This window comes from Mirounga angustirostris, unplaced genomic scaffold (genome assembly GCF_029215605.1).
Source record: "Mirounga angustirostris isolate CCGP_5_RB_7025 unplaced genomic scaffold, mMirAng1.0.hap1 SCAF_4, whole genome shotgun sequence".
Lineage (NCBI taxonomy): Eukaryota > Metazoa > Chordata > Mammalia > Carnivora > Phocidae > Mirounga > Mirounga angustirostris.
This window is the reverse complement of record NW_026991712.1, coordinates 84,166,505-84,238,593: the sequence shown is the minus strand read 5'-3', so window position 1 is coordinate 84,238,593 and position 72,089 is coordinate 84,166,505. Positions and strand designations below refer to the sequence as shown.

Genomic DNA, 72,089 nt, shown 5'->3' with positions numbered 1-72,089 from the left:
AAATATATTAGGAACTCTTTTTACAGATTCCCATCGGAGGTGGCTATTGTGATACTTTGTAGGGGACAAGGAAGTGAATTTCCGCAGCAGGTCAGGGAGCAGTCCTGTGCACTGCTCCTAAGACTTAATTTGGGGGGTGCCTGGGTGGCTCAGACGGTTAAGCATCTGCCTCCGGTTCGGGTCATGATCCTGGGGTCCTGGGATCGAACCCCACATAAGGCTCCCTGCTCAGCGGGGAGCCTGCTTCTCCTTCTCCCTCTGCTGCTCTCCCTGCTTGTACTCTCTCTCTGTCTAATAAAAAAAAAAAAAAAAAAAAAAAGACTTAACCTTGGGCATCCTGGAATATCCCTGCCAGAACACTAGGGTCTTGCCCTGAGAAACCTGATCTCCTTGCAGTGTGGGTGGTCACTGTGTTGGTAATATGGGTAGTGTAATTTCCTTAGTGTGACCTGCTGTCTTGGAACTTATTTTCAGAAAGGCAAGATGATCTTGGGGAAGGAAATGGACAACACCCAACGTGCCCTAGGTAACTCTGAAGACTGTGGACTATGAATTTTCCTGGTGACCTCTGGAGACTTCACATCCAGGGATAAAGAGAAAGTGCTGCCTAGAACTATTCCATCCATTCAGTCAATAGCAGAATATGCCCTTTAACCATGTCATCTATTTTCATGTGGTAGTTGTGTAGGTCTCACTTTCTTACTCCCTCTCATGTTGAATAACCTACAGAGTGGACACACATGCATTAACCCAACCCAGGGATTCCTGTAATCAGCTGTTGTCTCCTGTGTGGTTCAACCCAAAGTGAGATGCATATCAGCTTTGTGCCTGTTTGACATCATCATGTTGGAGGATTTTTTTTTTTTGGGGGGATTTTTGATAGCAAGAGAGGAAATTGAAGAATAAATGCATGTCCTATCAAAATATTGAGAAAATGTTCCTTGGAGTCAGAAAGTCTGAGAGTCAGTAAGGCCTCAGGAAATTTAGTCACTTGGACACTGCATGTAAAAGTCAATGCAACGTAGGCAGCAGGGTTGAAGCCACTTGTTTTGATTCCCTCTGTGTGATGGGAGTCATCATTTTGACGTGAGTATGACAGGGAGGGTTTAGTCTCCTCCTCCATCACCTGGTTATGAGCTCAGTGCACAGAGTATCTGCTGCTCTGTCTCCCACTGCTCCTCATATAGGAGGCCACACTCTGCTCCTTATTTAGGGGGATAGTTTTTTTCCCTCCAAGGGGACAGCCACATGGCTTTCTGTGACCACTCGCTAGAACTCCCATCAAATCCAGCTAGGAAGCCACGGTGTCTGATCCTCCTGGTTTGATCTTCTATCATTCTTGTCTCACCCGGCATAGCACGGAGCCCCAGGAAGTTGAAAAGAAGGAATTCCTACAGGACACAGTGGATGAATGTCTTTTGACTCCTTCAACTCTGCAAGAAGGATGTGACAGCGACCAGTCTTGCCATGATGGCAAATTCCTATTTGATGAACAGGAATTCGGGTCTGTTCTGGATATGGCCTATGAATGCTCCGATTCCAAAGGGGCTAGAACTCCACGTGGTCCCCCAGGTAGTGTCCATATTCCTTGTTCCTCACACCCTGCCAGACTGATACACCTCTCCAGCCCAGGCACAGGAGGTCACTGCCAGACCTCCTAATTTTGAATTCAGCTCTTGTCCTCTCTTGAAAGGCTCTAATTTCCATTCTGAAACCATGCCCCTGAATTTCGATGCCTGCCAAGGCTGTTGGCAGCCTTTTCTATATCTTTGGAGATGGCACTGCCCTGGTTCACTCTCTTCCCTTAGTCTATCTCTTCACTTGTCTTATCCCAAGTCAGCTGAGAACCAGAACTGGACCACTGCTATGGGACAGTGGATGTTTCTCTGGAGCAAGGCATGATCCTGAAACTTCTCTACCCCATGAATGGCCCCTGTTTCTTTGTAGCTTTGAAGATTATTCTGATTTGATGGTGTGTAGAATCCGTTCATTGGTTTAATCTGAATGGCTTATTCCTCTAAACCATTCACTAACAGCATTTCAGATGGAAAAAGCCTGAATATTGCAGCAATCCTCTAGGAAGCAGCCAGGTAGTTCCCCAGGATCTCTGGGAAACAGATACAGTTCGTCTGCATAGATTCAAGATTTAGGATGCTGTGATGATGGCCTCTTTTATCAGGGACATTTGTTTAATGACTCAAGAGAACAATCCCAGTGATTGCTTACACTGGATGTACCTAAGCCCTACCTAAGCCCTCCTGGATGATTACTCTCACAGTTGCCTGTTAGTACTGTGCTTCTCTTTCTGTCCTGTGCTATGCAGGATATAGAGGGGGCATTTGTGAAGGCGAATCTGCTTATTGTAACTCTTTCTCTTCATTATTTGCAGAAAACCGAATTGATCAGGAGGGGCTGAAAGGACAAGAGTCAGCTGCCCCCAGGTAATTCTGAATACTTGGGGGCTGTGAATTCAAAAGTGGCACCCAGGGAAAAGCAGAAAGTGCTGAAGAGAACTATATTATCTGTTGGGTCAATGACAAATTATCCATTTTCACAATGTTCTCTGTGTTCATTGTTGTACTTGGATTGCTTCCCATTTCTTAATTACTTCTCGAGTTGAGTAACCCACAGTCAGCTGACCCAGGTGAACTAATATGTCACAGGGATCGCTGTGCTTGCTCATTCTCTCCTGTGTGCTTTAGAGAGACATGCACATCTGCTTTCTGCCTTTAGATTTCGCATGTTGACGTGTTCATAACATGAAAATATCACAGCAAGTAGACAAACATATTCTATCATGCCACAATGTTCAGAGAAAGAGGCCTTCCTGGCATGAGATTTCTGTGCCAGTGGACTGCCCCCAAAGCTGCCCACGCTTGGCCACTACATGCAGAACTCAATGCCATTTGAATGGAAGGGGGAAAGCCACCATTCTGGGACTCTGTCTGTTGTGAGTCATGACTGGACGGCACAGAGATAATTCAGTCTCTTTCTTCACAAGCTTGCTATTTGGCCTGTGCACTGAGCACTTGTCCTTCGATCTGCTGCCCCTGTGACAAACACAACTTGTCCCACAAAAACAAGAGTTGTTTCTCTCTTTAATGGGTCCTCCCTCTCTTTGCTTTCTTGACCACTCCTTTCTGCCTTCCATCCAAGCCAGACAGGACATATGATTTCAGATCCCTTTAGGTTAATCTTCAGTTGTCCCCACCCTGCAGGCTCAGCAGACAGCTGGTAGAGGTGGTAGAGCAGGACATCTCAAGGGACTCTCAGCATGAACACTACTTGACATATTCCGTTCTTCCCGACCTGTCTGAGTCCTACTGGCCTTACAGGAGCACCGCCATCTTCCTACCTGAGGAACTGGAAGTCTGTTCCTCTCTGGAAGCGACCAGTGAGTACTCCATTGTCCAGGTGATCAAGCTCCACCTGGACACCCAAAAAGATCTCCTCTTCTTTGTACCCCAGACCTGTGCTGTGCCGAGAGAGGTCATCCCTGTGGGCAGGGATGTTGTAGGCTCTCTTCCTACTCCCAGGGCATGCCCATGTCACCTTGGCTTCTCTGTCAGGTCGTTGTTGGGCCAAGGCAGGCACCACAAACTCAACTCACCTCAGCCACATGACCATAGAAGGTGTCTGTCAGTCCTAGTGTGGATGACATGTCTCTTTTCACCTGTAATAAGCTCTAGGCTTCATCTCTGAGCCGGGTCCCTTAAGAATCTATGCTGGCCGCAGTCACTTGGCATTCTTGTCCAGGGTTAACTGGTTTTGCTGTTCTTAGTCCCATTCTCTGTCTCCTTTAGGTTGGCTTGTCTTCCGAAACGGTTGTCTGAAAACCCACCCTAAGTGTCTCCACTGATAGCTTGTTTATGTTTCCAGAAGCACAGCTGTGCCTTGGCATTCTCCCACCACATGAATTGGGCCAATGTTCTGAGTAGCACCAAAGACTCACTTGAATTGGAGGGTTTGTCGTTGCATTCCATCTGTTCAGTCTCAGTGTACCAATTCCACTAAGCCTTCAACAACCAGCTATCTGATGAGAGAAGGCTGAACGCTGCAGTCATCCTTTTCGAATGCAGGGAGGCTGGCTCCCCAGAATTGGTGTGAAAAAGAGAAGTTAAAGTGCTTGCACAGACTTACGACAGGGGAAACTGTGATGCTAATCTCCTAGACGATGTAAATTTTTCCAAATGCCTCGGGCTGGGAAATCAAGCCAGTTATCCCAAGACAATATCGGAGGCACCCTGAAATACTCTTCTGACTAAACCTGTTCTCACACTGAACATATCTGAGTGCGTGGGTAGCATGAGACACTGGATTATTAACGTACCAAGAAGGATCTCCTTAATGAGCGGCCCTGTCTGTATATATTTCCAGAAAATCAATTCCATCAGGAGGAGGAAGAAGACCAGGACCAGATATGCCCCAGGTAACTCTGAAGACTCATGGGTTGTTATTTCAGTGCTTCAACTGAAGGACTGCATTTCGAGGGAAAAATAGGAATTGCCGAACATACTTATTTCATCCGTTCTCCAATCACAAAAAGTCTCTTTTAACCATGATGGGTGTCTTCACTGTGTAACATGGTTAAGTTCCTTTTATTGACCCCTCCATTTCAGTAACCTGCAGTCAGTTGAACTTGGTGAATTAATCAGTCACTGGGATTCTCTGCATTCCCCTCTTCTCTCTTTTTGTAAAACCAGAGTGAGAGGCATATCTGCCTCTCCCTCTTTGGTCTTACCACACTGAAGATATATTATAGCCAAAGAATATCTAGGATAAAATTCACATCATGTCACAATAGTTAGAGAGAGAGGCATTGAAGACACAAGATCTCTCCATTTTGAAGATGCTTTTTAACTCCCGGGTTCACTTGGTCAATACAATTTATGTCAAAGTGTTGAAGCCAACTTTGGGATTCTCCATACATGTTGTGAGTCAAAACTTCCATTCCACAATAGTTCAGTTTGTTGTTCAGAAGCTTAGTTCTGTGGCCACTGCCCTGGGCACCTTCTCTTCTCTATGTCTACTGCCCCCACAGCAGCCACACTGGAGGATAGTTTTTGCCATCAATAATGGGTGTGTCCCTTTGTTATGAGTGTAATTCGCCGCAGCCGCCCATCAAAACCATTAGGATGCTGGGGTGTCTACTTTTCTTGTCTTAATGTTCAGATCTCCCCACCCTACCAGGTTCAGCAGGGAGCTGCCGGTGGTGGAAGAGCAGGATGCCCCATGGGACTCACTGGATGAATGCTATTTGACTTCCTCAGCACTTCCTGACCTGTCTGACCCCCACGGGACTTCTAGGAGGGCTGACATCAACTCATTCCAAGATCTGGACATCTGTTGTTCTCTGGAAGTAGCTAGTGAGTCCTCCATTGTCAAGGTGATAAAGCTCCAACAGGACTCCCAAGTGGACCCACTATTTTTGGTATCCCAGCCTCTGGTTCCGCTGAGATGTGTCATTGCTGTGTAGAAGCCCGGTAGACATAGGGATCTGAGTCAGGCTCTAGGATAGACTTTTCAGCATAGACATCAGGTGAGTCAGGGACCTGCCCTTTGTTCCTCATCTCAGGCCATGCTTCTGGCTCCTGACAGAAGTTAGGACATTGGAGTCAAGGCAGATGTGACAAACTCACACTCAGTTTTGCTGCACATGCAGAGGGGTGTGTCTTTGTTCCTAATTTCCTTTAAATGTGTCTCCTCATCTGCGATGCTCTCGTTTTCATACCTGAACAACGTCCCTTGAATATTTGTGCCTGTCCAAAGATGCTGTCAGCCTTACCTGTATCTTTGGATTTGTCGTTTGCCTGCTTTGACTGCACTGATCCCCAGTGTCTGTGTCCTCCGTGTTGGCTGTCTCGACTGAGTCATCCCTGGAGTATCAGGACATCAACACCTCTACCATCAGCTTGCTTGTATGTTTCCCCAAAGCAAAGCTGAGCCTGGGCATTGCCCCTGCCCATGCATGGCTCATATGTCTGTGTGGCACAAAGGATTGTACACAATAGATTCCTGTTGATGTGAAGGTTTGCAGATTCCATCCACCAGTCTGGTCTGTGGGTCTAAATTCCCTTAAACCCTCACACCTAGAGCATCTCATGGGATAAGGTAATGAGAGAAGGTTGCGGTACGTTTTTCGAATGCAGGTAAGCTGTTCCCCCAGAATCTGTGGCAAAACAGATGTTTCCCTCTGTACACGGACTCTTGAGCTGTGGCTCTATCACAGCAGGGAGCTCATGCCCGGTGCTTTAGGAAAGCAAACCAAGGCACAATCCCAAGACACTACCTGAGGCCTCCTGGACGATTTTCTCTCACAATATCCTGCTGCCCCACTAAGGATAATTATGCCCATGTACTAGTTGTATCGGATACTTAAATTTAATGTACTAATGTTCTGTTTAATATGACTGGACCTGTCTGTATCTGTTTGTAGAAAATCATACTGATCTTTCGGTGGAAGACCAAGACCGGATATACCCCAGGTAACTCTGAAGAATCATGGGCTTTAATTCAATGGTGATCTCAGATCTAGGCAAATTTAGAAAGTGCTAAATGTACCTATTTTACCCATTCAGCTACCCACAACGTGGTCCGTTAGCAATGTTCTCTGTTTCACTGTGGTACTTCTATAGGCCCCTTTCTTAATCCCTCCCAAATGTAGGAACCTCTAGTCCATTGATGCAAGTATCCTAAGCAATCACAGGAACTGTTCGTATTGGATCAATCCAAAATGCCCGTCTGTCGCTGCTGGTTTCGCATTATGATGTTGGCAGGAATTCATGGCAAGGAAAGTGTTTAGTAAAAAAAAAATTCACGTCTCAGTATTTAGACAAGTAGGCGTTGAACACACGAGCTTTCCAGGACTCTACAATGCTGCCAGTCTGGGGTTGTCTTGGTGATTTCTGTAAATTTCAACAAAATGTATGCAACGGTGTGATGGTGGTTTTATTGTTTTCTGAGTGTTCTGTGTGTTGTGACTCTTGTGCACAGGGTGGTTCAGACTGCTTCCCTTAAACTCCCATTCTGGCCATGCTCTGAGCACCTCCTGCTCTCACTCTCTCCCTGCCTCCCTGATCTATCCCCAGTGCAGCTACACTCTGGCCCCAGAGAGAGGCAGAATGGTTCATCTCCCTTGAAGGGACTTCCCATTGGTTTCCTGTGACCAGTCCCTCCTCCCTGCCAACAACACCAGCTGGGACTCCGTGTTGACTCAACCTTCTCGTTGCATCTCCTGTCCTCCCTGTAACACCAGGTTCCCCAGGGAGCTGCCAGTGGCAGAAGAGAATGAAGTCCCACAGGACTCACTGGACGAATGTTATTTGACTTCTTCAGTTGGCCATGACCTGCCAGACACCTGGAGGCCGTATACAAGTGCCTCATCCATAATTGATAAGCCGGAAACCTTCCTGGGTCTGGACGGAGATGGTAAGTACTCCCATGTGAGGGACACAACGTTCCTGGGGCTCCCAGGAAGCCTGTCTTCTCTGTATCCAACAACCTAAATAGGCTGAGACATGCACCCGTGGCAATAGGCCCTGTAGACTCAAGCTGGTTTGAACTCTGCCCTTGGATTTAATTTTGAAAACATTGGGACTCCCAGGTGGTTCATTTGGTTATGCATCCAGCTCTTGATATCCACTCAGATCTTCAACTCAGTGTTGTGAGCTCAAGCCCCAGGTTAAGCTCCACACTGGTTGTGGAGACTACTTAAAAAAAAAAAAAAGGTATCTTGTGGATCCAATTTCCTTTCCTTCTGTCGCAGACTACCTTCTGTCACCTGGCCCCCTCACAAGTGCAGGCTGTTGGTACCAAGTCAGGTTAGAGAGGAGAAATGGAGGGAAAAGGGCAAAAACTCAGGCACCACTATCTCCCCTGGAGACGTCTGGGTAACAGGCCTCTTTTTATTTCTTTCCAGAAGAATCTTGTGCTGCCCATGAAATTTTATTGCCAATTGTACTTCCTGTGTGCTTCCTGCAAACTCTCTGGCTCTCCACACAGGTTTCCAGTCAGCTCCCTATCTGTAGCATCTGTGATATTGTTGCTGATTTCAAAGTTTTTGCTCCTGGGGTGACTACGTTCCTCTGGAGCATTTAGATGGAAGATCCTGAGCATTGAGTCCTGCCTGTACAGTATGGTTTCAGTGAAGCCAAAGCTCTAGCCCTGGTTTTCCATCCTCCACGGATGGCGTGCTTGTCACCCTTTCTGCAGCATCAGTGGTTTTCTCCCCCGTGTGGATATGTTTTCAGTCACGTGTCTGCTCAGTGGCGTAAGTCCTGTAAATGATCAATGGCCTGTGCACCTGACATGGGTATGGCCTCATTCAGGAGCAAAGCAGAGTTGTTCCCCTCTCCAGATTCTTCAGAACATGCTGCCTGCTGAGCAAGACCCCCTTGGGGCCCCACTCGCATAGGAGTGCAGGCTAAAACCCAATTTCCCATTTCTTCCCACTCAGGTTATTTTTCGGCCTTCCCTTCTTGGAGAAGCATTTGCATTGTTAGGAGACTTTCTTTGCTCATCAAATCACCTTGTAGGAGCAGCAAGGAGTATATGATGTTCCTTACCATGTCAATGTTGTCTAGTGAAATTGGCCATGGAAGGTTTTGTCCCTCAACCCTATTTGGTCAGTAACAGCCTTTCCACACTAGGACCACCTTCTCCCCTGTTTCCCATCCCTCCCCGAGGGGCAAAGAAGCAAAGGATTCCTCGAGATTATAGCAACTCAGGAAGCAGAAATGAAACACACAGTTATTTTGCTTTTGTTGTCTACCATGCCCTTTCCCGTGCCCGCTCAGCAGCAGCTCTGTTAGGCTGGAAGCATTGGGTCCCCACAGGGACACTCTCCAGTCCACGCCGAATCTCCTGTGACAGCTGAGGGTGCTGAGCCTCACCAAAGTCACGTCACTTGCCCAAGACCCCTGGCCAGTGGGGAGTGGGACGTCAGACTCACCAGATCAGACTGTCATTGCTCACAAGTCAGTCCTGTCAGGGAGTAAGTGGGGATGGGGCTCACCCTTTCATCTCTGCTTTTGTCCCAAATTATTTGAAACAGTTGTAAATGTAAACAAAAATGTTGCAAGAATGCCCGAAAGACCCCTGTGACCCAGCCACATATCCGCCAACTCCTACCTTGTGAGTCAGTCTGTGGTGTGAGCAGAGCCAGTGGCTCATCCAGCCCCTCCGGGAGATGAACGTCTCCAAGAGGCTCTCCATCCAAAAGCAATCAGGGCTGAGGGGTCCCGGGCCTTTTCTGCTGCCACCAGGGGGCGCATGGAGGCTCCTCCCTTGGCTGCCTGGCACCCTTGTAAGGTTGCGCAGTTCTCTCTGAGATGCTGACGGCCAGGTGTGGGTTCCCATCGGGGCAGGGATGAGAAAGGTTCAGACACATGTCTCAGAAGGCAGGTGTGTGTGATATGGCCTTCCATTCACCCTGGACCAGGGGGGCATAATTCACCCACGTGGATGGGCTGAGATGAGTGAACGCAGCGTCTACATTAGACACTGTCTGTCCAGGTGCGGGTTCCGACGGCAGCGTGTGAACAGTGGGCATGGGCTGTGATTCCAGCAGCAGGGTCGCAGGAGGGCTACCCGGCCCCATCCTCCCTGCACAGGGAGAAACCCTGTAGAAACAGTCCAGTCTCACCCGAAATGCCAACCTCATCTTTGCTCTAGGGCTTTTCCCCACCAGCCAAACTAAAAATAGTGGGCAGTCCTTCAGAGTTTGATAAAATATTTTCCCTTTTCTTCTGCATTTGCAAAGCATATTGTATGAGTAGATTAAATGAAGCCTGGCAGTTGAGAAAAGAGCCGTAAAAGAACATGAGGACATTAGGAGTGATAACTTTAAACACACTTAGACCTTCATTCAAGATAACGTTTGAGAATGGGCAACCTGGTTTTGACAACTCCTTCCCCAACCAGATGTGCTAATTGCAGAGGATTTAGCCTTTCCCCCAGTAGGAAGTATCATCAAATCTTATGACATGTCCTCAATTATGAATGGCTAGTACACTGTGCCTCGAGGACTGATGGAGAGCCCACCGATCCGAGAGACATGTTTGTGGCAGAAGACCTGGGAGCTGGGGAGACACCTGGTGTGGGGCTGGGAGAAGTGATGCTGGAGGACAGAGAGGGACCATAAGATCGAGGGACACCAGAGGCAGGGTGAGGAGTGGACTGTGTGCAGCAGAGAGGGCAGTGAGTGTTCACCAGCACGGTGGGCTTGTGGGAAGACAGGACTTGGGGGCATCGACAGGGCAGCCGAAAAGAGCAGATAGAAGGAGGTGGGGGAATCCATGGTGAGAGGAGATACAGGGTGCTGCCAGGGAGACTAATCAGTCACAGATTCTTGGAAACCATTTGTAGTGACAGGTGAACAGACTGGTGAGAAGGAGATGCACACAGGGGACCAGGGCCCACGGCAGGGAGGTGCCACGGCCTTCCTGAGGCTGACCTGCTCTGGCGAGAGGCTGTGGCAAGTCTCTGGTTAGCCCCCTTTCTGAGAACACGGACTCCCTTCACAGTAGCAATCTGAGCACCTTTGATTAGGGACTGCAGCCCAGACCTCACTGAGGAGTGTGTGATGCAAGGACTGGGCGCTGTATGCCCTCCCTGAAGACCCACAAGTCTGATCCTGTAGCACCTCTGGCCTGGAAGTTTCCAAAGGGACTCAGACCCCTGCTACATTACTTAGAGCTGTTGGCGCCTCCCCCAATGGCAATGGAATATATCGAATATAGATGTGTGGATGGGGGAAGGGAATCAAATAGTGCAGAGGAGAAACTTCAAAAGCCTCCGGAGCTGTGAAAAGTTCCCATAACTTTGTCCGTGGTCCCTTCTCTAGTGGTACCTGAAGCATCTAGAGGTCCCCTTTGCAACTCCCTTCTTTAGTGGTACCCGAAGCCTCGAGGCCGAACTTCCTTCCCTGTTCTTTTTGTTTCCGGTACACACCGGCAACTCCTCCCCATGTCCTGAGGCCTCTCTAGGACCTTCTCTCTAGGCTGTAGGACCAAGGTTACTACTAACAGAATGATAGGCATGAGCTCGTGTGCCCATCCAAAGGCCCTGTGGGGTCAAGGGGAGGATTTTCACCTCAGGGACTTTGCAGGCTGGGCACCTGCCATCCCAGCAGCCCCAGGCTGGGACACAACGGTGACATCTCCTTCATACACATGACGTCTGCTTTTGTGCCTGCTCGCAGGGTGGTCTCACTGACAGGCGGGGACATCAGACATGGGTGGTCTGGGAGTGCTCAGCTATGGAGCCCGGGGATTCAGCCCATTGAAATCTCTTCTTGCTTCAGCTCCGATGCAGGCTCCCTGTCACCAAGGGCCATCAAGTGGAAACTGGACTTTCCAAAGAGCAGAGGTGCAAACTTCCGGAGCACAGACACAGCCAAGCACCCAGGTGGCCAATATTCTGACACCGCAGCTGGACCAGCAGTTGGATTCTGGTGACAACAGAGCCAGGCTCGGCCTCTCCTGCACCCTCGGGAGCCTGGATGCCAAGATGGGTTCTGGGAACCAATGGCCCCTCTTCCAAGGTGAGTGGGGAGAGGAGTAGGAAGTTCTGGTCCCCACGTTGGTCATCACCGACTCCTGGCTGGAGGCCCCACTGGGGTGAGGTCGAACCTCACGATGCTCCAATACAGTGAGGTGAGCAAATCCTGTGTTTAGTAGCAGCTCTGCCCCAGGTCCTGGGCTTGCGCCTTCCTGGCTGTTTAACTGGCCAACGTAGTCATCTTCTTCCATATTGTCCCCTCAGTCCCCTCTTCGGAACCGCTGAAAATGGTATCTCCGTTCCATCAATGCTGGGAGCATGAAACCACATCTTTTCTAGGGGGCTTGATTCAACAACAATTGCTTGATAACATCTATGAATTTGTCGTGTCTAATTCTTGGGCCTCGGTGGTGCTTTAACACTTGGAAAATGGTGTCAGGGCTTGTTTCATGCAGGGTGGTCGGTTCCTACCGGCCCCACTTCCCCAAACCCCATCTCCCGTGGCTTTCTCAGGAAGGCTCGTGTGCCCCGTTTCCTCTCCTTCAGCATCTCCAAGCCCATCTTCCCTGTTCGGCGCTCACAGTCACAATGGAAATACTGGTCTCCCGGTTAGTTTTGTTTTTTTCCCTTTTCTAAAGAAATAAGGGGCCACTTTCTTACATAAAGTGCACGCGTCACTCTCTCTGCTGATCCTCCGTCTAGTTCGTCTTCTCCCTTCATCTCTGGGGCCTCGTTCCCAGCTTCCTGCTCATCAGGATCCACCTCTGCTCAGATTTCCTGACGTCTGAGATTTTCCACCCTCCCCTGGGTCGTGTCTTCACTACCCTCCCCTGGGTCATGTCTTCCTTACCCTCCCGCACTCAGTGTCCCTTCCTGGAACCTGGGGTGGCCCGGGGCTACTCTGTCAGGCACCAAACAACCTGAGAAATGAAGAATCGCCATTCCCACGTGGCGGTGACATATGCAGCAGCACGGTGGCACCAGGGAGGGGCCCCAGAGAAAGAGCTCAGTGAGTGTTCGGGGATGCACAGCCCCAACAAGGGCCGTTGAACGTCACCTACTTACTGTCTTCCCCCTCGAGCCTCTCTGTCACTTCTCCTCAGTGCCCACGGTCTCGGCCCCGACTCACCCCACTGGCTCAGTCCCTCTCTCTGTGACTCACCTTCCACAGAGGCCTGAACAGAAAACCAGGCTCCGTGCCAGGGTCTTTGTCCATTCTGGCGAGTATAACAGAAACGCCACAGACAGGCTGACTTGTCCACAACAGAAATCGATAACTCACGGTTCTGCCGGCGCCGTAGATCCACAATCCAACAGGTGCATCTTCGGGCCTGGTGACACTGCCTTCGTGGTTCAGAGGTGGCCGCCTTCTTGCTCTGTCCTCACAGGGCGGAGGGACGAGGGAGCTCTTTGGGGTCTCTCTTTTGGGCATGAGTCCCTTTGATGGGGGGATCTGCCTCCCAAAGTTTCACCCCACAATACCATCACATTGGGGATTAGGTTTCAACCTATGAACTGGGGGTGAATACAAACTATCCCACTGTGGCAGGTGGTTTCATTCTGCTCCCCCTGAAATCCTTCCGAGGTGTTGAACAGGTCACCTGTTTCTCGCCACTGCTTTTCTCTTTCCTCTTGAATTTGTGTATTTTTTCCAATTTCAACTGACCAGAAAGGGGGTGAGAAGGTTATGCTCCATGTCCCCCAAATCCCTATTTAATCATTTTCTCAATTAGATACATACGTACATACAGACACACGCCTCTATATCTTATGTCACATACATGACGTATATTATACCTAGTGTTCATATAGGAAATGTACCATATGTTGAGGAGTGTTGTGTAAATTCCCCAGCTTTCTCTTCCCTGGTTGCTCCTCAAAGTCTTCCCTTCAACTTTGACGTTGGCTGATCTCTACAGTCTCTTCCCTCCAATAGGACGGCCTCTTTCCAGCATGATTTCCTTGCCTTTGTCTTCTCTTCCCCGGAACTACCTCTCTTTACCATTTCTGTTTCTCTCGATTTCACTTTTGTCGGTTGTGAGCACGTTGGCCTCCTGGTCCTCTTATCCTTACAGGGTATTGTGAGAGAGAAGAAGAAAACAGGAAATAATCAAAGTGTGTCCACTGGCTTCCCCTCACCTGTGACCTGTCGGATGGCCTTTCTCATTCTGCCCACTGTCCTTCTTTGGCGTCAGTGCAGGTGGAGGCTCAGAAGGCTCATGAATCACAGCAAATCCTGTTGATGTGCTTTTCTTTTCAGAACTGGGTTTGGAAGCTTCCATCTGCATGAAGAACCCTCCCAAGCTGGATGGTGATGCTGCAGAGGGCTCAAGGGACAGCCAGCGTGGGTGTCACGTCTTGGGCCCCATGAAAGCCCTCGGTGCCATGAAACAGAAGATTATCAAGAGGAAACTGCAGTTCGGCAAGTGGAGACTCGCAAGCACATTCCGTGGCCTTCAAGCTTCGGGCACAGAGGTGATCACACATACGTGGCTCTGGGGCACGGATTCCTCTTACTCTCCTTCTGATTCTACCTCCACCCACCCCCAAACACACACACTCCTTGTTCTCTTCCTCAGTTGGTCACCCTCACAGCTGGTGCTACCTCTGTCTGGTCTTAACTCTGCTTCCCACGGGGCTGCCTCCCTGCCTTTGAGCCCCCTTCCTCAGAAAGCAGTGGCCCGCACGCGCTTCCATCTCCATCACCTGGTTGCATCTGGCCCTCCTCAGCAGAGCGGCATCATTTACACATGTCGCCAAGCAAGTGGAACTTTTCGGGAAATCACACAATTTCTTGGCCTCTGTCTTCCTTCCCTGCTTCCCCAACCCAGGCCTCCTTCTCCCAGGAGCATTGTCTTAATGAGTCACTTGCACAAGGCTTCTCCTCCGGGGTCTTTCAGGAAATCTGACCTAGGAGGACACGTAACCCTCAACTTCTCCCTGTGAATAAGAAGCGTTGAAGCTGAGGAGAAAGTGCCCCCACGACAAAATCTAGATGAGAACCCGAGTCACAGCTGGGAGTGCCACACCGGACCGGCTGGAGTCAGGTTTCTCCTCCACCCCTATAATATAGGATACAGGAAGAAATCCATATTGCATAAAAAGCCAGTGTCCAAAACATAATCCCTTCCCTGATCAAAGGTCAAGGAATTTAGTGCTTTCTTTCCTCCTATGACAATGAAAAGGACAGTTCACTAGTAACTAAGTGGATTTCACAGCCCCTGACAGGTTCAGTGCAGTTTGAAAGAAAATATTTTAGTCAAATTTTGCCCTTTGACACCAACTCAGTAAAGCAGCTTAGGTCTCATTCTCCTGTGTTAATCCATTTGCAGGCCCTTCTTTACACCAGGAAACACTGACAGCCTATGTCCTTAGGGAAAGTTTGGAAAAGAAGGGATGAGAATCTAGAGAGCTAAAACTAATGCTTTCTCATTTTCACGTAAGAGTTTGTGAGTCTATGTAATGAGCATATTCCTAGAAATGCCCTAAGGTCTATCCTGTGTGAGATTACCTTCCGAGAATGTTGGTGTCCCTGAGTGAAAATGACTAGGGCCATGGTTACACCCCTGCTCCCTTTGTGTGAATTGCCCTTTGAGTTTCTCGTTCTTGGGTCCTTCCCTCAGCCCCTCTGGGCTTGTTTCTGTCCAGCCAAGTGACCAACAGTGTCTACTGCCCGCCCACACCTCCAGATCAGAGGCTTCGCTCTCCCTTCCCCCAGATGTTTGCACAGGGCCTGAGCCTGGGTTTCAGTCCAGGGTTTTCAGGCACAGGTCACATGGCTTTCGGGGCTCCTTAGTGCCTTGGATGACAGCTCCTCATCTGCACATGGCAGAAAGGAACTTGGAGATATTCAGAGGCCCCTGTTGGCTCTCACAGTCTAGGACTCATTCCGTAGCCTGGACTCCGCCTCAGAAGACTGGGACAAAGGTGAGAAGGGGGTGTGTTTGTCTGCCAAGGGTCCCCTCCTTCCCACAGCAGTCTGTTTCTGAACGTATGTGTTGGGTGCTAGGTCCATCCCTCGCTGGGAGGCGTGAGAAAGCCTCAAGAGTGAAGTGGCCGCTGAGGGAGAGGTAGTTGCGATCTGGCAAAAGCTCACAGCAGCCTTGAGCTGGGATATCACCTGGCTCCCACTGGCGGGAGCACAGGGGTCCCTGGATCCTGCAACACAGGCTGCTTGTCACTTTGGTGAAGTATTGCTTTTGACCTGTGGCTCTCACTCTCCCCCTCAGCCTACCTGTGGCTCCCCCTTCAGCTTCTTCTCTGGACAGGGGTTCAGCTTGCTCCTAGCCTCTGTCACCATGTAGCCACCCCTCCAGGCTCAGCTGTCAGCAGGATCTGAGCAAGACTCGCATTTGGTTTCTCTCTCTCTTCCTTTATCAGATACCAAGTCCTTCAGAAACTAAGAAAAGAGATTGAATGAAACTTCACTTGAATGAAACCCCATCATAAAATCCCATCATAAAACCCCATGATTTTCCACTTGATGAAAGGAAATCTAGAGCAGCGCATCGAGTTACAACCCAAGCAGAGCACAGGAGGGATCCTTTGCTGAGAATCAACATCACGATCACAAGCCATTCTCTGTGATTTGGGCTGCAAAAGACTGGTTGGAGGAGAGAAATTCTAGCCCTTCAGCTGCAGTTGTGATAAATCGCTAAGGACACCAATGCCTGAGTAGATCCCACACAGTTTTGAGAGACCGTAAGTCTTTGTGTTCTCAATGCCATCCTGCAGAGAACCGGAGTCAGGAGCATCATGGAAAAAGACCACATGTCATACTGGACATTCTGGGCCACCAGATGGGCTCTGCTAGGAGCACACAGCATTAACTACGCAGTGTTCCTGCTGGAGAGCTTTAGCCTGAATTTGAGCACGAGGTAGTGATCAGACAACTTCAGGATGTAGAACATTGAACAGGATGAATGGCCTGTGTCTTCAAACAGTCAGTGTCACCACAAATAAGAGACAACAAAAAGGAGAAGAGGTATTTGGGGTTTCAAAGGACTAAAAAGAACGTGTGACTGTATTTCTTTAGTCCTTTCCAACCCAAAACATCTCCTCACCTTTGGGTTGCTGTCTCGGTGGTGGTGACATTCCCTTGTTTGTAGGGGACAGGCCAGATGTCCAGCTGAATGGCCTACATCCTGAAGTCGTCTGATCATTTCCTCCTGATTAAATTCAGCCTAACCCTTTGGCCAGGACACTCCGTAGTTACCGCTGTGTGTGTCCCAGCTCAGCCCACCCGGAGACCACGCGTGTCCAGTTTGCCCATCACCATTCTGGTGGTAGCAACTCTGGGTATTTTGCTGGGGAAGGGCCTTTGCCATCTGTTCATAGCAATACACACGAGTTTCTTTCTAAAATTAGTGATTTGGTAAGTGGTACTCTGAGAATGTATGCAGATCCTCTTCTCCACAGTCTTTCTCTAAAATGTTGCCATCTTTTAAGGATCCCGACAGTGTGTCATAACCCTTTGTGTGTTTGTGTATTGGAAGAATTCCGACTTTATCATTCCCACACAACATGTATCTGCTGGCAATGTGATGTGGAAAAGAACATTCCCTCCCTGTTCATTATCATTAAAGGTTTTGTTTTGACAATCACGTGGACTATTGATTTTTTACATTTGATGCTCTAATCTGTTACTATCATGGCCATTTGGTGGATCTGGATACCCAGTAATGCAAATATTCTTGGTTCTCCTCGTCATATTTAATGCTGAGTCTCCATCTCTTTTAGGCTAAACATACCATACAGAAAAGAAATTTTGGCTGTGTTTGTCTCTCTGTGGCATGGGTTTTCTTTTCTGTGTGTGCACCTGTGTGTGTCTATATGTGAGTTTGGGGTTTAGGAAGGGTGTATAGGCAGGGCTGAGCATTGCACCAAAAGGTTTTGGACACGTTTGGTTCCTTCTTAGCTTGTGAAACTTTTCACATTCAGTCTCTCCTTTTTAAGTGATCTCTTAACCTCAAACTGTTGGCATTATTCTATTTTCTCTTTCCTTCTGATTGATGGGGGGCTTGACCCTGGGACCCAGGGATCATGACCTGGGCCAAAAGCAGATGCTTAACCGAATGAGCCAAAAGGTTTTGGACATGTTTGGTTCCTTCTTAGCTTGTGAAACTTTTCACATTCAGTCTCTAAGTTTTAAGTGATCTCTTAACCTCAAACTGTTGACATTATTCTATTTTCTCTTTCCTTCTGTCTTAACCTGCCTCTTCTTATACTCTTGTTTCCGCACAGTGAAACAGATGCCATTTACATCCTATTTTCCCCACCTGCTCCACTCCCAGATTCTTGTTTTAGATGTACAGTTAAGTCGATTCAACACTGATCAGCTGTTCGAAAGTCGAAATTTCCCCAGTCATCTCTCGTTGGATGGATTTCACCTTCAAAGGACAGCTAGTGATGGATTCAGGACTCCCTGAGGGTTCCATATTGAATACTCTTTTTCTACTGCCTGCATACATGGACATCCTACCTGAGTAGAAAGTACTTGCACAATGGGATTTTACTGAGCTTTAAAAATAGAGTGCTTTCTCAGGGAAATACAAATCCAAACCACAGTGAGATACCAACTCACACCAGTCAGAATGGCTAAAATTACCAACTCAGGAAACAACAGATGTTGGCAAGAATAGGGAGAAAGGGGAACCCTCTCACACTGTCGGTGGGAATGCAAACTGGGGCAGCCACTCTGGAAAACACTTTGAAGTTTCCTCCAACAGTTAAAAATAGGAATGCCTGGGTGGCTCAGTCAGTTAAGCATCTGCTTTTGGCACAGGTCATGATCCCTGGGTCCCGGGGTCAAGCCCCCCATCAGGCTCCCTGCTCAGCGGGAAGCCTGCTGCGCCTTCTGCCTGCCGCTCCCCCTGCTTGGGCACTCGTGCTTTCTCTCTGGCAAGTAAATAAATAAAATATTTTTAAAAATTAGAAAGTTAAAAATACAGCTACGTATTAAGCCACAATTTATTTATTTAGAAAAAATAAAGGTATTTATCCAAAGGATACAAACATAGTGTTTTGCAGGGGCACCTGCACCCCAATGTTTATAAGAACAATGTCCACAACAAACTATGGAAAGAGTCCAGATGTCCATCGACAGATGAATGGATAAAGAAGATGTGGCATCTATACATACGATGGAATACTACTCAGCCACCAAAAAAATGAAATCTTGCCATTTGCAACAACATGGATGGAACTAGAGGGTATTATACTAAGTGAAATAAGTCAGCCAGAAAAAGACAAAATACCATATGATTTCACTCATAGATGGAATTTAAGAAACAAAACAGAAGAATATAAGGAAAGGGAAGGAAAAATAAGAGGAAAACAAAGAGGGAGACAAACATAAGAGACTCAACTATAGAATACAAACTGAGGGTTGCTGGAGGGGAGGTGGGTAGGGGAATGGCGTAAACTGGGTGATGGGCATTAAGGAGGGCATTTGATGTAATGAACCCTGGGTGTTATATGCAACTGACATATCATGGAATTCTTCTGTAAATTATTTTATTTATTTATTTGAGAAAGAGAGCATGAGAGAGTGAGAACACAAGCAGGAGAGAGGGGTAGAAGGAGATGGAGAAGCAGACTCCTTGCTGAGCAGGGAGCCGGATATGGGACTTGATCCCAAGATGACCTGAGCCCAAGGCAGACGCTTAACTGACTGAGCCACCCAGGTGCCCTGAATCACTGAATTCTACCTCTGCAACTAATAATACAGTAAATGGTAATTAAATGGAATTTAAATTAAAAATTTCAAAAGAAAAAAATATATATTGCCTTGCTTTGTATGTTTGTTTGGGATATCCATTGGATATAAAGTGGTCATTTTGGTGGTTGCTGGGGGGCAAGTCTGTAGCTTCAGAGGAGTTTTCTTCTTTTTCTTTGAAATCTATTAGTTCTATGAAGATAGGTCTTAGCGTTGGCTCCTCTGGTTCCGTCTCCCGCAAGCATCCAGGACTTTCTCTGCGACCCTGTCTCAGTATCTTTTGTTCATTTCTATTCTCTTGGCTGCTTTCTTTTCTGTATTCAATGTCCACTATAATTTCGCACCAATGTTGCCCTTATGAATCTTGTTGATCAGCCTCTTTTCCAGAGAATTTTTGTTCAGTTTTTTCCTAGTCTTGCCAATTCTAGTTTCCCATTTCTTGTTTATTGCCCACTTCTCTTTGGAGTCGTGTGTTTGTTAAATGAACTTTTACCTTTTCATGTCTACAAATGCTTGTTCGTACATTTCATTCAGGTCGGGATGTGATTTTACAGTTTTCCTATGTTTTGTGATTGATTTCAGGGGGGATCTTTACTGAGCTGAAATGTTTGACTCTCTATTTCTCCTTGTTTTGTTTTCTTCTGTCACCTTGGGACACCGGTCTGCTCTGCATTTTCACTTTAACACACCTGGGTTTGCTGGAATGAGAAACAAAATTCCACGTAGGAACGGATGAGTGCTCTGAGTAGCTTAGTGGATTTCTGAGGTCTGGATCCCTCTCTTTGGTGTAATTATTCTAAGAGATGTAAAGGTCTGGGGATAGTGGAGGTTTGTCTTCCGCTCCTGGAATCCTGTTTTCTTCCAGTAGGTCTTTTCATTTCTACCAGTGGCTTCATTCTCTTTAGCACAAGCCTCCAAAGGACGCTACCTTCATCCAGGTCTGCCCCTCCCCTGAGTGCCACCTCTGTCCTCCACACCGTGCAGCCCCTTCCTTCTGATCCAAGTAGCCGAAGCTGGAGTCAGCAGGCCTCAGGCACCCTCTGAGCTCTTCCCACTCTCTTTCTGCCATCATTCACCTGTATTCCCTGCTGAGAATCCTCCCAGAAGTCCTCTCTTCTAAGTGCCTGGTCTGTGCTGACCCCCCTGCTGTCTCTGGCTCCCAGACCCGGCTAAGTACTAACCATCTGCAGTCCACAGTTGTCTCTGGCCCCTGGCTGTTCGGGGACAGGGTTATGAGCAGTGTTACTGACTCTCGAGGTTAAACCCTGACCCTTTAAAGTCATGTTTTGAGAGATTCAGTTGCCATTATCCTCAGTGGACTTGTACTCCTTATCACTCTTTTCTAGATGCAGAATGTCAGTAACACACACAAGTAGACAGAATCGTAGAACACATCATTCCCGTCCTCATCACCAGGTTCAACAGTTATCAACTTAGGGCTGAACTTGTGTGAATATAATCCCACCCACTTACTTTTTCCTATATTATTTAAAGCAAATCCCAGACATCATATTTCATTTGCAGTTTTATGTGTGTTTCCCTAAATGAGAACTCTTTTTCAAAGTATTATCATCATAACCTTTAAATATTCATAAATTAATTTAAAATATGTAATATCATAAAATACGTAGTGTTCAAACTTCCCATTGCTGTATTTAAGTTGTTTTCTCTGTATCAGGATCCAAATAAAATGCACACACTCTGATCAGTAGGACCTGTCTTCAAGCCTCCTAGCAATGTGTAGATTTCTCCTCAGTTTCTCCCTTTCCTTAGTCCTCCCTCCTTCCCTCCCCCTCCCTCTGGCTCTCACTCTCTGCTTCTCCCTCTCCAGCTCTTGTTCTCTCCTTTTTGGTTACTCATTTTTGAAAATACTGAGGTGTTTGTTCTGGAGCATTCCCACAGAATGCGTTATAGCCAGATATACATTAACACAGTCCATCATACTTCCTCTTAGTTCATGCTGGAATCTCCACTGTTCATGGAGAACAGTGTTATTACAAAGAAATGCAAGCCACACATGGAATTTAAGATTTTCTGGCAGGAACATTGAAAAGTAAAAAGTGTAAGTGCACAACAATCAAAAATAATCTTGCATCTTGCCGCTTAATGCTTCACATTAAGGGAAACAGAATTCCGCCAGAGTAATAAAAATGTGATTAATAGAAAAATAGTCTATATTTCTTCAGGTTTTAAGTTTACATTTCAGTGAGCTGTAAATGAAATATAATTAAAATGCACTTCTAAGGAAAGAGGTCCTACTAACCGCATTCCAAATATTCAGTAGCCCCTTGATTCTAACGACTGCTGTGTTGGACCTGGCAGATGTAGAAACCGATCAGTTTCAGGCTTGACATGTTGGCAAGACTTCCTCTCAAGTGCTGTGTGCTCTTCCATCAGGAAGCACCTCAGGTCCCCTTATGTTCAAGGCCCATCCGTCAATTGATTCTGTGGAGCAAAATGATGATATTCCATCATCCTGGTTTGGATCCTAGAAGACTAGAAGAGGGGAGGTGGTGTCTGGGGATGGGTGAGGTGATGGGGATTAAGAATTGCACTTGTGGTAATGAGCACTGGGCAATGTATGGAAATGTTCAATCACCATGTTATAAACCTGAAACTCATGGAACACCATATGTTAACTCTACTGGAAATACATATTTTTTAAAATTTTAAGACAATTTTATTTTATTTTATTTTATATTTTTTAAAGATTTTATTTATTTATTTGACAGAGAGAGACACAGCGATAGAGGGAACACAAGCAGGGGGAGTGGGAGAGGGAGAAGCAGGCTCCCCACTGATCAGGGAGCCCGATGCAGGGCTCGATCCCAGGACCCTGGGATCATGACCTGAGCTGAAGGCAGACGCTTAACGACTGAGCTACCCAGGTGTTCCCCTCAGTTTGTTTCTTAGATTAAGAGTCTCTTATGATTTGTCTCCCTCTCTGGTTTCGTCTTTTTTATGTTTTCCTCTCTTCCCCTATGATCCTCTGTTTTGTTTCTTAAATTCTGCGTATCAGTGAGATCATATGATAATTTTCTTTTCTGATTGACCTATTACGCTTAGCATAATATCCTCTAGTTCCATCCATGTCGTTGCAAATTGCAAGATTCCGTTTTTTGATGGCTGTGTAATATTCCATCATATATATATATGTATATATATATAAATACATACATATATATATATATACACACACTACATCTTCTTTATCCATTCATCTGTTGATGGACATCTGAGCTCCTTCCATAGTTTGACTATTGTGGGCACTGCTGCTACCAACATTGGGGTGCAAGTGCCCCTTTGGATCACTACATTTGTATGTTTGGGGTAAATACCCAGTAAGTAGTTCAGTTGCTGGGTCTTAGGTAGCTCTATGTTCAACTTTTTGAGGAACCTCCATACTATTTTTCAGACTAACTGCACCAGCTTGTATTCCCACCAACATTGTAGGAGGGTTCCCCTTTCTCTGCATCGTTGCCAATATCTGTCGTTTCCTGCTTTGTTAATTTTCGCCATTCTGACCAGTGTGAGGTGGTATCTCATTGTGGTTTTGATTTGTATTTCCTTGATGCCGAGCGATGTTGAAAACTTTTTCATGTGTCTGTTGGCCATTTGGATGTCTTTGGAAATGTCTGCTCATGTCTTCTGCCCATTTCTTGATTGGATTATTTGTTCTTTGGGTGTTGAGATTGATAAGTTCTTTATACAGTTTGGACACTAACCGTTTATCTGATATGTCATTTGCAAGTATCTTCTCCCATTCTGTCGGTTGTCTTTTGGTTTTGTTAGAACTTTCTGGTTTCTTATTAGTGGCTACATTATTTATAAAACTTTCTTCCTTGAACATCTCTGTTGAAGTTTGAATTAATAGCAATATGACAAAGAGGATTTATTTTTGTAAGGCAAGAAACTTGGAGAAGACTGGTCCCATCAATGGGCAAAACCAGGTAAATTTCACTTCCTTTCAAAGGAAAATTGAATTCGAAATTAGAGCTCTGACAGCTTTCAAGGTGGACTGTCAGGTGCCTGAGGCATATGTCTTCCAGGGTTTGTGTCTCTGCAGTAAACTGGAGGAAGTTAAGATGGGGTCAGATGGGCCAGGTCCCCTTCAATGCGAGAGTCCTCCGCAGTTTCTCCTCTGCCTTAGAGACTGGGTTGAAAATATCCTTGCTCTGCTATTCCTACTTCTCTGCTTTAGATAAAAGGTATACAACTCAGTGTTTCCTACTCATAAATTGATCATTATAAGAATAGCCTGGAAGAGTTAGTACAAATACCAGTTCATAGTCCTGGTTTCTAGCAATTCTGATTCAGTGGGCTTACATGGGGCCTGGAATCTACTTACTGCACTTAGGTGTTTAGTCAGTTTGGAGACTCTCTGCTATCATGGATGTCCCTTACAGTTCTTGAGAGTGATGATTTCATATATATTAGGACTTCTAGTCTTCAAAATCAACTTGTCAAGGAAGTATTACATTTTCCTGGTTTGCAGATGAAGAAACCAAGTCACAGAGAGGGTCTGTAACTGGCGCAAGGTCCCCTTGCTGTAGGTGCTGGGGCCAGGTGTCAGGTAGAGCCCCCTCCTACCCCAAGCCCCCTTCCCACATTTTCCATTCACTCCTATCTTTCCATATAGGTGCTTTCTTTGCCTAGACCTCATTCCTGCCCCAAACCTCCTGGATTAAACTTTTTCATGGGAAAAATATCTGCACAATAAGCTAATAGCATATTGTTCTGACCACTAGCTATTAATGTGAGACATGTGCTTAATAAAAATACTTTTGCTTTCACATCTCCAACTAACATCAATATATGGTACAAAGTGGGTTTTAATATTAACTTATTTTTTAATAGATGTTCATCCATTCCACTTACTTTTAGGGAAAGTCCTTCGTATTCTGCTGAAGCATACTGGTGGCTTTATTTTAAAAATCAAATAATTGAGGGGCACCTGGAGGACTCAATAGGTGGGGCATGTGACCTTTGATCTCAGAGTTGTGAGTTCAAGCCCCATGTTGGGTGTAGATTACTTAAAAAGAAAATAATTGAAAACAATAAAATTAAAATTTATAAATGTATATGTGTATCAGGAAATGTTTTACTCTCTACCTTCTCACATTGATATATTTACATTGTGTTTACTTATACCATAACGAATGCCTTTATAGTGAGCTTTGAAATTTAGTAAACTTCTCCATTTTAATTCTTCAAGGTCAACTTGGCTATTCTAGGTACTCTGATTTCCATAGACATTTGAGAATTAGCTTGTAAATTTGCCCCAAAATGCCTTCTCCAGTATGAATCAGAATAATGATAATTTGATATTCCAACAATATTGAGTCTTCTAATCCCTGACTGTAATATATATTTTTCCAATTATTTAGATCTCCTTTAATTTATCTCAGCAATAGTTTTCAGGGATCGTTGTTATATGTGTTCTTATGCATTTAATTGTGGTGGACTTGCATCTCTATTCTGTCTATTGAATTTCATTTCCTTTTTTTTTTTTTTAATTTCAGTTTCTAAATGCTCACTGCTAGTATGGAGAAATACAGTAGATTATTACATGAATGTTACTGAGGTATAATTTAGGTACAGTAGACTGCATCACTTTAAAGTGTACAATTAAGACTATACTTTGAGGGATCATTTCTATAGTTTGTTACTACAGAAGTTTCTCTGAACATGTAGAGTACCCAAAACCATGAGGAGGAGGTGCAGTGTTCTCTCCTGAGCATGAAGCTGGCTTTAGGTGTTGTTTCCACAACTGCCAATTGCCACTGATGATCGTTCTCCTCCTCCTTTGGAGGAGTAAGAGAGAGAGGACGCAGTGTGAGTGCTTTCTCAACAAAAGAAAAATTTAAAGAGATAAACTGTACTACTAAATGCATTTTCACAGATGTACATACAATTGAAACTACTGCTCCATTCAGGACACAGGGCATTTCCTCTACCTCAAAGCTTCCCTTGGGTGGCCCCATTGAAGTCCCTCACTGCCTTCACCCGCAGCCCCAGGCAACCGCTGGCATCAAAGTGGGCTTGCATTTTTAACAACATTATGTAAATGGAACTTTTGTATGCCTACATTCCTTTCTGCAGCCTAAGGAGTCTAAAATGTATCCATATTACTACATGGATCACCAGTTCAAACTTTTTTATTGGTAAGTAGTATCCCTCTGTGTCGATATATTCTGTCTGTCCTTTCACCTATTAATGGACATCTATGTAGTTTCCTGGGTTTAGCCATTGTGAATAAAGCTATGATGAATATTCATGTGCGGTTTGTTGTGCGGCCATATTGTGTATATACTTATGAGAGGAACGGCTGTTGATGTGATTGGTAAATGTTGACCTGTGGTTCAGCTTTTCTCAGTGGTTGGACCATTTCTCATTCACACAAGTGTATGCAACTTCTAGTTACTTTACATCCTCACCACATGTGTTTTCCGTCTTTGTAATTTTAGCCACGGGGATGGAGGTATAATGGTAACTCACTATAGTATTAATTTATCATCCCAATGCCTGAGTGTGCTGTCGAAAACTGACCTCTGTGATTCAGAGCCAAAATAGAAGATGAAGACAGAGTTTGGAATATTGAGGAACAATGGCTTTATTGCTTTTCGGGGCACAGGAGGCTAGAACAGGCCAAGGCCCTCGAAAACTGTAAGTCCCCTCCCCCCGGAGGCAGGGGCAGGGGGGTGGTTTATTTTGACAGAAACTGTGTGGTGCTGCCAGCCTCCTTCATCATGTCTTTAGGGTGGTACCAGGCTCCTGAAAGAAAAGGCTTAGAAGGTCGGAGTGGAGGTTTGCAGAAGAGAAGGAAAAGGTTACTTAGTTTAAAATTGAGCCTTGTGGAGACATTAGTGAAGCCATTTTGATTTTTGTTCAACTTTATGCTAGTAAGTGGTTTCAAGTGGAGCATCTTTTCAAGTGCTTTTTGGCCATTTGTGTGTCTTCTTTTGTGAAGCCTTTCTTCTTCTTCAAAAGCCAGTCTTTTGACCAGTTCTCCTACTGCATTGTCAATCAGACACAATCTGTGTCAGAACATTACACTGAAAACTACAGAGCATTACTTCAAGAATTTAAAGAACTAAATACATGGGGACATAAAATTTGTGGTGGACTGGAAGACTCATTATGGTTTAGATGTCCATTCTTCACAAATTGATCAACACATCTAATACAGTGCCAATCAACATTCCAGCAGATATTTTAGTAAGTATTTAAGCTGATCCAAATGTTTATATGGAAATGCAAATCATCTTGAATTATCAAAGCAATGTTAAGAAGAAGGAGAAAGCGACAGACTTACATTGTCTATTCCAGAATTACTGTATAAATATTTTTGCAATTTAAAAGTGATCGGTCCTATTATTATTCAGTGTAAGAGTTTCTGCACCTTCTCACTGCAGCTTGGATGTTGCTTGACCCCTTTTTCACTCTAGGTACTTGATTTAAAATTTAGCCAATATTTCCACAGTTTTTCAGTGGGGAGAGCATACTGAAGCTAGAAAGCATTTAACTTCACAGAGAGAAAGACAGATCGCTGATCATGAGGGCAAGGAGGACCCTAGAAGACTTAGCGAACTTGCCTCTATTTCCTCAGTTGGCCAAGACAGAGGGGGGAGCTACTGATAGCAGCAGTTTCCTCCGCAGAGCTTCATGGTGTTGACTGCTTTGGGCTAACACGGAACCTAGGTGTTGGCTATGTCCTAGAGGCTGAAATCGGGTCGAGGTCCAGGGCCCCTGAGCCAGGACAGGGCATCCAGTTGTTGGAAAACACAGAGGGAGACCAGGACAACCACTGAGACCATCCCCAGGCAGCACTGGCCACTTCCTCCAAGGAATCGACCACCAGTACACTTCTCATGACTTCTACTTACTCGACTGAGAGCCCCACGAGAATTGGGATAATGTTTTACTCATCTCTGTACTCATGACTCCTAGGACTAAACCAAGCACTGAGGAAGCTCTCAGAGACATCCCTTCACTGATCCGATAAAGGTGGTGGCAAATCTTGAATCTCAACTACATTCCTGTCCCAAATAGCCTGCAGAAATGCTCTCTGCTTTCTTCCAGGAGGCAACAAATACCCTTCCTTAAAGGGGAGCCTGCCCTACACTCTCAATGCCCCATGACCCTCCCCTGTGGTGAGCTCTGATGAAGAGGGGACGGTCATCTTGGATTCCTCTCAATGGTTCTGTCATTAAGAAGAGATGTCCTCAGGGGCGCCTGGGTGGCTCAGTCGGTTAAGCGACTGCCTTCGGCTCAGGTCATGATCCTGGAGTCCCGGGATCGTGTCCCACATCGGGCTCCCTGCTCGGTGAGGAGCCTCCTTCTCCCTCTGACCCTCCCCCCTCTCATGTGCTCTCTCTCTCTCTCATTCTCTCTCAAATAAATAAATAAAATCTTTACAAAAAAAAAAAAAAAGATATCCTCGGCCTAGCCCCATCCCCACTCCATCCTCTGCACTGCCACCATACCTACCAGGTTAGGAGAGCTACAACAATTTTTAAAAAGATTTCATATATTTATTGGAGAGAGAGAGAGTGAGGCAGAAAGCAAGAGTGAGAGAGACAGAGAGATAGAGAAGAGCTGGGGAAGGGACAGGGAGAAGCGGACTCCACTGCTGAGCAGGAAGCCCCCCCGCCCTGCCCATGGGGCTTGATCCCTGGAGCCTGGGATCATGACCTGAGCTGAAGGCAGACTCTCGATGAACTGAGCCACCCAGGTGTGCTGAGCTACAAGGTTTTGTTTGCATTCTTCCTCTCACTGCTTTGACCTCCTCAGTGAAATCTTACTGATGTCAGAATTCCAACTTCTTAACACAGACTAAGGAAAATGAAACACTCAACACACAGTCAAGACATAATTTGTGTAAAGTCTTTTACAACCATAAATTCAGAAGAATATAATTGGTATCACTCAGAGGCAAGGGTCTCCTACCCTGGCCCTTCCTGACCTTAGGGCAGAACTAGTTGCAGGAAGAATGGACATCTGCAACCCTTATCCAAACATCCCTGATCCCTCTGAGCCCACACTTACTTGGAGGACATCCACGGTGAGGGCAGCTCCAAGGTTAAAGCTAGGGGTCTGGGGCAGAGCCTCATGGTCACATCCTCCTCCTCCTTTTTTTTTTTTTTTTAATTTTATTTATTTGTTTGACAGAGAGAGACATAGCGAGAGAGGGAACACAAGCAGGGGGAGTGGGAGAGGGAGAAGCAGGCTTCCCGCAGAGCAGAGAGCCCAATGCGGGGCTGGATCCCAGGACTCTAAGATCATGACCTGATCCGAAGGCAGATGCTTAAGGACTAAGCCACCCAGGCAGGTGCCCCTCCTCCTCCTCCTCTTGGAATTGGTGTTTCCCAAGAGTACAAACCAACACTGATCCATCCGGCGGGGCTCCTCGGCAGGTGCACAGATTCACCATGGACGAAGTTACTCCCCTAGTTCTCCGTGCTCAGCTCCGGCTGCTCCTTGCACAGTTGGATGCTGCTGTATGCATTCCTCAGTTTCCCCTGATTTTTCCCGAACTCAACTTCTCCTTATTCTTACTTCCTTTGGCAACCTCCTGCAACACCATTGCCTTGTCCTTCCTTGGGTTATTCTCATCCTCCAAACCTGCTGATTTTCTGTCTTCCATCTGCTCCCTCCGTTCTCTGTTTTCAGTGTGGACTCAGCTCAGGCTCCTGCAGGAGACACACAGTGAAGGGACCAAGTAAGGTTTCAGCTGCAGTCCCCAGGGCTGCTTAACAGGCACCTCAGTCCTTCGTGTACTCATAGAAACTGAGCAGGAGGGACTTTTGAGAAATTGAATAACAACCTTATCTTACCAATGAGGAAACTGAGTCCCAGAAAGATTAAGAGATTTTCCCAAATTCCTTCATCAGTTGATGGCAGCAGAGCCCCCCCACAGGCCTTGGCTGCAAGCTTCCCTGTCAAGGCACCTAAAATACCCTCCGGGAACCCACATCTAAATTTCAGGGGACACTGAAATTAGAAGTTCAACTTAAAAATAAATAAATACTTTTCAGGAGACTTTGGATCTAATGTAGATATTTCCATTGTTAAAAATACCAGAAAGTCCTTCCTGGGGACAAATCTTTTCTCCCAGGTATATAATTCTGTTCCTTCTTTCACTTTCAAATCATTGGCTAAGAGATTAGGATCACAGAAAAGGTATGCAGGGAAGGACAAGTTCCTCTGTTACCCATCCTGGTCTTCCAGCTTAAGTAAGAATTAAGTTTACCTGAGTGGGAGTTCTTCAATTTACATTGAATACGCATGGAGAACGGATATTGAAATTGAGACCTTTAAAGAAATATAAAGTATTAAGGCAGACAGTTTTTATGCATTTTAGACAAGGAGACAATATATTTCTCCTCCAAAGGGATTTTGGGGAACTTTAATTTGGAGAGCGTCTACGCCAAATCTAGAACCTCTGCTTTAAAGTCCCTGGTGAGAAGGATGTCTTTTTACTTCTTAGTATAGGGGGTGCCTTTTTCATATGGGAGATTGGTTTCCTGCTTTCAGGGAGACAGAGGAGAGTTTGAGTGTCCTTGCACCAGTTTCTTTTCGAGTAGCTTCAATTCAAAATACTCAGTATTGTCGACCTCAGAGAGTCGTGGACCTGGGGCAGTGAAGGAACTGAGAAAAAGAGACGACAGTATAGCGAGGCACAGGGGACCCCGAGCAAACAGCCCGAGGTGCCGAGGTTTATTTTCCATAATCTAATATACCTTCTACAATGATATAGCTCTATAATGATTTACAGCAGGGGCTTAATAAGGCACATTCTTCCACAGGGTTAGTTAAGTGAAGCAATGGGAGCGGAGAAGGAGTAAAGAAATCTGTAACTGGCTGTGATCAGTTGTAAACACCATTGTACTCAGACCTTAACACAGGATAAGAGAACTAAGAAGGGAATGCACAGTGTGTTGTTTACATCTGGCTTCCTATCTACGAAACATCTTCTGCTGTGTACTTTAGAACAGAGCACATACATCCCAAGGGCATTTCACTCTGATCCTTTCGGGTTATTTTTAACCCTGCAATCTCGAGTTTTCTCAGAGATCTCGGAGTCTGAGTGAACATGCACCAGTGGTCGTTGTGGCGTTCTGTTTCCCACAAATATGCCATTGTGGTACATTTTGGGCAATCTGACCTTGGCGCCTATGGGTACCATGGTTTCTCTCAGCCTTGCTCATTACTCAGTGCCTATTTCAGAGAGAAAGCTAAACATATTATTCTTCGAAATACCAAGGCGCACCTGGGTGGCTCAGTTGTTTAAGTGTCAGTCTGTGGCTCAGGTCAGGATCCCAGAGTTCTGGGATAAGCCTCAATGTCCAGCTCCCTGCTCAGTGGTGAGTCTGCTTCTCTCTGTCCCTCTCCCACTCCCCCCACCACCACTCCTGCTCTCTCAAGCACTCTCTCTCAAATAAGTAAATTAAAACATTTTAAAAAGCAATGCAATGGTCCTCTCTGGAATCAACCCACTTAAAGCGTGCTTTCTTTTTGCTGACTCCCAGTCCCCCCATTTTTCTTTATTACCTGTCTGACCTACATCCTTCCACCAGTGATGGAGCCGGCTCAGATGCACTGCTTAACCTGGAGGTGGGGCCAAAGAGAAGTGCACACGTGGCTAGAATGGGCTGCCTTGAGAGTGAGCCATAACGTAGCTGCCGGCAGTTAGAAACGAGCCTGAAGGACCATTAGGAATAAACACTGTGATATTTAGTGGTATGGATTTTAGGTGTGGTATTGATATCAACTTCCTCGTACAAATGTGTTTAGACTCAAGCATGAGAACATGGGATCAGACAAAATGAAAGAAAACTGTGTCAAGTGTGAAGATACTAAGTTACCAAAGTTACTCTGAGTAGTATAAATAGTTTGTCCCTTAGCCCCTCATTTCCACCTGCAGAACCTAGAAAACGATCAACAGAGTCTCCACTTGCCATCAAAGTCAATCTGAGGACACAATAATTTAAATTGTTAACCCAAATTTTCCATTTTTTTCTTAACCTGTGTTGAATACCAGGCATTTTGATTGCCCATTCCCATTTTCAATGAGACTGCAGTGAGGACAGACAGTGAAGTGGTACATCCAGGTAATATTCTGTTTCTTGGTTTGCTTCTGTGCTCAGCGTGTCAACTTTTGTCTGCCAGTGGACCTCTGACCACACACGGGAAACCCAACAAATATTAAAAGTGTAGGTTCTCTGGGTTGATCTACATTTAGGATTCTGTAGGGCTCTGTAGGGCTATTGATCTGCAAGGACCAAGGTAGATGCCACCTCCTTTCCTTAGGGGGAGTAATTCTGATTCCTGAAGCATGCACCTGTTCATTTTTTATTTATTATTATTATTTTAATCTCAGCTAGGCTCCATGACCAACGTGGAGCTCTAACGCATGACCCTGAGATGAAGAGTTGCACGCTCTACTGACTGAGGCAGCATGAGTTCCCCCAGCATCTTTGAAGCAGGCATATACCACGATTTTCATGTTGGCAAAAATAGTTCAAACTCTGGGACATGGCTTCAATCTGCTCCACCCCTTCCGGGCATGTTTCCTGAGTTCCTGCTGTGTGCGAGTCCTCTTTCCCACCCACCCATAGGAGACCCTCTAGGAACCCAATCCAGATCCCCTGGGATCTCTGTGGTCCTTTCTGTGTTATCCTCTCCTGCTCTCAGTGTGTTTGTACTTCTGAAGACACCTGTGAGTAGGACTGTTTTGGGGGCTCCTGGAGCTTCTTTGTACCCAGTCCCAGAGAATGGGGAGTACATGCAGTATATGACCCCCAGCCCGAGGTATCTCCCCTCCCCAAAGGCACCCAGCCCTTCACTAACAGGTGCAGGAGGGTGAAATCCCCTTTCCTGGCCCGGGGGAGACTAATTGTAAAACACAAGTGACCCCCAGGTTCTCCTGACCTGTCAGGACAAAGCTTCCCCACAGTTGTTGCTGGAAATCACACCTTACACAGCAATGAACTCAAAATGGTCACAGACCTAAGTATAAGAGCCAAAACAACAGTTCAAGAGGAATACGGGGGAGAAAATGGTCAGGAATTTGCATTAAGCAAAGAGTTCTAAATCACTACAGCAAGAACACGATACGTAAGAGAAAATTGAAGATGAAGAACTTTTTTGCATCAAACTTTACCACTGAGAAAAGGAGGAGAGTAGCCACTGATTAAGAGAAAATATTTGTGGATTAAATACCCAATGAGGACTCACATTCACAAGAGACAAGAGTACTTTGAACTCACTCAATGAGCAGAAGCAACACATTTGTTAAAGCCAGAATAAGACTGGAAAACACATGTTACCCAAGAAGACACATAAGTGGTTCATAAGCACATAAAAAGGTAATCAATGTTATTAGTCCTCAGGGAAATGCAAGGAAAACCAGGTACCATTTTACACCAACTAGTGTGCTTATGTTCCAAAGACAATACCAAGTGGTGCTGAGGATGTGGAGAAACTGGACCGTCCTATATTGCTGGTGGGAACGTAAAATAAAAGAACCCCTTTGGGAGCCACTTTGAGAGTTCTTAAAAGTTTAACACAAGCTTCCCATAGGACCCAGCTATTCCACAACTAGAAATCTACATGAGAGAAGCAAAAACATATGTCACTCAAGTCTCGTTCAGAAATGTTCGGGGCAGCGTTATTCACAACAGGAAAAACCTGACAACAACACAAAGGGTCATCGGCTGGTGAGTGGACAAACAAAACTGTGGCCTATCTGTACCATGGCATCTATTCAGCATCAAAAGGCAGAGAAATCTGATCCAAGCTACAGCATGGAGGAACCTGAAAAGGATGCTAAGTGGAAGAAGCCAGTCACCAAGGACTACGTATTGTCTCATTCCGTTTATGCAAAGTGTCCAGAAAGGAGCAATGGACCAAGACAGAAAGCAGATCAGTGTTGCTTGGGGCTGAAGGAGGGAGCGGAGATTGTCTGTAGAGGGGTTGGACGGGGTGTGGGAAGGTGAAGGAAGCCTCTGAAACAAACTAGGGCACTAGCTGAACACCTCTGTCATTGTAGGGTACTTTTACAACAGGTGAACTTTATTGTATGTAAATTTCACCTAAAAAAAGAAAGAAGGTGACAGTCCCACATCAGTGGGTCCTGGGGTCCCCAGGCAAACACTGCCTGGGGAGGGGCCACATCCTGGAGTCCCAGCAGGTGGTGACTCAGAGCTTGGTTTCCTGACCTCCCAGCTGGAGTCAGGGATTCAGTGCCTGTGCCTTTAGCCTCCGCCCCCACAGTTCCCCTGGAAACCACCAGGTGGCAGACGACTTAAGGGAGGGGCCCTCCAGGTGGCCCAAGGAGACCAGGGGGCAGCAGGCAAAGACAGGGCCACCAGGTGGCTGGAGATTGGAGGAGGAAGTGAGGGCTGCCGGACCCATGGAAGCCACTGGCAAGATCTGGATGGATCTTAAGTAGGTGTGGTCCCCTGGGTGGGCTCTAGCCACCAACCTTGAGGGTAACAGCTCCCTCCTGCACTGGCACCGATGCTCCCCTCCGCCGCTCAGCAGAGGGAAGAGCCTGTGTTGTTATTCACCTTCTTCTGAGTCTAAATGGAACACTTTGGGCTGGGTTTAGGGGAATCTGCCCTTTCCTGGCTGTCTATATAGGACCAGGTCCTGGGTGCTGAGCCATCCCTGCAGGGGCCTAGAAGGGGCGCTCTGGTCCTTCACATTGGAGCTGGGCTTGCAAAGAAGGGTTCCTGCTAATCCATATTTCCCTGGCCTAGACTGGGCATCCTGGTCCAAGATCAGGGGCTGCAGTGACCTAAAATAAGGAACCTCCTGTGTGTCACTGCTCCTCTCTGCCAAGTCCGAAGAAGGCCCATGGTAGTGGTGGGGGGAGGGGAGGGCACAGACTCCTACACTCGGTCAAGACACCGTCCACCGTGAAGATTTAAAAAAAATGTTAGAGGACAGATCTCCTATTATATAGTCGGTGGTGAGGTAACAGCTCTGCGTGGTGACACAGGGTAGCTACACTTGTAGGCAGCCTGACATAATTTATAGAGTCGTCCAATCACTGTGTGTCATGTGAAACTGATGTCACATGGGGAATCCACTATGAATCAATTAAAAAAAAACCTGAAGATGAGGGGGAAACATTTGAAAAGGAAGCAATGAAACTATAGTTGACTGGGGAACAACATGGGTTTGAATTGTACTGAACAATGTGGGTCCGCTCACGGGTTGATTTTGTTTTTTTACAAATATAGTCTAGTACAAATATAGAAAATACACTTTCTCTTCCTAATGATTTTCTCAATGATATTTTCACTCTAACTCACTGTATTGAAAGAATAAAGTATATAATACAAGTAACATACAAAATATGTGTTAATCAACCGTTTTTGTTATCTGTAAGACTTCAGTAGGGTATTAGTAGTTACGTTTTTTGGGGAGTCAGAAGTTATACACAGATTTTCAATTGTGGGACTCTGTACCCCTAAGCCCCAGGTTGTTCAAGGGACAATTTGTATCTGTATTTGCAGATGACATGCTCCTGTATACAGAAAAATACCAAGTACACACACACACAACCCGACCACTAGAGTCCATAACCTAATTCAGCAGAGTTGCAGGGTACAACACAGACAGATCAGGTGTTTCTATACCCCAGGATTGGACACTGGGAAAAGTCGATTAAGAAAACAATTCCATGTACAAAAGCACCCATCAGAATAGTATCTAGCAATAACTGAGTCAAGGAGGCACAAAACCTGTACACTGAAAACTACACAACATTGCTGCAAGAGATTAAAGAAGACCCAAACAAGTGGAAAGATATCGTGTGTTCACGGATTGGAAGAGTTAAGGTAGTTAAGAAGGCAACCCTCGAATTAAGAGGGTTCCTGTTGCTTAGTCTATCTGTTGGGCACAGTCTCTATTCCCAGCACTGTGTGAGCACCAGGCCCTGTGCAAAGGATTGCCCCCTGACTTGCTGTCCATGCCAACCCAGGGCCCCTCCACAGCTCTGGCTAGTGATTTCCCGCAGCTCTGTCCTCCCTGGGACTCAGTCCTGGGGTCTCTCAGATCAGTGTCCTCAATTCCAGGAGGTCCACGGGGCTCCTCTTCAGGTTCCCCTCCCCCCAGTGCCTTGCTTGGAAACTCTCTGGAGCCAGGACCTCTGAGCAGGTCTAGGGCTCCGCTCACCTGTGTCCGGGATGGCTGTCCCCTTTGCCTGATGCCCAGGATCTTGGAAATCTCCATTTCGTGCATCTTGTGTGGCGCTGTTGCTGTTTTGTTTAATTGTTTCAGGCAGAAGAGTAAACCAGCTCCTGAGTCCCAAGTGGTGTGGCTCCCCTAAGTGAAAATCAAAGTTGGAAAACCATCAGTTGTAGATTCTGAATAGAGGCCTTTAGGGAGTAGAGAAAAAACACCAGCTCAGCTGAAAGCATGAAGCCAGAAACCCCTTCAAGCTCGGATTTACAAAGCAAAGCAGCTACAGCAGTAGGGACAGTTTTTGCTTGAGCCCGAGAGCTGCAGAAGGCCCACGGCCCCTTGTCCAAGAGCTAACCTCCTGTTTGGGAAAGGTCTGTGGTGCCAAACCCAAGGGTCCTTTGGGAGTAGACAGACCTGCCTCTCTAAAAGCCTGTCAGGGGGCACCTGGCTGGCTCAGTCCAGAGAACACAGGAGTCTCCATCTGGTTTCGTGAGCCCGATCCCTACTTTGGGTGTAGAGATTACTTCAACAAATAAACTTATAATAAATAAATAGTATATCAAGCTGGACCGTCTCTAGTCTCGGAAGGGTCCTCTGGAGCAAGGCTGAACTAGGTAGGCTACCAAGTAGCCTAATCAAGGATAGGGAGGCTGGGGATTGGGTGAGGCTTTGCAGGGTGCCTGGTGGGATACGTGGGGAGGGGAGGGAGGAAGGAGAAGGGACGCCTCCCTGTGTTCCGTGGGGAGTGAAAAGAAAGCCCCTTCGCTGTATCAGGGACTGCAAACCACGTACTGAAATATAAGCAGAGACACTGCTCTGCGAGAAACAGAAAAAAATCCCGACAGCCAAAGTGGGATGTATGACCTGTGGACAGAAACTGTCCTGCGGGCTTTTGATTGAGACACAGCCAAACCCAGATTCTCAAGAAAGCAGCCCTGAAAAGCTGCGGTGTTTTCTTCAGCGTCCAGGTATCGCCTCAGTGAGCTTCCTCTTCAGCCACTGTCATCAGCCAAAGTCAGGGAAAAGACAAAAACAAACAAACAAACAAAAGGAGTAAGAAAACAAAAGCTATTTTAAGCAACCAACAGCAGGTGAAAGCGCGGACGCAGTCCCCACTACCACAGATTACGCAGTCGAGGTGTCCACACTCGGGGAAATAGCAGGGGTCAGCACGTCCGCGGGGCATGGACGGGCCTCGCGTGGGAAAACCACCTGCTTGATCCTGGCGTCTCCCCTGCCAGGTTAGTGGGACTCGCTCCGCCTCCGCCCCACACCAGTCTCACCCGCCTTCCACCGGACACACACGCTCACTCGCCCAGCCGCACCCCAACACCCTCGGCACCCACTCCTGTCCCAAGCATCCTCAGCCTCCACCCGACGCTTCCGAATGCGATGGAAGAAACCGCGCTGCTACTTCCTCAGTCCCGCGAATTCTAAGGCGCAGAACCGCACCGCGACGTTGCCTGGTTTACATCAGACCCGCCCCGTCTGTGACGTCAAGGGCTTCGCCTCAGTCCCCACCCCCACCCCCACCCCGTCTCCCTGCCCCCCAGCTCCCCTCCCACCTTGGATTTCAGTGCTGGTGCTCTTCCTTCTCTTCCTCTCCCTCCTCCTCCTCTTTCCTCCCTCCCCGCCTTTCCCTCCCCCTGTCCTGGCTTCCTTCCTCACCTTCCCAGTCTCCTCCATCTCCTTCCCTCTAGCCTGATTTGGTTACCACTCCTCCTCCCTGTCCCTGCAGCTCTGGCCCCCAAACCCTCCACACACACACACACACACACACACACACACACACACACACACACACACACACACACACACACACACACACACGGCCGAGCACAGGGAAGGCTGCGCCAGCCAGAGAAGAACAGGAGGGAAGACTTTCCACCAGCCGACGCAGCACAGATACATCTCCCCGCGCCCTCTCTCTCCCTCTGCTGGGAACCTGGTTTGGAGACACGGAGTGCGGTGGCTGCACCTGTGGAGCTCAAACCAGTCCCCACCGCACCCCCCAGTCCTGGACACCCCGGGGGGAAGGGGGGAAACCAAAAGTCCGCAACCTCTGGGCCCTCGGGCTGACACCTGCCCGCAACACCCCACACGCTGAAAACATCCCGGGGCCTGCTGCTTCACCACGCGGGCTCCTAGGACAGGGATGGCGCGCCCCCTCGTGGCCGCGCGGGGAGGCGCCCAAGGGTCCCGCTGTTGAGGGCAGGGCCAAAGGAGACCACCCCTTCTGCTCACTTAGACCAGGCTCAGAGTTCTCCGCAGGGGTTTAGTGGGGTCCCAGGCTCCCCACTCTGCCCCCGCCTTCCCTCCCTCCACCGCTGGGCGCTTCCCCCTGGGTGGGATTTCTGCAGTCAAAGTCGGCCTTGGGAGGGAAAACAGCCAGGTCTGGAAAACTAAACAGAATACTTTGAAGAGATTTGGGCAATTGTATGGACATAGGTGGAGCGCCCTAGGATTCTGATTTGCCTTTGTCTTGGTTGCGCCTTGAGGTAGTGGTTTACTTTTACCGGACTGTTGACATTAGAGAAGATTGGAGCGCGGAGAGGGGGCGTACAACTTTAGTTGTCACCTGAGATCATAGTGTGCTGGTGGGCAGAATAATGCCCCCTCCCTAGGAGCTGCCCATGCTAATGCCAGGAACCTGTGCCCATGTTCCATCCCGCAGCAAAAGGGACCCTGCCGAGGTGCTTATGTTATGGACCTTGAGATGGGGAGATGATCCTGGATTCTCCAGGCGGCCCCTTGCAATGACAAGGGGTCTTAAAACCCAAAGAGGCAGAGAAGGAGGTCAGAAGGAGGCTGTGTGAGGGGGACTCTGCCTGCGGGGGCTGGGGCTGGGGCTGAGCATGGAGGAGGGGCCTCTAGGAGCTGGAACAGGCAGAGAGACTCACTGTCTGCTTAACCGAAAAAATAGAAACTGCCAGTTATTTTACCAGCAAAAACGGGATTCGTGGGGAATAAAAGGGAAAGGCGATTTCGGACAAACGGCTGTGGCAAAACCATAGGCCAGTCCCGAGAATAAAGGGGAGGTAAGCTCTTCTTTTTGGAGAGAAAGGGTCAGTTGGGAAGGCTGTTATAAAAGTCCATCGGGGTGAACTGTGGGTTGGAAGTGTGCTGGTGACTCCCTGGGGGACAAGGCTAGCGTTTCTTACTCTGGCCGGGTTACTAGAGGCCTATCCATATGCGATGTCAAGTCCCTGTAAGGTCAGATCAGTCTCTTCCCCTGGGGGCTGCGATGCCCTAGGAGGTAAGGAGGGTGGAGGAGCTCCCTTGCTGAAGCCTCAGGACTGCATTTTAGTGAGGTTTCCCTTGACTTACTTCCACCCTCTCCTAGAGCCTCCAGAAGGGAAGGTGGCCCTGTGGACATTGGATTCTAGTCCAGAGAGAGCCGTGTTGGTACTCTGCACCCTCAGAACTGTAAGATAAAAAAAGTGTGTGAGTGGAGCCCTTTCTGGGGTGTCTTCGGGAGCAGCCCCGCAGTGCCTGGAGGGGGGCTAGGCATGCCTGCCCCTCCTTTAGCGCCTGGGTTGCAGTCCAGGGATGTGACACAAGAGATGTGACACAAGAGATGGCTTCCCTCTCTCCCTAGGGAACAGAAGTCAGCCCTGGGCTCAGGGTCACCCATGAGACCCCCCAGAAAGGCTCTGAGGAAGCCCGGACTTGCCAGGAGGCCGCTGGTAGTCGTGCTCACCTTCCTGCGGAGGACACTCGAGGCAACAGAAAGGAGCAGGGCGGCCTCACGTGCTTTAACGAGCCACGCCCAGCGGCCCAGGCCTTTTGCCCACAGACTGCAGGACACCATGCACTCAGTCCCGCGCAAGGGGCGCTGGGTCTCCTGCGCCCTCCCCCAGCGTCAAGCGAAAACTGTCTCCGAAAAGCCGACGAGACGGCAGCAGGGGAGCCGCAGAAGAAGCGCACGTCCCCGGGTTCACCCTCAGCCCCGGGTGGACCTCCACAGGCTGCGGGACGGGCCCTAAGAGCAGCGGCTGCCGCTGTACAGCGCCCCCCAGCGGCGGAGGCTGACCCGGGTTTGACGGGGGAGGCGGCGCTCAGTGGTGACGCGCGTGCGCAGACCAGGAAGGAGGCTCCCCGGCGGAGAAGCCCCAGGCGGTTAAGATGCCCCTGGGGGACCCGGACCCCATCCTCCTGCCAGAGATGGTGGGCAGCACGGAGGCTGTCTGCAATGGCTAGACCTTCAGCCAGGTGGAAATCAAGCCGCTACCTGCGCGAGGTCTCCATCACCTCCAAGCCTGGGAAGCAGGGCAGCCCTGCCTGGGCGTCCTGGAGCCCCCTGGTCCTCCTGCTTCATCCTTCTCAAGTAGCCTGTTGGGCCCCTAAGGGCAGAGGCTTCTCTTAAAACAAAACAAAACAAAACAAACAGTGCCCTTAGAGCTGGCGCTGTGCTTTGTAAATAGAAACTTGAAGGGGTTTCTTACTTCAGCGTTTCACCTGGGCTCTGGCTACTACATCCTGTAAAAGTCTGTATTCAGAATCTACGTGACATTTCCCAACTTGATTTTAAAATACGGGAGCCACACCAATACGGACTCAGGGCAACTGGATTTACCCTCCTGCCCAAAAGAACAAAGCAACTACAAAGACAGAAAAGATGCATGAAATGCGCATTTCCAAGATACTGGGTTTCAGGCAAAGGGGACCCAGACAGGGAAACACACAGCTGAGCAGAGCCCTACAGCTGCTCCAAGGTACAGGCCAGAGAGTTTCCAAGCAATGCAGTGGGGGGCGGGGGGAGGGACAGCAGAGATTGAAGAGGAGCCCTGGGGACCTCCTGGAGTTGAGGACACTGCTCTGCGAGTCCCCACGACAGCGTCCCCTGGAGGACAGGTCTGAGGAAAGTCACCTAGCCAGAGCTGCGGAGGAGCCCTGGGGCTGCATGCAGTCAGGTCCTGCTCAGGGCCTCCATGAGAGGCAAGGCCAGCAAGTCAGGGGGCAATCACTTGAAAGCAGTAGAGGGAACGGGGCCTGGAGCTCTCGCAGGCGAAATGACCCCTAATCAGGAGACAGATCAGTCATCTGAAAATAACCCAGAGCTGACACATGTGAGAACCGCCAGAGAAGGATTTGAAAGCTTTTATTACAACTGTTTTCCATCAGTTGGAACTGTTAAACAGATAAATAGAAAATATAAACAAGACCCTATCTATCTTTAAGAGATGAAAACTACGATGTCTGAAAGGAAATGTACTACAAGGGTTTGACAGAATTTAGAAAATGCAGAAGTAAAAATTCTGATAGAATTGTATTGAATCTGTAGCTCTATTTGCATAGTATTGCCATATGAACTACATTAAATCTTCCAATGCATGCATACAGTTTTTTTTTTTTCCCCATTTGGTCTTTCATCTCTCGCAGAAGCAATGTTTTATGCTTTTCAGTGAACAAGTCTTGCTTCTCCTTGAATGAATTTATGCCTAACACTTTTACTGTTTTAAGTGCCATTGTAAATGGAATTGCTTTCTAAATTTCCTTCTCAGATTGTACATTGCTAGTGCATAGAAACACAACTGATTTTTGTACATGTGGTACCCTGCCACTTACGGAATGAGTCTATGGACTCTAATATTTTTGTGTGTGGATGATTTGAGATTTTTCTATCTTTCGGAGCATGTCCTCTGTAAATAGAGATACAGGTTGACCCTTGACCAATGCGGGGTAAGGATGGTGACTCTCAAGATCAAAAACCTGTGTATAACTTTTGACTCCCCGAAAACTTTACTCATAGCCACTTGTTGACTGGAAGCCTCACTGATAACATAAAGTCGATTAACCCATATTTTGCAAGTTATATGTATTCTACACTGTACACTTCTAGTAGAGTAAGCTAGAGAAGAGAAAATGTTATTAAGAAAATCATAAGGAAGAGAACATATATTTAGAGTAATACACTGTGTTTATAAAAAAATGCATGTATAAGTGTACACGTGCTGTTCCAACCTGTGTTGTACAAGGTCAACTGTAGTTTTATTTCTTCCTCCCCACACTCTTTTTTCTCACTCTCAGTTTTGAAAAGTATTTTGGCTGAGGATAGAATTCTATACCTAGAGAGGGATTCCTAAGTCTCCTCTTGATTAGAACGAACTTTTTAAGTTCATCCCTGACATTAAATCTAAATTAGACCTGCTTTGGGGCTTGGAAATGGGGGGGAAAATCACTCTCCTTTCTTCTCACTGCATTTTAGACTTCCTCCTAAAAATGAATGTCAGGGGGCGCCTGGGTGCTTAGTCCTTAAGCGTCTGCTTTGCACTCAGGTCATGATACTGGGGTCCTGGGATTGAGCCCGGCATCAGGCTCCCTGCTCCGCAGAAAGCCTGCTTCTGCCTCTCCCACATCTCCTGCTTGGGTTCCCTCTCTCACTGTGTCTCTCTCTGTCAAATAAATAAAGAAACTCTTAAAAAATAAAAAAAAGTTCTTGCAAATAGTGCTGAGGACTCAGACTGGCCATTGCTTTGCTTGTGTCTCCCAATGTTATCCTCAGAAATGTGAGGAAGACTTCATACTAGGTAAAACTTAGGACCTTGGTGGGCTAAATATTCAGCAGCCTTTATACCAAACATGTTGCTAACATACCTTTCATGACATGTGGAGAGGATTGAACAAGAAAATATGAAGTGCAAGAGAGCCATCTTACCTTGAAAAAATATAGGCATTTTTGAATACCCACAGTAGCATATGCAGAAAACTAGCCTGGCTGCCCTGGAGCCTTGTAGGCTTTATACTGCACATGCAGGGTCTCTAGGACGCGCGCGCACACACACACACACACACACACACTCTCCTCCAGTCCATCTACGTAGGACTTGTGATCAAATCAGGAGCCAGTCGGAGACTAGTAGGGCCCAGAGCCTGTGAACAACAGATGGCTAAACAGGAGCCCTTGTCCCTCCTTTTCTGCAGAAGACACGCCCATTATGCAGCGCCCTACTTGTCACCTGCCCTCTGATCCACGACCCACCCCACGTCTTTCCCCGCCCACCCCACCCTCCTGGCCAATGGCCAGCCTGTGACTGGACAGGAAGTGACATCCACACCCCCTGGGTTTAGGCCTCCTGTGGATTCTCAGGGCTCATTGCGAGAGCAGTGCAGTAAAATAGTTCTTGAAAATGGAAACTATCATAGTAGGAATAAGAACAACAATAAATAGATTCGCAGACTCATGGGAAGGATCTGTACTGGAAATCAGAGCAAAACCTGTAAGAGAACAAAAGGAGAAGCTAGACACAAAGGGTGTGTCTCGTAAGTCCAGAGGTGCAGAACAGGATTTCCAGGGGAGCAAGAGGTGTTAGGCGAGTGTCCCGCTCAGCAGGGGGCAGGCGTGGGGACCAGCGCCCCACAGGGTCGTGGGAAGAGTGAGGGAGGGCAGGGCCAGGCACCGATGTGGAAGGAGCCCCGACAGAGCTGGCCAAGTCCTGGATGCGTTTGGCGGAGACCGCCGGGCACCCAAACTGAGAGCTCGGCCTTTGCCACAGATTCCAGAGAAATACATTCATTCCCAACAGCTTACATTTTAGTGGGGGGGGGGGGATAATGAGATGTTACAGGACAAGAAATGTAGCATTTCCTTCTGAATGTGGCATGCGAGAGTCCTGTCATTTTGTCGGCAACACAGGATTCCGATTCTATGACACCACATCGCTGTAGATACCGTGACACGATTTTTGGGCTCAATGTGTTCCGAGTCGATGCAGTTAGACAAGGCGGAAGTGTCTAGAGTGGCAGCTTGGGGCCAGAGAGACCACGGAGAGGACCCGCGCTTGCCTCTGGGTGGGTAATCAGAGAGCTCGCTCCCTGTGAACTGAAGGTTGGAGCTTCCAGCCCAGCTGGGAATACTGGGTTATAACTGGTCCGAGGCTTTACTGAGCTAGACTGTGCTACACATTCTTTCTTAGCTAGCTTCTTCCCTAACTTATCCTCAATATCTATTTTATTTTTGTTTTTTAAGCTTTAAAAGATTTTACTTACTTATTTATGTATTTATTTATGAGAAAGAGAGCACGCCCCTGCAAGCCTGCAAATGGTGGGGAGGGACAGAGGGGGAGGAAAAGGGAGAGAATCTCAAGAGGACTCTGCACTGAACCTGGGGTTCAATCTCAGGACCCTGAGATCATGACCTGAGCCAAAAGCAAGAGTTGGAGGCTTCAGCAACTGAGCCACCCAGGTGCCCCAAATGTTTTAAATGTTTCAGGGATTTTATTTTTAAGTAATCTCTACATGCAATGCGAGGCTCGAACTCACAATCCTGAGATCAAGAGCAATCGCTAGTTTATTTTTGTTTATTTTTTTTAAAGATTTAATTATTTGAGAGAGAGTGAGTGAGAGATAAGGAGAGCAGGGTGGGGAGCAGAGGGAGAAGCAGACTCCCCACTGAGCAGGGAGCCCGATGTGGGGCTCGATCCTGGGACCCTGGGATCATGACCTGAGCCAAAGCAGACGCTCAACCGACTGACCTCCCAGGCATCCCAGCAATCTCTAGTTAAATCAGAGTTGGGAAGGTCCTGCCTGGACACCTAAAGTTCCTGTTAGTTACCTAAGGGGGTTGGTAGAAAGGGTCTTTTTTTTCTTTTCTTTTCTTTTTTTTTTTCTTAGGATAAATACAAGTTCTGCAGTTCCCAAGCCTAGGTATCTCATAGACAATATAACCTTTCTTCCTGAGGCTGGGTTTTTACAGCTGTTCGTTCTGGAAAGTTGGTGTCAATTCCTTTAAGCCAGATTGTTGGGAACACATTTCTCATTAAACAGATTGGCTTTTTTATTCCTCACAGCCAGAATGAACACACCCCAAGGTCCCAGTGAGAGGATCTCTTATAGGATATGGGCTTTAGTTGGGTGAAGTGGGGGAGGATGGAAAAAGGCAGAGTTTGTTCTTATTGAACACTATCAACACTGGCAAACCTATGATTGTGGTAAAGAAGTCATAGTCGTTTCCTTAGGGAGGGAGGTTGAAGTTCGGATGTAGGTTGCACTGTGACCTTGTTTTTGTCTGGCCTGAACAGTATTGTGAGTAGCCTTGTTTTGTCTCATTTCATCAAGGTCTCAAAGCAATCTTGTCTGAGGTTGATATTCTGCACATAAGATTATTTATTTCAAACATGGGAACAAAACAGCCAGGCTGAGAGTGTCAGAGCAGTTCAGGGCATCAGAGGCTGGGATTGTTCTTTGTCCCTGGAAATCCCTAAAACAGAGAACAAGAAAAGAGAGCGCTCTGGTCTCCCAAGCTGTAGCTGCAAACCTGAGTGGGAAACTGTGACTTGGACTAAGTATCTTGAGTTTCCTGTGGCTCCATTTCTCATTTCAAAATGGGTCAAAAGGAATTGTTCCTGCATGCGTTGTCCCAGGTGTCAAATTGGTAGAGTAGGCAGCTAGATATGAGTTGGAGACAAGGATGGTGGTTCACAGTGCTTTCGTGGTTTCCCACCTTCTGGGACTGTCAGATCCGGACCAGCAGGTGCAGAGCATGTGCTCTCCTTTCCACCCCGTGTCCTACAATAAGCTATGGCTTCCTTATTATAGATTTACATTGTGGTTTCCATCCCCCAGTGGGGGAAGATGGCCTTGACAGTTCCAGGAAGAACTTTGTGAGGGCCAAAAACTCCCCCTACTGACCAGTAGGATGAGTCCCTTCGATGATTGGAAACAACCTCAGTTGGAGACCACACTAGCTATGACCCATAATCTATGAAACGTAAGAAGAATACATAGCCCTAAGCCCGGTACAGTTGCCACCCCGGGGTCTGTCTGCTCTCCCATCTTGAGAGTGTACTATAGTTCAACCAGGAATGTAAACCAACTGAGTATCCAAATAGGACTGTAGAATTGTGACAAAAGAATTTTCCCAGGAAAAGTCCTTGTGGACACTGTTGTTATAACAGGGGGAACACTGATTGGCCAATGTCCCCTGAGATTCAGATGTGGGTTCCCGGAGGTTGTATTAGGAGCCTCGACAGGGAAGCTTGCAGCCAAGGCCTGTGTGGGGGCTCCGCTGCCATCAATTGATGAAGGAGTTTGGGAAAATCTCTTAATCTGTCTGGGTTCAGCTTCCTCATGTGTAAAATAAGGTTGTTATTCAAATTCTCCACAGTCCCTTCCTGCTTAGATTCTGTGAGTGCACGAGGGACTGAGGTGCCTGTTAAGCAGCCCTGGAGACTGTAGCTGAGACCCTTCACTGTGTGTCTCCTGCAGGAACCTGAGCTCAGCCCACAATGAAAACAGAAAACGGAAGAAGCAGATGGGAGACTCAAAATCAGCAGGTTTGGAGGATGAGAATAACCCAAAGAAGGGCAAGGCAATGGTGGAAAAGGTGGTTGCCAAAGGAGGTAAGAATAAAGAAAGTTGAGTCCAGAAAAATCCGGGGAAACTGAGGAATGCATACAGCAGCATCCAACTCTGCAAGGAGCAGCCAGAGCTGAGCTAGGAGGACTAGGAGAGTAACTTCGTCCACGGTGAACCTGTGCACCTGCCGAGGAGCCCCACAGGATGGATCGGGGTTGGTTTGTAGTGCAAGGAAGCTCCAGTTCCGAGAAGAAGAGGATGTGACCATGAGACTCTGCCTCAGACTCCTAGCTTTGACCTTGGAGCTGCCCTCATGGTGGATGTCCTCCAAGTAAGCGCGGGCTTAGAGGGTTCAGTGATATTTGGATAAGTGTTGGAGATGTCCATTCTTACTGCAACTAGTTCTGCCCTAAGGTCAGGAAGGGCCAGGGTAGGAGACCCTTGCCTCTGAGGCAGTGATACCAATAATATTCTTCTGAATTTATGGTTTCAACAGTCTTTACACATAATATGTCTTGACTGTGTGTTGAGTGTTTCATTTTCCTTAGTCTGTGTTAAGAAGTTGGAATTCTGACATCAATAAGATTTCACTGAGGAGGTCAAAGCAGTGAGAGGAGGAATGCAAACAAAATCTTGTAGCTCAGCACACCTGGGTGGCTCAGTTCATTGAGAGTCTGCCTTCAGTTCAGGTCATGATCCCAGGCTCCAAGGATCAAGCCCCATGGGCAGGCCGGGGGGTGGGGTTCCTGCTCGCAGTGGAGTCTGCTTCTCCCTGTCCCTTCCCCAGCTCTTCTCTATCTTTCTGTCTCTCTCACTCTTGCTTTCTGCCTCACTCTCTCTCTCTCCAATAAATATATGAAATCTTTTTAAAAATTGTTGTAGCTCTCCTAACCTGGGGTATGGTGGCAGTGAGAAGGATGGAGTGGGGATGGGGCTAGGCCAAGGACATCGCTTCTTAATGACAAAACCATTGAGAGGAGTCCAAGAGGACCATCCCCTCTTCATCAGAGCTCACCACAGGGGAGGGTCATGGGGCATTGAGAGTGTAGGGCAGGCTCCCCTTTAAGGAAGGGTATTTGTTGCCTCCTGGAAGAAAGCAGAGAGCATTTCTGCAGGCTATTTGGGACAGGAATGTAGTTGAGTTTCGAGATTTGCCACCACCTTGATCGGATCAGTGAAGGGATCTCTCTGAGAGCTTCCTCAGTGCTTGGTTTGGTCCTAGGAGTCATGAGTACAGAGATGAGTAAAACATTATCCCAATTCTCGTGGGGCTGTCAGACGAGTAAGTAGAAGTCATGAGAAGTGTAGTGGTGGTCGATTCCTTGGAGGAAGTGGCCAGTGCTGCCTGGGGATGGTCTCAGTGGTTGTCCTGGTCTCCCTCTGTGTTTTCCAACAACTGGATGCCCTGTCCTGGCTCAGGGACCCTGGACCTCGACCCGATTTCAGCCTCTAGGACATAGCCAACACCTAGGTACCATGTTAGCCCAAAGCAGTCAACACCGTGAAGCTCTGCGGAGGAAACTGCTGCTATCAGTAGCTCCCCCCTCTGTCTTGGCCAACTGAGGAAATAGAGGCAAGTTCGCTAAGTCTTCTAGGGTCCTCCTTGCCCTCATGATCAGCGATCTGTCTTTCTCTCTGTGAAGTTAAATGCTTTCTAGCTTCAGTATGCTCTCCCCACTGAAAAACTGTGGAAATATTGACTAAATTTTAGATCAAGTAACTAGAGTGAAAAAGGGCTAAAGCAACATCCAAGCTGCAGTGAGAAGGTGCAGAAACTCTTACACTGAATAATAATAGGACCAATCACTTTTAAATTGCAAAAATATTTATGCAGTAATTCTGGAATAGACAATGTAAGTCTGTCGCTTTCTCCTTCTTCTTAACATTGCTTTGATAATTCAAGATGATTTGCATTTCCATATAAACATTTGGATCAGCTTAAATACTTACTAAAATATCTGCTGGAATGTTGATTGGCACTGTATTAGATGTGTTGATCAATTTGTGAAGAATGGACATCTAAACCATAATGAGTCTTCCAGTCCACCACAAATTTTATGTCCCCATGTATTTAGTTCTTTAAATTCTTGAAGTAATGCTCTGTAGTTTTCAGTGTAATGTTCTGACACAGATTGTGTCTGATTGACAATGCAGTAGGAGAACTGGTCAAAAGACTTGCTTTTGAAGAAGAAGAAAGGCTTCACAAAAGAAGACACACAAATGGCCAAAAAGCACTTGAAAAGATGCTCCACTTGAAACCACTTACTAGCATAAAGTTGAACAAAAATCAAAATGGCTTCACTAATGTCTCCACAAGGCTCAATTTTAAACTAAGTAACCTTTTCCTTCTCTTCTGTAAACCTCCACTCCGACCTTCTAAGCCTTTTGTTTCAGGAGCCTGGTACCACCCTAAAGACATGATGAAGGAGGCTGGCAGCACCCACACAATTTCTGTCAAAATAAACCACCCCCCTGCCCCTGCCTCCAGGGGGAGGGGACTTACAGTTTTCGAGGGCCTTGGCCTGTTCTAGCCTCCTGTGCCCCGAAAAACAATAAAGCTATTGTTCCTCAATATTCCAAACTCTGTCTTCATCTTCTGTTTTGGCTCTGAAGCACAGAGGTCAGTTTTCGACAGCACACTCAGGCATTGGGATGATAAATTAATACTATAGTGAGTTACCATTACACCTCCATCCCCGTGGCTAAAATTACAAAGACAGAAAACACATGTGCTGAGGATGTAAAGTAACTAGAAGTTGCATACACTTGTGGGAATGAAAAATGGTCCAACCACTGAGAAAAGCTGAACCACAGGTCAACATTTTCCAATCACATCAACAGCCGTTCCTCTCATAAGTATATACACAATATGGCCGCACAACAAACCGCACATGAATATTCATCATAGCTTTATTCACAATGGCTAAACCCAGGAAACTACATAGATGTCCATTAATAGGTGAAAGGACAGACAGAATATATCCACACAGAGGGATACTACTTAGCAATAAAAAAGTTTGAACTGGTTATCCATGTAGTAATATGGATACATTTTAGACTCCTTAGGCTGCAGAAAGGAATGTAGGCATACAAGAGTTCCATTTACATAATGTTGTTAAAAATGCAAGCCCACTTTGATGCCAGCGGTTGCCTGGGGCTGCGGGTGAAGGCAGTGAGGGACTTCAATGGGGCCACCCAAGGGAAGCTTTGAGGTAGAGGAAATGCCCTGTGTCCTGAATGGAGCAGTAGTTTCAATTGTATGTACATCTGTGCAAATGCATTTAGTAGTACAGTTTATCTCTTTAAATTTTTCTTTTGTTGAGAAAGCACTCACACTGCGTCCTCTCTCTCTTACTCCTCCAAAGGAGGAGGAGAACGATCATCAATGGCAATTGGCAGTTGTGGAAACAACACCTAAAGCCAGCTTCATGCTCAGGAGAGAACACTGCACCTCCTCCTCATGGTTTTGGGTACTCTACACGTTCAGAGAAACTTCTGTAGTAACAAACTATAGAAATGATCCCTCAAATTATAGTCTTAATTGTACACTTTAAAGTGATGCAGTCTACTGTACCTAAATTATACCTCAGTAACATTCATGTAATAATCTACTGTATTTCTCCATACTAGCAGTGAGCATTTAGAAAGTGAAATTAAAAAAAAAAAAAAAGGAAATGAAATTCAATAGACAGAATAGAGATGCAAGTCCACCACAATTAATTGCATAAGAACACATATAACAACGATCCCTGAAAACTATTGCTGAGATAAATTAAAGGAGATCTAAATAATTGGAAAAATATATATTACAGTCAGGGATTAGAAGACTAAATATTGTTTGAATATCAAATTAGCATTATTCTGATTCATACTGGAGAAGGCATTTTGGGGGCAAATTTACAAGCTAATTCTCAAATGTCTATGGAAATCAGGGTACCTAGAATAGCCTAGTTGACCTCGAAGAATTAAAATGGAGAAGTTTACTAAATTTCAAAGCTCACTATAAAGCTACTACGGTAATTAAGGCATTCGTTATGGTATAAGGAAACACAATGTAAATATATCAATGTGAGAAGGTAGAGAGTAAAACATTTCCTGATACACATATACATTTATAAATTTTAATTTTATTGTTTTCAATTATTTTCTTTTTAAGTAATCTACACCCAACATGGGGCTTGAACTCACAACTCTGAGATCAAGAGTCGCATGCCCCACCTATTGAGTCCTCCAGGTGCCCCTCAATTATTTGAATTTTAAATTAAAGTCACCAGTATGCTTCACCAGAATATGAAGGACTTTCCCTAAAAGTAAGTGGAATGGATGAACATCTATTAAAAAATAAGTTAATATTAAAACCCACTTTGTACCATATATTGATGTTAAATGGAGATGTGAAAGCAAAAGTATTTTTATTAAGCACCATGTCTCATATTAATAGCTAGTGGTCAGAACAATATGCTATTAGCTTGTTGTGAAGATATTTTTCCAATGAAAAAGTTTAATCCAGGAGGTTTGGGGCAGGAATGAGGTCTAGGCAAAGGAAGCACCTATATGGAAAGATAGGAGTGAATGGAAAATGTGGGAAGGGGGCTTGGGGTAGGAGGGGGCTCTACCTGACACCTGGCCCCAGCACCTACAGCAAGGGGACCTTGGGCCAGTTGCAGGCCCTCTCTGTGACTTGGTTTCTTCATCTGCAAACCAGGAAAATGTAATACTTCCTTGACAAGTTGATTTTGAAGACTAGAAGTCCTAATATATATGAAATCATCACTCTCAAGAACTGTAAGGGACATCCATGATAGCAGAGAGTCTCCAAACTGACTAAACACCTGAGTGCAGTAAGTAGATTCCAGGCCCCATGTAAGCCCACTGAATCAGAATTGCTAGAAACCAGGACTATGAACTGGTATTTGTACTAACTCTTCCAGGCTATTCTTATAATGATCAATTTATGAGTAGGAAACACTGAGTTGTATACCTTTTATCTAAAGCAGAGAAGTAGGAATAGCAGAGCAAGGATATTTTCAACCCAGTCTCTAAGGCAGAGGAGAAACTGCGGAGGACTCTCGCATTGAAGGGGACCTGGCCCATCTGACCCCATCTTAACTTCCTCCAGTTTACTGCAGAGACACAAACCCTGGAAGACATATGCCTCAGGCACCTGACAGTCCACCTTGAAAGCTGTCAGAGCTCTAATTTCGAATTCAATTTTCCTTTGAAAGGAAGTGAAATTTACCTGGTTTTGCCCATTGATGGGACCGGTCTTCTCCAAGTTTCTTGCCTTACAAAAATAAATCCTCTTTGTCATATTGCTATTAATTCAAACTTCAACAGAGATGTTCAAGCAAGAAAGTTTTATAAATAATGTAGCCACTAATAAGAAACCAGAAAGTTCTAACAAAACCAAAAGACAACCGACAGAATGGGAGAAGATACTTGCAAATGACATATCAGATAAACGGTTAGTGTCCAAACTGTATAAAGAACTTATCAATCTCGACACCCAAAGAACAAATAATCCAATCAAGAAATGGGCAGAAGACATGAGCAGACATTTCCAAAGACATCCAAATGGCCAACAGACACATGAAAAATTTTTCAACATCACTCGGCATCAAGGAAATACAAATCAAAACCACAATGAGATACCACCTCACACTGGTCAGAATGGCGAAAATTAACAAAGCAGGAAATGACAGATATTGGCAACGATGCAGAGAAAGGGGAACCCTCCTACAATGTTGGTGGGAATACAAGCTGGTGCAGTCAGTCTGGAAAACAGTATGGAGGTTCCTCAAAAAGTTGAACATAGAGCTACCTAAGACCCAGTAACTGAACTACTGGGTATTTACCCCAAACATACAAATGTAGTGATCCAAAGGGGCACTTGCACCCCAATGTTGGTAGCAGCAGTGCCCACAATGGTCAAACTATGGAAGGAGCTCAGATGTCCAACAACAGATGAATGGATAAAGAAGATGTAGTGTGTGTGTGTGTATATATATATATATATATATATATATATATATATATATATACACATACATATATATATATGATGGAATATTACACAGCCATCAAAAAACAGAATCTTGCAATTTGCAACGACATGGGTGGGACTAGAGAATATTATGCTAAGCGTAATAGGTCAATCAGAAAAGAAAATTATCATATGATCTCACTGATACGCAGAATTTAAGAAACAAAACAGAGGATCATAGGAGAAGAGAGGAAAACATAAAAAAGACGAAACCAGAGAGGGAGACAAATCATAAGAGACTCTTAATTTAAGAAACAAACTGAGGGGAACACCTGGGTGGCTCAGTCGTTAAGCGTCTGCCTTCGGCTCAGGTCATGATCCCAGGGTCCTGGGATCGAGCCCTGCATCGGGCTCCCTGATCAGTGGGGAGCCTGCTTCTCCCTCTCCCACTCCCCCTGCTTGTGTTCCCTCTATCGCTGTGTCTCTCTCTGTCAAATAAATAAATAAAATCTTAATAAAATATAAAATAAATAAAATAAAATTGTCTTAAAATTTTAAAAAATATATATTTCCAGTAGAGTTAACATATGGTGTTCCATGAGTTTCAGGTTTATAACATGGTGATTGAACATTTCCATACATTGCCCAGTGCTCATTACCACAAGTGCAATTCTTAATCCCCATCACCTCACCCATCCCCAGACACCACCTCCCCTCTTCTAGTCTTCTAGGATCCAAACCAGGATGATGGAATATTATCATTTTGCTCCACAGAATCAATTGACGGATGGGCCTTGAACCTAAGGGGACCTGAGGTGCTTCCTGATGGAAGAGCACACAGCACTTGAGAGGAAGTCTTGCCAACATGTCAAGCCTGAAACTGATCGGTTTCTACATCTGCCAGGTCCAACACAGCAGTCGTTAGAATCAAGGGGCTACTGAATATTTGGAATGCGGTTAGTAGGACCTCTTTCCTTAGAAGTGCATTTTAATTATCTTTCATTTACAGCTCACTGAAATGTAAACTTAAAACCTGAAGAAATATAGACTATTTTTCTATTAATCACATTTTTATTACTCTGGCGGAATTCTGTTTCCCTTAATGTGAAGCATTAAGCGGCAAGATGCAAGATTATTTTTGATTGTTGTGCACTTACACTTTTTACTTTTCAATGTTCCTGCCAGAAAATCTTAAATTCCATGTGTGGCTTGCATTTCTTTGTAATAACACTGTTCTCCACGAACAGTGGAGATTCCAGCACGAACTAAGAGGAAGTATGATGGACTGTGTTAATGTATATCTGGCTATAACGCATTCTGTGGGAATGCTCCAGAACAAACACCTCAGTATTTTCAAAAATGAGTAACAAATAGGAGACAACAAGAGCTGGAGAGGGAGAAGCAGAGAGTGAGAGCCAGAGGGAGGGGGAGGGAAGGAGGGAGGACTAAGGAAAGGGAGAAACTGAGGAGAAATCTACACATTGCTAGGAGGCTTGAAGACAGGTCCTACTGATCAGAGTGTGTGCATTTTATTTGGATCCTGATACAGAGAAAACAACTTAAATACAGCAATGGGAAGTTTGAACACTACGTATTTTATGATATTACATATTTTAAATTAATTTATGAATATTTAAAGGTTATGATGATAATACTTTGAAAAAGAGTTCTCATTTAGGGAAACACACATAAAACTGCAAATGAAATATGATGTCTGGGATTTGCTTTAAATAATATAGGAAAAAGTAAGTGGGTGGGATTGTATTCAAACAAGTTCAGCCCTAAGTTGATAACTGTTGAACCTGGCTGATGAGGACGGGAATGATGTGTTCTACGATTCTGTCTACTTGTGTGTGTTACTGACATTCTGCATCTAGAAAAGAGTGATAACGAGTACAAATCCACTGAGGATAATGGCAGCTGAATCTCTCAACACATGACTTTAAAGGGTCAGGGTTTAACCTCGAGAGTCAGTAACACTGCTCATAACCCTGTCCCCGAACAGCCAGGGGCCAGCACAACTGTGGACTCCAGATGGTTAATACTTAGCCGGGTCTGGGAGCCAGAGACAGCAGGGGGGTCAGCACAGACCAGGCACTTAGAAGAGAGGACTTCTGGGAGGATTCTCAGCAGGGAATACAGGTGAATGATGGCAGAAAGAGAGTGGGAAGAGCTCAGAGGTTGCCTGAGGCCTGCTGACTCCAGCTTCGGCTACTTGGATCAGAAGGAAGGGGCTGCACGGTGTGGAGGACAGAGGTGGCACTCAGGGGAGGGGCAGACCTGGATGAAGGTAGCGTCCTTTGGAGGCTTGTGCTAAAGAGAATGAAGCCACTGGTAGAAATGAAAAGACCTACTGGAAGAAAACAGGATTCCAGGAGCAGAAGACAAACCTCCCCTATCCCCAGACCTTTACATCTCTTAGAATAATTACACCAAAGAGAGGGATCCAGACCTCAGAAATCCACTAAGCTACTCAGAGCACTCATCCGTTCCTACGTGGAACTTTTGTTTCTCATAGGTAACAAACCCAGGTGTGTTAAAGTGAAAATGCAGAGCAGACCGGTGTCCCCAGGTGACAGAAGAAAACAAAACAAGCAGAAATAGAGAGTGAAACATTTCAGCCCAGTAAAGATCCCCCCTGAAATCAATCACAAAACATAGGAAAACTGTAAAATCACATCCCGACCTGAATGAAATGTACGAACAAGCATTTGTAGACATGAAAAGGTAAAAGTTCATTTAACAAACACACGACTCCAAAGAGAAGTGGGCAAGAAACAAGAAATGGGAAACTAGAATTGGCAAGACTAGGAAAAAACTGAACAAAAATTCTCTGGAAAAGAGGCTGATCAACAAGATTCATAAGGGCAACATGGGTGCAAAATTATAGTGGACATTGAATACAGAAAAGAAAGCAGCCAAGAGAATAGAAATGAACAAAAGATACTGAGACAGGGTCGCAGAGAAAGTCCTGGATGCCTGCGGGAGGCGGAACCAGAGGAGCCAACGCTAAGACCTATCCTCATAGAACTAATAGATTTCAAAGAAAAAGAAGAAAACTCCTCTGAAGCTACAGACTTGCCCCCCAGCAACCACCAAAAAGACTTTCTTTCCATATCCAATGGAAAGAAAATCAGTTTACATTCTATATCCCAATCAAACATACAAAGGAAGGCAATATATATATTTTTCTTTAAAAATTTTTTATTTAAATTCCATTTAATTACCATTTACTGTATTATTAGTTGCAGAGGTAGAATTCAGTGATTCAGCGCACCTGGGTGGCTCAGTCAGTTAAGCGTCTGCCCTGGGCTCAGGTCATCTTAGGATCAAGTCCCATATCCAGCCCCCTGCTCAGCACGGAGTCTGCTTCTCCCTCTCCTTCTACCCCTCTCTCCTGCTTGTGTTCTCACTCTCTCATGCTCTCTTTCTCAAATAAATAAATAAAATAATTTTAAAAAGAATTCCACTATTTGTCAGTTGCATATAACACCCCGGGTTCATTACATCAAAAGCCCTCCTTAATGCCCATCACCCAGTTTACCCCATCCCCCTACCCACCTCCCCTCCAGCAACCCTCAGTTGGTATGCTATAGTTGAGTCTCTGATGCTTTGCCGCCCTCTCTTGTTTTCCTCTTCTTTTATTTTTCCTTCCCTTTCCTTATATTCTTCTGTTTTGTTTCTTAAATTCCATTTATGATTGAAATCATATGGTATTTGTCTTTTTCTGGCTGAATTATTTCACTTAGTAAAATACCCTCTAGTTCCGTCCATGTTGTTGCAAATCGCAAGATTTCATTTTTTTGGTGGCTGAGGATTATTCCATCATATGTATAGATGCCACCTTTCCATAGTTTGTTGTGGACATTGTTCCTATAAACATTGGGGTGCAGGTGCCCCTGCAAAACACTATGTTTGTATCCTTTGGATAAATACCTTTATTTTTTTTTAAATGAATAAATTGTAGCTTAATACGTAGCTGTATTTTTAACTTTCTAATTTTTAAAAATATTTTATTTATTTACTTGCCAGAGAGAAAGCACGAGTGCCCAAGCAGGGGTGCGGCAGGCAGAAGGCGCAGCAGGCTTCCCGCTGAGCAGGGAGCCTGATGGGGGGCTTGACCCCGGGACCCAGGGATCATGACCTGTGCCAAAAGCAGATGCTTAACTGACTGAGCCACCCAGGCATTCCTATTTTTAACTGTTGGAGGAAACTTCAAAGTGTTTTCCAGAGTGGCTGCCCCAGTTTGCATTCCCACCGACAGTGTGAGAGGGTTCCCCTTTCTCCCTATTCTTGCCAACATCTGTTGTTTCCTGAGTTGGTAATTTTAGCCATTCTGACTGGTGTGAGTTGGTATCTCACTGTGGTTTGGATTTGTATTTCCCTGAGAAAGCACTCTATTTTTAAAGCTCAGTAAAATCCCATTGTGCAAGTACTTTCTACTCAGGTAGGATGTCCATGTATGCAGGCAGTAGAAAAAGAGTATTCAATATGGAACCCTCAGGGAGTCCTGAATCCATCACTAGCTGTCCTTTGAAGGTGAAATCCATCCAACGAGAGATGACTGGGGAAATTTCGACTTTCGAACAGCTGATCAGTGTTGAATCGACTTAACTGTACATCTAAAACAAGAATCTGGGAGTGGAGCAGGTGGGGAAAATAGGATGTAAATGGCATCTGTTTCACTGTGTGGAAACAAGAGTATAAGAAGAGGCAGGTTAAGACAGAAGGAAAGAGAAAATAGAATAATGTCAACAGTTTGAGGTTAAGAGATCACTTAAAACTTAGAGACTGAATGTGAAAAGTTTCACAAGCTAAGAAGGAACCAAACATGTCCAAAACCTTTTGGCTCATTCGGTTAAGCATCTGCTTTTGGCCCAGGTCATGATCCCTGGGTCCCAGGGTCAAGCCCCCCATCAGACAGAAGGAAAGAGAAAATAGAATAATGCCAACAGTTTGGGGTTAAGAGATCACTTAAAACTGAGAGACTGAATGTGAAAAGTTTCACAAGCTAAGAAGGAACCAAACGTGTCCAAAACCTTTTGGTGCAATGCTCAGCCCTGCCTATACACCCTTCCTAAACCCCAAACTCACATATAGACACACACAGGTGCACACACAGAAAAGAAAACCCATGCCACAGAGAGACAAACACAGCCAAAATTTCTTTTCTGTATGGTATGTTTAGCCTAAAAGAGATGGAGACTCAGCATTAAATATGACGAGGAGAACCAAGAATATTTGCATTACTGGGTATCCAGATCCACCAAATGGCCATGATAGTAACAGATTAGAGCATCAAATGTAAAAAATCAATAGTCCACGTGATTGTCAAAACAAAACCTTTAATGATAATGAACAGGGAGGGAATGTTCTTTTCCACATCACATTGCCAGCAGATACATGTTGTGTGGGAATGATAAAGTCGGAATTCTTCCAATACACAAACACACACAGGGTTATGACACACTGTCGGGATCCTTAAAAGATGGCGACATTTTAGAGAAAGACTGTGGAGAAGAGGATCTGCATACATTCTCAGAGTACCACTTACCAAATCACTAATTTAAGAAAGAAACTCGTGTGTCTTGCTATGAATAGATGGCAAAGGCCCTTCCCCAGCAAAATACCCAGTGTTGCTACCACCAGAATGGTGATGGGCAAACTGGACACGCGTGGTCTCCGGGTGGGCTGAGCTGGGACACACACAGCGGTAACTACGGAGTGTCCTGGCCAAAGGGTTAGGCTGAATTTAATCAGGAGGAAATGATCAGACGACTTCAGGATGTAGGCCATTCAGCTGGACATCTGGCCTGTCCCCTACAAACAAGGGAATGTCACCACCACCGAGACAGCCACCCAAAGGTGAGGAGATGTTTTGGGTTGGAAAGGACTAAAGAAATACAGTCACATGTTCTTTTTAGTCCTTTGAAACCCAAAATAGCTCTTCTCCTTTCAGTTGTCTCTTATTTGTGGTGACACTGACTGTTTGAAGACACAGGCCATTCATCCTGTTCAATGTTCTACATCCTGAAGTTGTCTGATCACTACCTCGTGCTCAAATTCAGGCTAAAGCTCTCCAGCAAGAACACTGCGTAGTTAATGCTGTGTGCTCCTAGCAGAGCCCATCTGGTGGCCAGAATGTCCAGTATGACATGTGGTCTTTTTCCATGATGCTCCTGACTCCGGTTCTCTGCAGGATGGAATTGAGAACAGCAAGACTTATGGTCTCTCAAAACTGTGTGTGATCTACTCAGGCATTGGTGTCCTTAGCGATTTATCACAACTGCAGCTGAAGGGCTAGAATTTCTCTCCTCCAACCAGTCTTTTGCAGCCCAAATCACAGAGAATGGCTTGTGATCGTGATGTTGATTCTCAGCAAAGGATCCCTCCTGTGCTCTGCTTGGGCTGTAACTTGATGCGCTGCTCTAGATTTCCTTTCATCAAGTGGAAAATCATGGGGTTTTATGATGAGGTTTTATGATGGGGTTTCATTCAAGTGAAATTTCATTCAATCTCTTTTCTTAGTTTCTGAAGGACTTGGTATCTGATAGAGGAAGAGAGAGAGAAACCAAATGCGAGTCTTGCTCAGATCCTGCTGACAGCTGAGCCTGGAGGGGTGGCTACATGGTGACAGAGGCTAGGAGCAAGCTGAACCCCTGTCCAGAGAAGAAGCTGAAGGGGGAGCCACAGGTAGGCTGAGGGGGAGAGTGAGAGCCACAGGTCAAAAGCAATACTTCACCAAACTGACAACCAGCCTGTGTTGCAGGATCCAGGGACCCCTGTGCTCCCGCCAGTGGGAGCCAGGTGATATCCCAGCTCAAGGCTGCTGTGAGCTTTTGCCAGATCGCAACTACCTCTCCCTCAGGGGCCACTTCACTCTTGAGGCTTTCTCACGCCTCCCAGCGAGGGATGGACCTAGCACCCAACACATACGTTCAGAAACAGACTGCTGTAGGAAGGAGGGGACCCTTGGCAGACAAACACACCCCCTTCTCACCTTTGTCCCAGTCTTCTGAGGCGGAGTCCAGGCTACGGAATGAGTCCTAGACTGTGAGAGCCAACAGGGGCCTCTGAATATCTCCAAGTTCCTTTCTGCCATGTGCAGATGAGGAGCTGTCGTCCAAGGCACTAAGGAGCCCCGAAAGCCATGTGACCTGTGCCTGAAAACCCTGGACTGAAACCCAGGCTCAGGCCTGTGCAAACATCTAGGGGAAGGGAGAGCGAAGCATCTGATCTGGAGGTGTGGGCAGGCAGTAGACACTGTTGGTCACTTGGCTGGACAGAAACAAGCCCAGAGGGGCTGAGGGAAGGACCCAAGAACGAGAAACTCAAAGGGCAATTCACACAAAGGGAGCAGGGGTGTAACCATGGCCCTAGTCATTTTCACTCAGGGACACCAACATTCTCGGAAGGTAATCTCACACAGGATAGACCTTAGGGCATTTCTAGGAATATGCTCATTACATAGACTCACAAACTCTTACGTGAAAATGAGAAAGCATTAGTTTTAGCTCTCTAGATTCTCATCCCTTCTTTTCCAAACTTTCCCTAAGGACATAGGCTGTCAGTGTTTCCTGGTGTAAAGAAGGGCCTGCAAATGGATTAACACAGGAGAATGAGACCTAAGCTGCTTTACTGAGTTGGTGTCAAAGGGCAAAATTTGACTAAAATATTTTCTTTCAAACTGCACTGAACCTGTCAGGGGCTGTGAAATCCACTTAGTTACTAGTGAACTGTCCTTTTCATTGTCATAGGAGGAAAGAAAGCACTAAATTCCTTGACCTTTGATCAGGGAAGGGATTATGTTTTGGATACTGGCTTTTTATGCAATATGGATTTCTTCCTGTATCCTATATTATAGGGGTGGAGGAGAAACCTGACTCCAGCCGGTCCGGTGTGGCACTCCCAGCTGTGACTCGGGTTCTCATCTAGATTTTGTCGTGGGGGCACTTTCTCCTCAGCTTCAACGCTTCTTATTCACAGGGAGAAGTTGAGGGTTACGTGTCCTCCTAGGTCAGATTTCCTGAAAGACCCCGGAGGAGAAGCCTTGTGCAAGTGACTCATTAAGACAATGCTCCTGGGAGAAGGAGGCCTGGGTTGGGGAAGCAGGGAAGGAAGACAGAGGCCAAGAAATTGTGTGATTTCCCGAAAAGTTCCACTTGCTTGGCGACATGTGTAAATGATGCCGCTCTGCTGAGGAGGGCCAGATGCAACCAGGTGATGGAGATGGAAGCGCGTGCGGGCCACTGCTTTCTGAGGAAGGGGGCTCAAAGGCAGGGAGGCAGCCCCGTGGGAAGCAGAGTTAAGACCAGACAGAGGTAGCACCAGCTGTGAGGGTGACCAACTGAGGAAGAGAACAAGGAGTGTGTGTGTTTGGGGGTGGGTGGAGGTAGAATCAGAAGGAGAGTAAGAGGAATCCGTGCCCCAGAGCCACGTATGTGTGATCACCTCTGTGCCCGAAGCTTGAAGGCCACGGAATGTGCTTGCGAGTCTCCACTTGCCGAACTGCAGTTTCCTCTTGATAATCTTCTGTTTCATGGCACCGAGGGCTTTCATGGGGCCCAAGACGTGACACCCACGCTGGCTGTCCCTTGAGCCCTCTGCAGCATCACCATCCAGCTTGGGAGGGTTCTTCATGCAGATGGAAGCTTCCAAACCCAGCTCTGAAAAGAAAAGCACATCAACAGGATTTGCTGTGATTCATGAGCCTTCTGAGCCTCCACCTGCACTGACGCCAAAGAAGGACAGTGGGCAGAATGAGAAAGGCCATCCGACAGGTCACAGGTGAGGGGAAGCCAGTGGACACACTTTGATTATTTCCTGTTTTCTTCTTCTCTCTCACACTACCCTGTAAGGATAAGAGGACCAGGAGGCCAACGTGCTCACAACCGACAAAAGTGAAATCGAGAGAAACAGAAATGGTAAAGAGAGGTAGTTCCGGGGAAGAGAAGACAAAGGCAAGGAAATCATGCTGGAAAGAGGCCGTCCTATTGGAGGGAAGAGACTGTAGAGATCAGCCAACGTCAAAGTTGAAGGGAAGACTTTGAGGAGCAACCAGGGAAGAGAAAGCTGGGGAATTTACACAACACGCCTCAACATATGGTACATTTCCTATATGAACACTAGGTATAATATACGTCATGTATGTGACATAAGATATAGAGGCGTGTGTCTGTATGTACGTATGTATCTAATTGAGAAAATGATTAAATAGGGATTTGGGGGACATGGAGCATAACCTTCTCACCCCCTTTCTGGTCAGTTGAAATTGGAAAAAATACACAAATTCAAGAGGAAAGAGAAAAGCAGTGGCGAGAAACAGGTGACCTGTTCAACACCTCGGAAGGATTTCAGGGGGAGCAGAATGAAACCACCTGCCACAGTGGGATAGTTTGTATTCACCCCCAGTTCATAGGTTGAAACCTAATCCCCAATGTGATGGTATTGTGGGGTGAAACTTTGGGAGGCAGATCCCCCCATCAAAGGGACTCATGCCCAAAAGAGAGACCCCAAAGAGCTCCCTCGTCCCTCCGCCCTGTGAGGACAGAGCAAGAAGGCGGCCACCTCTGAACCACGAAGGCAGTGTCACCAGGCCCGAAGATGCACCTGTTGGATTGTGGATCTACGGCGCCGGCAGAACCGTGAGTTATCGATTTCTGTTGTGGACAAGTCAGCCTGTCTGTGGCGTTTCTGTTATACTCGCCAGAATGGACAAAGACCCTGGCACGGAGCCTGGTTTTCTGTTCAGGCCTCTGTGGAAGGTGAGTCCCAGAGAGAGGGACTGAGCCAGTGGGGTGAGTCGGGGCCGAGACCGTGGGCACTGAGGAGAAGTGACAGAGAGGCTCGAGGGGGAAGACAGTAAGTAGGTGACGTTCAACGGCCCTTGTTGGGGCTGTGCATCCCCGAACACTCACTGAGCTCTTTCTCTGGGGCCCCTCCCTGGTGCCACCGTGCTGCTGCATATGTCACCGCCACGTGGGAACGGCGATTCTTCATTTCTCAGGTTGTTTGGTGCCTGACAGAGTAGCCCCGGGCCACCCCAGGTTCCAGGAAGGGACACTGAGTGCGGGAGGGTAAGGAAGACATGACCCAGGGGAGGGTAGTGAAGACACGACCCAGGGGAGGGTGGAAAATCTCAGACGTCAGGAAATCTGAGCAGAGGTGGATCCTGATGAGCAGGAAGCTGGGAACGAGGCCCCAGAGATGAAGGGAGAAGACGAACTAGACGGAGGATCAGCAGAGAGAGTGACGCGTGCACTTTATGTAAGAAAGTGGCCCCTTATTTCTTTAGAAAAGGGAAAAAAACAAAACTAACCGGGAGACCAGTATTTCCATTGTGACTGTGAGCGCCGAACAGGGAAGATGGGCTTGGAGATGCTGAAGGAGAGGAAACGGGGCACACGAGCCTTCCTGAGAAAGCCACGGGAGATGGGGTTTGGGGAAGTGGGGCCGGTAGGAACCGACCACCCTGCATGAAACAAGCCCTGACACCATTTTCCAAGTGTTAAAGCACCACAGAGGCCCAAGAATTAGACTCGACAAATTCATAGATGTTATCAAGCAATTGTTGTTGAATCAAGCCCCCTAGAAAAGATGTGGTTTCATGCTCCCAGCATTGATGGAACGGAGATACCATTTTCAGCGGTTCCGAAGAGGGGACTGAGGGGACAATATGGAAGAAGATGACTACGTTGGCCAGTTAAACAGCCAGGAAGGCGCAAGCCCAGGCTCTAAGTAATGTAGCAGGGGTCTGAGTCCCTTTGGAAACTTCCAGGCCAGAGGTGCTACAGGATCAGACTTGTGGGTCTTCAGGGAGGGCATACAGCGCCCAGTCCTTGCATCACACACTCCTCAGTGAGGTCTAGGCTGCAGTCCCTAATCAAAGGTGCTCAGATTGCTACTGTGAAGGGAGTCCGTGTTCTCAGAAAGGGGGCTAACCAGAGACTTGCCACAGCCTCTCGCCAGAGCAGGTCAGCCTCAGGAAGGCCGTGGCACCTCCCTGCCGTAGGCCCTGGTCCCCTGTGTGCATCTCCTTCTCACCAGTCTGTTCACCTGTCACTACAAATGGTTTCCAAGAATCTGTGACTGATTAGTCTCCCTGGCAGCACCCTGTATCTCCTCTCACCATGGATTCCCCCACCTCCTTCTATCTGCTCTTTTCGGCTGCCCTGTCGATGCCCCCAAGTCCTGTCTTCCCACAAGCCCACCGTGCTGGTGAACACTCACTGCCCTCTCTGCTGCACACAGTCCACTCCTCACCCTGCCTCTGGTGTCCCTCGATCTTATGGTCCCTCTCTGTCCTCCAGCATCACTTCTCCCAGCCCCACACCAGGTGTCTCCCCAGCTCCCAGGTCTTCTGCCACAAACATGTCTCTCGGATCGGTGGGCTCTCCATCAGTCCTCGAGGCACAGTGTACTAGCCATTCATAATTGAGGACATGTCATAAGATTTGATGATACTTCCTACTGGGGGAAAGGCTAAATCCTCTGCAATTAGCACATCTGGTTGGGGAAGGAGTTGTCAAAACCAGGTTGCCCATTCTCAAACGTTATCTTGAATGAAGATCTAAGTGTGTTTAAAGTTATCACTCCTAATGTCCTCATGTTCTTTTACGGCTCTTTTCTCAACTGCCAGGCTTCATTTAATCTACTCATACAATATGCTTTGCAAATGCAGAAGAAAAGGGAAAATATTTTATCAAACTCTGAAGGACTGCCCACTATTTTTAGTTTGGCTGGTGGGGAAAAGCCCTAGAGCAAAGATGAGGTTGGCATTTCGGGTGAGACTGGACTGTTTCTACAGGGTTTCTCCCTGTGCAGGGAGGATTGGGCCGGGTAGCCCTCCTGCGACCCTGCTGCTGGAATCACAGCCCATGCCCACTGTTCACACGCTGCCGTCGGAACCCGCACCTGGACAGACAGTGTCTAATGTAGACGCTGCGTTCACTCATCTCAGCCCATCCACGTGGGTGAATTATGCCCCCCTGGTCCAGGGTGAATGGAAGGCCATATCACACACACCTGCCTTCTGAGACATGTGTCTGAACCTTTCTCATCCCTGCCCCGATGGGAACCCACACCTGGCCGTCAGCATCTCAGAGAGAACTGCGCAACCTTACAAGGGTGCCAGGCAGCCAAGGGAGGAGCCTCCATGCGCCCCCTGGTGGCAGCAGAAAAGGCCCGGGACCCCTCAGCCCTGATTGCTTTTGGATGGAGAGCCTCTTGGAGACGTTCATCTCCCGGAGGGGCTGGATGAGCCACTGGCTCTGCTCACACCACAGACTGACTCACAAGGTAGGAGTTGGCGGATATGTGGCTGGGTCACAGGGGTCTTTCGGGCATTCTTGCAACATTTTTGTTTACATTTACAACTGTTTCAAATAATTTGGGACAAAAGCAGAGATGAAAGGGTGAGCCCCATCCCCACTTACTCCCTGACAGGACTGACTTGTGAGCAATGACAGTCTGATCTGGTGAGTCTGACGTCCCACTCCCCACTGGCCAGGGGTCTTGGGCAAGTGACGTGACTTTGGTGAGGCTCAGCACCCTCAGCTGTCACAGGAGATTCGGCGTGGACTGGAGAGTGTCCCTGTGGGGACCCAATGCTTCCAGCCTAACAGAGCTGCTGCTGAGCGGGCGCGGGAAAGAGCATGGTAGACAACAAAAGCAAAATAACTGTGTGTTTCATTTCTGCTTCCTGAGTTGCTATAATCTCGAGGAATCCTTTGCTTCTTTGCCCCTCGGGGAGGGATGGGAAACAGGGGAGAAGGTGGTCCTAGTGTGGAAAGGCTGTTACTGACCAAATAGGGTTGAGGGACAAAACCTTCCATGGCCAATTTCACTAGACAACATTGACATGGTAAGGAACATCATATACTCCTTGCTGCTCCTACAAGGTGATTTGATGAGCAAAGAAAGTCTCCTAACAATGCAAATGCTTCTCCAAGAAGGGAAGGCCGAAAAATAACCTGAGTGGGAAGAAATGGGAAATTGGGTTTTAGCCTGCACTCCTATGCGAGTGGGGCCCCAAGGGGGTCTTGCTCAGCAGGCAGCATGTTCTGAAGAATCTGGAGAGGGGAACAACTCTGCTTTGCTCCTGAATGAGGCCATACCCATGTCAGGTGCACAGGCCATTGATCATTTACAGGACTTACGCCACTGAGCAGACACGTGACTGAAAACATATCCACACGGGGGAGAAAACCACTGATGCTGCAGAAAGGGTGACAAGCACGCCATCCGTGGAGGATGGAAAACCAGGGCTAGAGCTTTGGCTTCACTGAAACCATACTGTACAGGCAGGACTCAATGCTCAGGATCTTCCATCTAAATGCTCCAGAGGAACGTAGTCACCCCAGGAACAAAAACTTTGAAATCAGCAACAATATCACAGATGCTACAGATAGGGAGCTGACTGGAAACCTGTGTGGAGAGCCAGAGAGTTTGCAGGAAGCACACAGGAAGTACAATTGGCAATAAAATTTCATGGGCAGCACAAGATTCTTCTGGAAAGAAATAAAAAGAGGCCTGTTACCCAGACGTCTCCAGGGGAGATAGTGGTGCCTGAGTTTTTGCCCTTTTCCCTCCATTTCTCCTCTCTAACCTGACTTGGTACCAACAGCCTGCACTTGTGAGGGGGCCAGGTGACAGAAGGTAGTCTGCGACAGAAGGAAAGGAAATTGGATCCACAAGATACCTTTTTTTTTTTTTTAAGTAGTCTCCACAACCAGTGTGGAGCTTAACCTGGGGCTTGAGTTCACAACACTGAGTTGAAGATCTGAGTGGATATCAAGAGCTGGATGCATAACCAAATGAACCACCTGGGAGTCCCAATGTTTTCAAAATTAAATCCAAGGGCAGAGTTCAAACCAGCTTGAGTCTACAGGGCCTATTGCCACGGGTGCATGTCTCAGCCTATTTAGGTTGTTGGATACAGAGAAGACAGGCTTCCTGGGAGCCCCAGGAACGTTGTGTCCCTCACATGGGAGTACTTACCATCTCCATCCAGACCCAGGAAGGTTTCCGGCTTATCAATTATGGATGAGGCATTTGTATACGGCCTCCAGGTGTCTGGCAGGTCATGGCCAACTGAAGAAGTCAAATAACATTCGTCCAGTGAGTCCTGTGGGACTTCATTCTCTTCTGCCACTGGCAGCTCCCTGGGGAACCTGGTGTTACAGGGAGGACAGGAGATGCAACGAGAAGGTTGAGTCAACACGGAGTCCCAGCTGGTGTTGTTGGCAGGGAGGAGGGACTGGTCACAGGAAACCAATGGGAATTCCCCATCAAGGGAGATGAACCATTCTGCCTCTCTCTGGGGCCAGAGTGTAGCTGCACTGAGGATAGATCAGGGAGGCAGGGAGAGAGTGAGAGCAGGAGGTGCTCAGAGCATGGCCAGAATGGGAGTTTAAGGGAAGCAGTCTGAACCACCCTGTGCACAAGAGTCACAACACACAGAACACTCAGAAAACAATAAAACCACCATCACACCGTTGCATACATTTTGTTGAAATTTACAGAAATCACCAAGACAACCCCAGACTGGCAGCATTGTAGAGTCCTGGAAAGCTCGTGTGTTCAACGCCTACTTGTCTAAATACTGAGACGTGAATTTTTTTTTTTACTAAACACTTTCCTTGCCATGAATTCCTGCCAACATCATAATGCGAAACCAGCAGCGACAGACGGGCATTTTGGATTGATCCAATACGAACAGTTCCTGTGATTGCTTAGGATACTTGCATCAATGGACTAGAGGTTCCTACATTTGGGAGGGATTAAGAAAGGGGCCTATAGAAGTACCACAGTGAAACAGAGAACATTGCTAATGGACCACGTTGTGGGTAGCTGAATGGGTAAAATAGGTACATTTAGCACTTTCTAAATTTGCCTAGATCTGAGATCACCATTGAATTAAAGCCCATGATTCTTCAGAGTTACCTGGGGTATATCCGGTCTTGGTCTTCCACCGAAAGATCAGTATGATTTTCTACAAACAGATACAGACAGGTCCAGTCATATTAAACAGAACATTTGTACATTAAAATTAAGTATCCGATACAACTAGTACATGGGCATAATTATCCTTAGTGGGGCAGCAGGATATTGTGAGAGAAAATCGTCCAGGAGGCCTCAGGTAGTGTCTTGGGATTGTGCCTTGGTTTGCTTTCCTAAAGCACCGGGCATGAGCTCCCTGCTGTGATAGAGCCACAGCTCAAGAGTCCGTGTACAGAGGGAAACATCTGTTTTGCCACAGATTCTGGGGGAACAGCTTACCTGCATTCGAAAAACGTACCGCCACCTTCTCTCATTACCTTATCCCATGAGATGCTCTAGGTGTGAGGGTTTAAGGGAATTTAGACCCAAAGACCAGACTGGTGGATGGAATCTGCAAACCCTCACATCAACAGGAATCTATTGTGTACAATCCTTTGTGCCACACAGACATATGAGCCATGCATGGGCAGGGGCAATGCCCAGGCTCAGCTTTGCTTCGGGGAAACATACAAGCAAGCTGATGGTAGAGGTGTTGATGTCCTGATACTCCAGGGATGACTCAGTCGAGACAGCCAACACGGAGGACACAGACACTGGGGATCAGTGCAGTCAAAGCAGGCAAACGACAAATCCAAAGATACAGGTAAGGCTGACAGCATCTTTGGACAGGCACAAATATTCAAGGGACGTTGTTCAGGTATGAAAACGAGAGCATCGCAGATGAGGAGACACATTTAAAGGAAATTAGGAACAAAGACACACCCCTCTGCATGTGCAGCAAAACTGAGTGTGAGTTTGTCACATCTGCCTTGACTCCAATGTCCTAACTTCTGTCAGGAGCCAGAAGCATGGCCTGAGATGAGGAACAAAGGGCAGGTCCCTGACTCACCTGATGTCTATGCTGAAAAGTCTATCCTAGAGCCTGACTCAGATCCCTATGTCTACCGGGCTTCTACACAGCAATGACACATCTCAGCGGAACCAGAGGCTGGGATACCAAAAATAGTGGGTCCACTTGGGAGTCCTGTTGGAGCTTTATCACCTTGACAATGGAGGACTCACTAGCTACTTCCAGAGAACAACAGATGTCCAGATCTTGGAATGAGTTGATGTCAGCCCTCCTAGAAGTCCCGTGGGGGTCAGACAGGTCAGGAAGTGCTGAGGAAGTCAAATAGCATTCATCCAGTGAGTCCCATGGGGCATCCTGCTCTTCCACCACCGGCAGCTCCCTGCTGAACCTGGTAGGGTGGGGAGATCTGAACATTAAGACAAGAAAAGTAGACACCCCAGCATCCTAATGGTTTTGATGGGCGGCTGCGGCGAATTACACTCATAACAAAGGGACACACCCATTATTGATGGCAAAAACTATCCTCCAGTGTGGCTGCTGTGGGGGCAGTAGACATAGAGAAGAGAAGGTGCCCAGGGCAGTGGCCACAGAACTAAGCTTCTGAACAACAAACTGAACTATTGTGGAATGGAAGTTTTGACTCACAACATGCATGGAGAATCCCAAAGTTGGCTTCAACACTTTGACATAAATTGTATTGACCAAGTGAACCCGGGAGTTAAAAAGCATCTTCAAAATGGAGAGATCTTGTGTCTTCAATGCCTCTCTCTCTAACTATTGTGACATGATGTGAATTTTATCCTAGATATTCTTTGGCTATAATATATCTTCAGTGTGGTAAGACCAAAGAGGGAGAGGCAGATATGCCTCTCACTCTGGTTTTACAAAAAGAGAGAAGAGGGGAATGCAGAGAATCCCAGTGACTGATTAATTCACCAAGTTCAACTGACTGCAGGTTACTGAAATGGAGGGGTCAATAAAAGGAACTTAACCATGTTACACAGTGAAGACACCCATCATGGTTAAAAGAGACTTTTTGTGATTGGAGAACGGATGAAATAAGTATGTTCGGCAATTCCTATTTTTCCCTCGAAATGCAGTCCTTCAGTTGAAGCACTGAAATAACAACCCATGAGTCTTCAGAGTTACCTGGGGCATATCTGGTCCTGGTCTTCTTCCTCCTCCTGATGGAATTGATTTTCTGGAAATATATACAGACAGGGCCGCTCATTAAGGAGATCCTTCTTGGTACGTTAATAATCCAGTGTCTCATGCTACCCACGCACTCAGATATGTTCAGTGTGAGAACAGGTTTAGTCAGAAGAGTATTTCAGGGTGCCTCCGATATTGTCTTGGGATAACTGGCTTGATTTCCCAGCCCGAGGCATTTGGAAAAATTTACATCGTCTAGGAGATTAGCATCACAGTTTCCCCTGTCGTAAGTCTGTGCAAGCACTTTAACTTCTCTTTTTCACACCAATTCTGGGGAGCCAGCCTCCCTGCATTCGAAAAGGATGACTGCAGCGTTCAGCCTTCTCTCATCAGATAGCTGGTTGTTGAAGGCTTAGTGGAATTGGTACACTGAGACTGAACAGATGGAATGCAAAGACAAACCCTCCAATTCAAGTGAGTCTTTGGTGCTACTCAGAACATTGGCCCAATTCATGTGGTGGGAGAATGCCAAGGCACAGCTGTGCTTCTGGAAACATAAACAAGCTATCAGTGGAGACACTTAGGGTGGTTTTCAGACAACCGTTTAGGAAGACAAGCCAACCTAAAGGAGACAGAGAATGGGACTAAGAACAGCAAAACCAGTTAACCCTGGACAAGAATGCCAAGTGACTGCGGCCAGCATAGATTCTTAAGGGACCCGGCTCAGAGATGAAGCCTAGAGCTTATTACAGGTGAAAAGAGACATGTCATCCACACTACGTCTGACAGACACCTTCTATGGTCATGTGGCTGAGGTGAGTTGAGTTTGTGGTGCCTGCCTTGGCCCAACAACGACCTGACAGAGAAGCCAAGGTGACATGGGCATGCCCTGGGAGTAGGAAGAGAGCCTACAACATCCCTGCCCACTGGGATGACCTCTCTCGGCACAGCAGAGGTCTGGGGTACAAAGAAGAGGAGATCTTTGTGGGTGTCCAGGTGGAGCTTGATCACCTGGACAATGGAGTACTCACTGGTCGCTTCCAGAGAGGAACAGACTTCCAGTTCCTCAGGTAGGAAGATGGCGGTGCTCCTGTAAGGCCAGTAGGAGTCAGACAGGTCGGGAAGAACAGAATATGTCAAGTAGTGTTCATCCTGAGAGTCCCTTGAGATGTCCTGCTCTACCACCTCTACCAGCTGTCTGCTGAGCCTGCAGGGTGGGGACAACTGAAGATTAACCTAAAGGGATCTGAAATCATATGTCCTGTCTGGCTTGGATGGAAGGCAGAAAGGAGTGGTCAAGAAAGCAAAGAGAGGGAGGACCCATTAAAGAGAGAAACAACTCTTGTTTTTGTGGGACAAGTTGTGTTTGTCACAGGGGCAGCAGATCGAAGGACAAGTGCTCAGTGTACAGGCCAAATAGCAAGCTTGTGAAGAAAGAGACTGAATTATCTCTGTGCCGTCCAGTCATGATTCACAACAGACAGAGTCCCAGAATGGTGGCTTTCCCCCTTCCATTCAAATGGCATTGAGTTCTGCATGTAGTGGCCAAGCGTGGGCAGCTTTGGGGGCAGTCCACTGGCACAGAAATCTCATGCCAGGAAGGCCTCTTTCTCTGAACATTGTGGCATGATAGAATATGTTTGTCTACTTGCTGTGATATTTTCATGTTATGAACACGTCAACATGCGAAATCTAAAGGCAGAAAGCAGATGTGCATGTCTCTCTAAAGCACACAGGAGAGAATGAGCAAGCACAGCGATCCCTGTGCCATATTAGTTCACCTCGGTCAGCTGACTGTGGGTTACTCAACTCGAGAAGTAATTAAGAAATGGGAAGCAATCCAAGTACAACAATGAACACAGAGAACATTGTGAAAATGGATAATTTGTCATTGACCCAACGGATAATATAGTTTTCTTCAGCACTTTCTGCTTTTCCCTGGGTGACACTTTTGAATTCACAGCCCCTGAGTATTCAGAATTACCTGGGGGCAGCTGACTCTTGTCCTTTCAGCCCCTCCTGATCAATTCGGTTTTCTGCAAATAATGAAGAGAAAGAGTTACAGTAAGCAGATTCGCCTTCACAAATGCCCCCTCTATATCCTGCATAGCACAGGACAGAAAGAGAAGCACAGTACTAACAGGCAACTGTGAGAGTAATCATCCAGGAGGGCTTAGGTAGGGTTTAGGTACATCCAGTGTAAGCAATCACTGGGATTGTTCTCTTGAGTTATTAAACAAATGTCCCTGATAAAAGAGGCCATCATCACAGCATCCTAAATCTTGAGTCTATGCAGACGAACTGATTCTGTTTCCCAGAGATCCTGGGGAACTACCTGGCTGCTTCCTAGAGGATTGCTGCAATATTCAGGCTTTTTCCATCTGAAATGCTGTTGGTGAATGGTTTAGAGGAATAAGCCATTCAGATTAAACCAATGAACGGATTCTACACACCATCAAAGCAGAATAATCTTCAAAGCTACAAAGAAACAGGGGCCATTCATGGGGTAGGGAAGTTTCAGGATCATGCCTTGCTCCAGAGAAACATCCACTGTCCCATAGCAGTGGTCCAGTTCTGGTTCTCAGCTGACTTGGGATAAGACAAGTGAAGAGATAGACTAAGGGAAGAGAGTGAACCAGGGCAGTGCCATCTCCAAAGATATAGAAAAGGCTGCCAACAGCCTTGGCAGGCATCAGGAAATTCAGGGGCATGGTTTCAGAATGGAAATTAGAGCCTTTCAAGAGAGGACAAGAGCTGAATTCAAAATTAGGAGGTCTGGCAGTGACCTCCTGTGCCTGGGCTGGAGAGGTGTATCAGTCTGGCAGGGTGTGAGGAACAAGGAATATGGACACTACCTGGGGGACCACGTGGAGTTCTAGCCCCTTTGGAATCGGAGCATTCATAGGCCATATCCAGAACAGACCCGAATTCCTGTTCATCAAATAGGAATTTGCCATCATGGCAAGACTGGTCGCTGTCACATCCTTCTTGCAGAGTTGAAGGAGTCAAAAGACATTCATCCACTGTGTCCTGTAGGAATTCCTTCTTTTCAACTTCCTGGGGCTCCGTGCTATGCCGGGTGAGACAAGAATGATAGAAGATCAAACCAGGAGGATCAGACACCGTGGATTCCTAGCTGGATTTGATGGGAGTTCTAGCGAGTGGTCACAGAAAGCCATGTGGCTGTCCCCTTGGAGGGAAAAAAACTATCCCCCTAAATAAGGAGCAGAGTGTGGCCTCCTATATGAGGAGCAGTGGGAGACAGAGTAGCAGATACTATGTGCACTGAGCTCATAACCAGGTGATAGAGGAGGAGACTAAACCCTCCCTGTCATACTCACGTCAAAATGATGCCTCCCATCACACAGAGGGAATCAAAACAAGTGGCTTCAACC

The 72,089-nt window shown here is 46.7% G+C and overlaps 3 non-coding genes across 3 annotated transcripts; 1 reads left to right on the top strand and 2 right to left on the bottom strand.

The window, feature by feature from the left end:
• Positions 1-24,846: 24,846 nt before the first annotated feature.
• Positions 24,847-25,060, top strand: LOC135364247 (small nucleolar RNA U3). Its single transcript, XR_010411169.1, has one exon. It is a non-coding gene; the product is annotated as a small nucleolar RNA U3 (small nucleolar RNA).
• An 11,441-nt stretch (positions 25,061-36,501) lies between these two features.
• On the bottom strand, positions 36,502-36,662 carry LOC135364266 (U1 spliceosomal RNA). Its single transcript, XR_010411187.1, has one exon. It is a non-coding gene; the product is annotated as a U1 spliceosomal RNA (small nuclear RNA).
• A 12,372-nt stretch (positions 36,663-49,034) lies between these two features.
• LOC135364249 (small nucleolar RNA U3) lies at positions 49,035-49,248 on the bottom strand. The gene has a single exon (XR_010411171.1). It is a non-coding gene; the product is annotated as a small nucleolar RNA U3 (small nucleolar RNA).
• Positions 49,249-72,089: the final 22,841 nt, after the last annotated feature.